Source organism: Danio rerio, chromosome 2 (assembly GCF_052040795.2).
Source record: "Danio rerio strain M-AB ecotype USA chromosome 2, GRCz13ab, whole genome shotgun sequence".
In the NCBI taxonomy this organism is placed as follows: Eukaryota; Metazoa; Chordata; class Actinopteri; order Cypriniformes; family Danionidae; genus Danio; species Danio rerio.
In genome coordinates, this window is record NC_141022.1 from 50,794,138 (window position 1) to 50,866,226 (window position 72,089).

General features: G+C 36.7%; 2 protein-coding genes and 1 long non-coding RNA gene across 22 annotated transcripts in view; 2 read left to right on the forward strand and 1 right to left on the reverse strand.

Annotated features, from left to right (window-relative positions):
- Positions 1-2,030: 2,030 nt before the first annotated feature.
- wu:fb63a08 lies at positions 2,031-43,044 on the forward strand. 20 transcript variants are annotated; one of them, XM_087241384.1, is made up of 57 exons: positions 2,031-2,185; positions 2,265-2,305; positions 5,985-6,074; positions 10,498-10,733; positions 11,197-11,278; positions 11,380-11,732; positions 13,997-14,537; positions 17,188-17,384; positions 19,502-19,882; positions 24,237-24,520; positions 26,056-26,321; positions 28,558-28,614; positions 28,698-28,835; positions 28,951-29,207; positions 31,317-31,401; positions 31,475-31,573; positions 31,819-31,956; positions 32,032-32,297; positions 32,408-32,492; positions 32,629-32,733; positions 32,855-32,992; positions 33,097-33,356; positions 33,451-33,535; positions 33,679-33,783; positions 33,936-34,073; positions 34,178-34,437; positions 34,532-34,616; positions 34,757-34,861; positions 35,019-35,156; positions 35,261-35,520; positions 35,615-35,699; positions 35,839-35,943; positions 36,095-36,232; positions 36,336-36,595; positions 36,690-36,774; positions 36,915-37,019; positions 37,172-37,309; positions 37,447-37,706; positions 37,801-37,885; positions 38,022-38,126; positions 38,280-38,417; positions 38,522-38,781; positions 38,876-38,960; positions 39,104-39,208; positions 39,360-39,497; positions 39,635-39,894; positions 39,989-40,073; positions 40,213-40,317; positions 40,471-40,608; positions 40,712-40,971; positions 41,066-41,150; positions 41,288-41,392; positions 41,513-41,650; positions 41,760-42,019; positions 42,114-42,198; positions 42,307-42,445; positions 42,609-43,044. In XM_087241384.1, the coding sequence occupies exons 1-56, from the start codon at positions 2,109-2,111 to the stop codon at positions 42,435-42,437; spliced, it is 9,096 nt and encodes a 3,031-aa protein (XP_087097510.1). In that variant the 5' UTR covers positions 2,031-2,108; the 3' UTR covers positions 42,438-42,445; positions 42,609-43,044. The 20 variants fall into 20 exon arrangements, with proteins under 20 accessions (XP_087097510.1, XP_087097511.1, XP_087097517.1 ...); XM_087241385.1 differs by having other exon boundaries at positions 31,496-31,573; XM_087241391.1 differs by lacking the exons at positions 39,989-40,073; positions 40,213-40,317; positions 40,471-40,608; positions 40,712-40,971.
- An 8,010-nt stretch (positions 43,045-51,054) lies between these two features.
- Positions 51,055-54,494, reverse strand: LOC147837232 (uncharacterized; the record flags this gene model as incomplete). Its single annotated transcript, XM_087240203.1, has 1 exon — positions 51,055-54,494. A coding segment is annotated over one exon (3,423 nt), but the record flags the coding sequence as incomplete, so codon positions are not given.
- A 13,402-nt stretch (positions 54,495-67,896) lies between these two features.
- LOC141378886 (uncharacterized) overlaps positions 67,897-72,089 on the forward strand; it is an 11,482-nt gene continuing 7,289 nt past the window's right edge. The window contains exon 1 of the long non-coding RNA XR_015478969.1: positions 67,897-68,028. This is a non-coding gene — a long non-coding RNA (uncharacterized LOC141378886). The remainder of the gene's footprint in view (positions 68,029-72,089) is intronic.

A 72,089-nucleotide genomic window follows, 5' to 3' on the forward strand; every position in this document is an offset into this window, starting at 1 on the left:
TTTTAGTTGATAGCAGATGAATGACAACATCCTGGAAGAGCGATCAGTATCAGACCACCTACATATATCTGCAATCACGTCATTGAAGAAAACCAATATTGTGCGTCTGACTGTTTCAGTACAAGGTTGCTGATGTTATCTTATCTGTCGGAAAGTTTAAGAGATGTATATAGATGGAATAAAAATAAAAGAAGCATTTGGAAACCTGGATAAGCTCTTAAATTGCAAATAAAACCAAGGACTATCACATACTGCAATCATGGCCAAAATAAAATAGGTCATTAGATGAAGATTGAATATTGTGTAAAGTGTATTTAAGCTATTAAACGGATCATTTTTCAATCTTATTTTTTCCGCTTTGATATAAAATTATCGTTATACCTTTATAATTATTTGATATGAAATTATGACTACAAATGATCTTATATTGATTTGTTGAGCAAAACGATGTCTTCACTCAAAAAATGATTCTCCTAGTTGTTTATCGTACTTATTTTTAAAATGAGCTGATTCAACACAACTCTTGAGTTTTTTGGGGGGCAACTTTATTGTTTTACGTTCAATTCAATTAAATTTACAAAAACAATTAAGTTAACTTAATAATAATAATATTATTATTATTATTATTATTATTATTATTATTATTATTATTATTATTATAAGTTAACTTAATAGATTTGAGTTTGGACAACAAAGGAATTGTGTGGAACCCTGCATTTTTATAGTGTTGTTTGGAAAAAGAAATCCAAAACAATAACCAAACTCTACATTGCACATTTCTAACCCCTTCAGACCCAAATTAAGTTTCTAAAAAAATGTAAAAGTATGTTTTCAAAGTTCTTGTGGCTCCTATAAATGAGGTCAAATTATAATGATAAAAATTCAACACCCTTTAAGTATATATATTTTTGTCCATTTCAATGGACATCAGGTCAGAACAGTTGTACTTCCAATTATTCATTCATTCATTCATTCATTCATTCATTTTCTTGTCGGCTTAGTCCCTTTATTAATCCGGGGTTGCCAAAGCGGATTGAACTGCCAACTTATCCAGCACATTTTTACGCAGCGTATGAACTTCCAGCCACAACCCATCTCTGGGAAACATCCACACACACTCATTCACACTCATACACTACGGACAATTTAGCATGTCTTTGGACTGCGGGGGAAACCGGAGCACCCGGAGGAAACCCACGCAAACGCAGGGAGAACATGCAAACTCCACACAGAAACACCAACTGACCCAGCCAAGGCTCGAACCAGTGACTTTCTTGCTGTGAGGCGACAGCACAACCTACTGCGCCATGACTTTATATTCTATGCTGTACATTATTTCTGTTAAGTGACAAGACTTTTGTCTAAGCAAAGTCAGACATTAGTGTCCTAATAAAATAATTAAGAATCAAAGCATGATCATATTTTATTTTAGTAAAACAAGCGTAATCTAGAGGCCTTTGCCTTTCATATAAGCCACTTCTGATACCAAATGATCAACTAGAAGTCAAGTTATTATTTGTTGTTCCTAAAACTTGAATAAGCGACGAGACTTCTGTCAGGTAGTGTAGGATTAAGGGACTAACAGTAAAATATAGAAAAAAAAATATTACTATTATTACTATATTACTATTTTGTTTTTATTTTTATTAAAACATCAAATATGCTAGTGATAAACATGTTAAATTAGTTGAATATGTTTTCACAACAGCATTACCAACCAGCTTACACCAGATCTGGCTAGTTTAAGATGTTTTATTTCTTCTTCCAAAGACCTTTCTTTGATATGTTGTTATCTAATATTGCATTATTGCATTAGACATAATTAAAGCAACTGATGCAACTCAATAGCTGGACTTTGGTAAAATCACGACTTGACATAAAGAATGAAATAAGGCACGGTTTACCTCATCAAGCGGAGTGCAATTCATCTTTGTTACTGTAACTCAATAGCAGAAAAACCCTGCCCTATGAGTGGGGCATCATTAACAAATCCACACCTACTAGGGGTCAATAGTGCATTTTCATCACCTTCATAACAGCCATCGCATTCAAACTCTTCTCATTGTCCCGTGAAAGAGGTACAATCCAGACCAACACCAGAGGACAGTATGCCAGCAGACACGTATCTAAAGCTGCTCGCAGTAGTGGCTTACTTATGTGTTATCAACACTGATGCGCATTTAGGGTAGGTTGCATTCCTACAGTATATGAACAGCTATTTTCTTCCTAATTCACATGTTATTAACATCATGTTTTCTCTGCAGAAGTTTTCCATTTACGCTTCCTGACTGGAGGCAAAATGCAGGTAAGAGTTTTGTCAAATGCTTTACTCTTAAACATAAACAATGTAAGGTATTCAAAGTTTGGAATACATTACAAGTAATTGTATTTAACTGCATTAAATAGATCTCAGAATGTGCCATAAATAACTGTGACCACATTTTGTAATGTAATAAGTAATGTACAATTATTATAATGCATTTTACTGTTAGTTTATTGCGTTATTTAAATACAATCATGCACTACAAACTGAAAAAAATAAAGTCAGATTATTTTACTACAATTCAGAGAGTGAAGATTTGATACTAAAACAATACTTGACGCACAGTTAGGCATGGGCCGGTATAAGATTCTGACGGTATAATTTTGGATAACAATATCATGGTTTCGCGGTATTGTGATTACTGCTCTAAAATATATTCTTTTTAAATGTCTGGGTAAAAAACAACTACTTTGTCCCATTTTGAACGCAATATATTTTGTTTTGAGTAACATTTAAAATATTTTGGAACAGTAAACGTGTCAGGCTAAATGACTTCTACTGTCTTTATTTGTTTCAAAAACTGATTTTTTTTTTTACAATTTAGAACAGCATCTTTTCTGCTGGTCATACTGTTGTCCTAAAAAACAAACAAACAAAAAAAAGTAAATAAAAAAATCCAACACAAGGGTATTGCAAAAGTTTTGACGGTTTTAAAACCTTCACTTTTCCAAACCATGGTATACCTTGAAAACGGTTATCATCCCATGGCTTAGCACAGTTATTTGTCCCATAGCTCATTTTATAAATAACAATTATTGCTAGGCAAAGATTAATTACAATTATGATTAATAATAATAATAATAATAATAATAATATCTAAAACAAAGGTTTTTTTATATAATTGTGTATTTTATACGTTAATTATGTGTAAGAGATAAAAACAAAACTGTACACAACTCTCTCTCTCTCTCTCTCTCTCTCTCTCTCTCTCTCTCTCTCTCTCTCTATATATATATATATATATATATATATATATACACAGAGAGAGAGAGAGAGAGTTGTGTGTAGTTTTGTGTATATATATATATATCGCATGTGTGTGTATGTATGTATTTATAATTTATATCAAATTCAGTACATATATGTTTTATATCTCAATATAAATAAACATTTTCTCGAATTGCTTGTATTTATACAGTGCTCAACATAATTGAGTATACCCCATTTTGAAAATTAATATTTTTATCCATTTCTTAAGTATAGCTAATATTTTTTGGTGCACTTAAACAAAACAGATTTATTAAACATATATATTTATTTAAATCATTTTTTAGTCACTCACCAAAAAATATAAATTTAAACAAAAATATAATTTTATTTAAAGAAAAATGTTGAAAAAAATATTGCAAACTACAAAATTTTAAAAAAATTTTTGTTTATTTTAAATTTTGTTCTTTTTTTAAATAAAAAATATTCCCTAACATAAAAATTTGTATGAACTAATTTTGGACCATTATTAAATAAATAAATAAATAAATAAATATATAAATAAATAAATAAATAAATAAAAACTTTTGGTTTAGATGTGATTAATGGTGTTTAATATTTTTCCAGCACTAATAATAATATCTATATTTATAATCATAATAAAGTTCTGCATAATAGAACTCTATACATGGTTTTTACTGGCTCAAAATGAGGTAGACATGCTATCCCGATCATAAAAACATTTTGCATTATTCTAATGATCGAATCAAGAAACATTATTTTATGTGAAAGGGCTTAAAGTTACTATAATTAAGTAAAACATGACTAAAGCTAATCTGTTCGTTTACAGTAATCTCACATTCTTTACCTACAAAAAAGAAACACAACAATAATTGATGGAAAGTTCCAATAATCTTAAACTAAAGAGAAAAAAAAACTGTATATAACTGTTATTCTTTGGCTGTTGCTAAACAAAAAGTGCAAACTAAAGCAAAATATGCACATACCAAATATTAGCATACTGTATATGAATAAATTAAAAGTAAAAAAAATACTACTTAAGAGAAGAATTCAAGTTATAATGATCATACAGGGTGATTCAAAAAGTATACCACAACTTTGAAAATCTGTGTTTAATCAAAGAAACATGATGGAACCTTGGGTAATTAATCAATGTGAAGAGTACTTAAAGTTTTTTCAGAACAAAAACAAGTTCATAGATGTTCAATATGTCCCCCTCTAGACACTCGAGTGAAAAGTTGTGGTATTTTTCATTTTTTAATCACCCTGTAATATTTAATATCCTAATGAAAGCAAATGAGTGATTATTTTATTGTTTGATAACCACAGACAGCAGCGTTTGACTGCAACAAAAAAAAGATTTTTACCACATTGTTTACGACAGCTCTACCAACAAACACCTTTAAAACCACCGATCCATAAAATATTACATTTCCCCATTGTTTTTTGTCTTTAATTATGAATATGGTAAAGCTTTATCTATAAACTAGTGTGTTCCAAATAATGAATATTCTGCCAATATGGACAAATGATTTTAATGACAACACTCTCCAATTTAGCCTTCAGTCTAAATAGTGTAAATAAGTGGTGCCCAACAGGGGGGTCCTGTCCCACAAGGGGGCCTAAGCTAACCTATTTTTAAAAAAAAATAGCAGTGGACAATTACAAGAACAATCATGTTGCCTTAGTTCATTTTATCCCCGGCTGACCATAAAAACGGACAAATTTGTAGTCTCACTGATTCGCCTTCTGCAGCTATTGTTAATAACCCAAGCATACTTGACCCAGGTGAGGAATCTCCAAACATTTGGGTCACAGCGCTAGTAATACTAGAAACACCAAGATTGTTACCTGAACTATGGTTAAATTTTATTTTCTCAAAGCAGGGTCCCTGACCCAGCCACTGTGCATTATCTGTGCCAAAGTTCTTGCTAACAAATGCATGAGACCATCCAAATTAATAGCATTTGCAGACAACTAATCCTTAATACCGCAAGGTGTACCCAATACAAATAGCCTACTGATGTTTTGCTTTCATATTTTACATTAGGCGATTATTTGTGCATAAAAATATCTACATATAGTAACAAACAAACTGTCTTTATTATGACACACCCACTACAAACTTATGAGCAATAATATCATTAAATGTGGAGAGGGGGCCTTACAATATTTTTCAGGGGAAAAAGCAGGTCTCAGGCAAAAAAAAAAAGGTCGGGAACCACTTGTGTAAATTATAACAAGTACAATAAAGCTGTCAGTTGTTCACACAATTACCGTTTTCTATATGGTAAAAGTGCACTATATAGGGGAAAAATAGTTCAGATATTTTTTAAAGGGGAAAAGCTTAACAATATGCCCCGCCCTGTCTTGTTGTTCCAGTGGAAATCACGTCAACACATCGAATAACACTCTATGTTTCAAGCCATTTCAAGGGATCTTTAAAGTAAAGTGTTAACACAAACACTTCAGCGGTAGAGGACCTGTTTGAAACCCATCAAGCTCTGATGAGTTTGAACTTTTTCAGGCCACTACAACCCCAGTGTGACCAATTTCTCGCAAGAGTAATCTCTGACACCAACATCTGTTATAACAAGACAAACTGAACCATGTTTTCAGTTTGTTTCTAGTTTCCGATTAGGCTCTTTTTCTTTCCTTACTCTGCTTTTGATTTTGTATTGTCCTTTAATCACCTCTCCCTCCTACGCTGTAGATTATTTGGCAAAGTGTGACTTTGGCAGTGACTTGCCATCATCTTGTGATTGGACCTCAGAAGGCCCCATCAGCGCTCAGACGGCAACAGGTAATTATACTGCTGAGATCAAATTGCTGCAGAGACTGTCACGCTTTTGTGTTATTCACTGTTGTTTACCGCCAATCCATTCACCTACGACAACAACAACAGCTATTTAATAGCTTGGTAACAGCACGTAGCAGAGCTTCTTTAATACTTGTTATTCTGTTCTTCAACTTGACTTTCAAGTACACTAAGCACCACATTCATCCACTTGTATGATATACAGCATTGATTATCATGCACACAAGCTCAGAGAGTGCAACCAGAGTCTACAATGTTGCATGATTGCAAGCAGAATTAGCATGTTGTGACCATGTTTCTAGCATGAATCAGCATGATTTTAGCATTAATTAACATGTTGTTAGCATGATTCTAGCGAATTAGCATGTTTCCAACATTGATTAACATGTTGTTAGCATGATTCCAACATGAATATGTATGTTGTTAGCATGTTTCTAGCATGAATTAGAATGTTGCTAGCATGTTTCTAGCATGAATTAGCATGTTGTTCACATGAATTTGCATGTGGTAGCATGACTCTATGAGAATGGTCCTGCCCAATTGAGCCAGGTTTCTCTAGTGTTTTTTTTTTCCCCCTTCACTTTCACCCATTGGTGAAGTTTTTTTTTTCCTCGCCACTGACTTGCATAGTTGGCGACTTCGAGCTGCGCCTCGAAGAATTACTCTTCAGTGTTTGGACTCTCAGCAGTGATTATTAAAACACATTAAACTGATCTGAACTTAAACTCTGAAAACTGAACTACACTTTCAATTAGTTTCAATTACACTTTCACTATAGTTTCAATTCACTATTATCTTATATGTAAGGCTGTTTTGACACAATTTATGTTGTAAAAGCGCTATAAATAAAGATGTATTGACTAGCATGTTGCTAGCATATTTCTAGCAAGATTAACATTTTAGTAGGGTCTTAAAACTATTAGCATGTGTTAGAACAGCTAGTCACAAGCCATGAGACAGTTGCTAGGGTGCTGAAATTGGTTGCTAGGGAGTGGCTAGTAAGCTTAAAGGTCATCAGTGATTAACTGCTGGCTAGACGGAGTTGAATGAGGCCAGACTAAAGTCTGTATGACAGTCTGATGTAAAGTTTTAAGTTCACAAAGGTTGATCCAATGTTAAGTCAATGACAGTCTTTACAATGGAAGTCTATGGGACAGTTGCTAGGGTGCTAGGGTTATTATAGCTGAAATCTGCAGGAAGGTAGCTCTCCAGGAACAGGGTTGGCGACCCCTGCTCTAGAGTAAATAATAGATAACTGTGACCAAATATTGCCTTTAGATATAGCCTGAGCTCATTACATTTCACTTTAAACCACTATACAGACATTCATCAAACTCCTGAATAAGTGGCGATCAGGGGAGTGCTGGAAATCTCACCTCGGAAATCCAAACACATTTTCAAATAGGCATATCCTTATAAATAAATGACAAAGTTAAAATCTACTATACTCGCCTAAACAAAAAGTCTCACAAATACAATATGAGGTCCAACGGCCACAGCATTCAAACTATATTGATTTTAGCCTTCTGCTTTGCACTCGCTGTGGGCTGAGTGATACACATAGGTAAAAAGGCTGAACAGTGCCAATACTACTAGAATATTGCACAGCTGTAGCCATTCTGATATGAGAAACAGAAAGAACTGTTGTATAAAGTAGCATAAATACATAAATTAGGATAAATGGCAAAACACACAAGGAAATATACCAAAAAAAATTAAGCCGCAAGCAGCATTATGGAAGTTCAAACATTTAAAGACCTTTAATGCTGATCAAGCCAGAATTTATGGCTGACATTAAAACACATCCTCAATGGACATAATGTTGACACACAGGGAAAAATGGTAAAATAAAAAAATATTTAATAAACTGTTTGATTGACAACTGGTGTCTTTGAGAAAAGCTGCCCAGAAAGAGCAAATCTACAATATATGTAGATCAAGTGTATTTGTGAAAATCTTTGTAAAATCAGCATTTTTTTATGTTATTTTGCTGTGAAAAGCACAGACAGCAGCAATAAGTGGTCTTGTGCTGCCATCTAGTGGCTAAAATGGTGACTGAACCACTAAAACAAGCATTATGACACACTGAAACTATTTTTACTATAGCGCCACCTATTGTGTGATCTCCATTAAATTTTGTATGCTTGTTTACAGTCATATGTCGCATGTGCACACCATATTTTGTAAAGTTTTGAGATTTTGTTTTGTTTTAACAGGCATGTAAGTGCGTGTAGACACACCCATTTTGTTATAGAACCGGTTATAACTATATTTGATGTCAAAACCATGTATTGATGAATCTTTAATGAATGGTTTAAGCGGCAGGAGTTTATTGCTTTTGGTTTTAGTGTCAAACTGTTGAGTATGAGTTGACTAGAGGCCAATTTATTTCAAAATTTGTACAGAGAGGCATGAGTCGAACATGCCCACCAAGTTTCATTCAAATTGGTCATCGTTAACCTTGTTTATTGGGTGCTCAAATTTTGATTGGCTGATGGCAGCCATGTTACGATTCCATCTTGAACAAGGACACGGTGATCTAAATGTCATTTTTTAGCACCACCAATGTCAGCAGGTTTTTAATGTGATCTCAAAATTACCTTATATATACATGTACCAAGGGAAATCTTGTTCTGTTCAAAGGCTATAGCTACAATTAGCATTTTGCATACAATTAGCATGGAACTTTGTGTACAGTTTCACGTGACAATCAAAATCAAAATATTCAGTGTCCAGAACTGAACAGGTTTGGTTCCGATCAGGCAAAAAACCTAGGACTAGTTTGCAAAAGTAGGTTTCAGACAAATCTTGATGTAGCAGAAAAATGGTGTCAACATACCGCCACCTATGGACCGATTTGGACGAGTCATGGCATCTGAGTAGCGTTTAAACATACTGACCATCAGACCAAGTTTCAAGTCTTTGGGAATTACATTTTGGTCTGGCCGTTCTGCATTACAGCTGAAGAAAACCCCTAATAAATGAAAATAAAGTAAATAACAACTACTTTAAACTTAAAATAAGAATAACCTTACTAAACAGCATTCATCCAGGTGTGAATACAGTATTGATCATGACTCATACTGTAAAATACACACAAAACCCAAAGTTCAGATCAGAGTCTAACCTGAGGCACATGTTAGCTTTGAGTCTGTAAGCAGGTGATTTGATAACTGAAGTGTTTATGACAGCATGCTTTTGGAGGTCAGTCTATGGACTAGAAAGAGTGCATGTTATTATTTGAGCTTCTGCGTACACACATGATAAGCTCAGAGTGTTCAGTGGGAAAATAAAAACATTGGGTTTGTACCATTTACAGCACAGGTAACAAGACTAATATGCAAGTTAAACTATTAATAACTATAACTTCATGTAGTAAAACTAAATAAGACATCTGAAAAAAAAAACTACCAAAACCTTACAAAAATGACAAACACGTTGAAAATTACAGAAGCATTTACAATAATAATTATGTACAAAGCAAATTAACAACAGTATCAATATGATACTACAGTAGGTACACTGAATTTTATTTAATTAATTATTAATATTTATTTAAGTTAAATTTGATAAAAATTTTAATTAATTAAATATATTTTACACTTTTTTAACATTCAATGAGCAAGAATGACAGGTTTAGTCATTAGTTAATGTTAGTAATAGAGCCAATTCAGTACGTGGGGGTGATTGGGAGGTCATGATGGGTAAGGGTCGATGGAGGGAATTTAGCCAAGACACCGGGGTTACACCCTTACTCTTTACTAGAAGTGCAAGAAGTTTTAATGACCACATAGAGTCGAGACCTTGGTTAAACGTCTCATCCAAAAAATGGCGCTCATTGAGTGTCTACTTCACTTTATTGGGGCATTAGGACTCACAAAGATTGAGCGCCCCTTGCTACCTTCACTAACACCACCTCCAACAGCAACCTAGTTTTCCCATGTGGTCCCCCATCCAGGTACTGACCAGGCTCAGCCCTGCTTAGCTTCAGTAAGTAACCGGTCTTGGGCTACAGGGTAACATGGATGTGGCTTATCACCTAAAATCTAAATTCATGGTTGTTAACATTAGTTGAAACACTGTGAATTAACAAGGACTAACAATGGAAAACTTTAATTTCAATAACTAACATTAGCAAATATATTTAAATAAAAGTAATAAATGTATTGTCCATTGTTGGTTCATGTTAGTAAATACAAAGTAACATTAAATGATGAGACGTTAGAGTAAAATGTTACCAAAATCATAAACACATAAAAAAATAAAACTAAACTAATAAATATTACTTAAACATTAACTACATAATATCTAATTTATCTATCACCAAAAAAACGCATAAGGGTTGGATGAGTTCTCTTGCAAACCACTAAAAATATTCTATTTTTTTCCATTTCTGTCTGCATTATAGAGGAAAAGAGTCCATCTGGTGTGTTTCATCTTAAGAGTGGACCTCTTAAAATCACAGAAGACTGGTGTCTGGAGTTTTGGTACCACAAACCCAATGAAAAAAGCTCTGATCTCAATGTTCTGCTAGTGGGTGGCATTCTGAAAACACTGATTTGGACCTCAGAGGGTTCCGGCGTTGGAGACTGGAGACAAGAGTTCATCACGATCACAAAACAATCTGATGACAGCAATATCCAGGTACTGTGCAGTCATTCAAATATTCAGATTTAGGTGTTAAATTTAGGTGTTAGGTGTGTATATATATATATATATATATATATATTTTTTTTTTTTTTTCAAGAGAAGTAGTTCTTCTGACTTTATATGCTGTAGACCTCAAAAAACGTTAAGGTTTCTTCGAAAATGTCAAAGTCAGCATGTACAGGACATAAAGATAATCGAAATTACGTTACTTTCAGACTCCAGGTGCGATAGAGTTTATGGGTGTTTCTCAGTGCTGGGTTGTGGCTGGAAGAACATCCGCTGCATAAAACAAATTACCACAGTAATTGGAGGTTTATTCCGCTCTTGCGACCCCTGTTAAATCAGGGAACAAGCCTAAGGATGGAATTGTCAATATCTATATGGCATTAATTTCTCTGTTCACAGAAGAATTAGTATAACCATTGTCTTCAACCAACTGCTATTGTGTTTCTGGCAGGTTCTTTTTGAAATCTCACAAGGCCTGCATGACGATGGAAAAACTGCTTTTGACAGAATGGGAATACACAAGGGACGATGCGGTGAGTGGCTTATGATTATTATTATTTTCTTGATGACTTCACCAAGACTTCAATTCACCACATTCAAATAAGTTTGTAACATGTAGAGATCTCATCCATAGGTTTACAATGTCAGCGGGGCACATTTTGGACTGATGAAAGCACTCGTTGCACTTGTAAAGACGATCAACTTGTCTGTTCTCACATGCCCTGGTCCAACGACACATTTGGCACCTGCCACGTGGCCTCTAACCCACACTACACGACTTTCGATGGGGTCAGCTTTCAGTTTGACAGTCCCTGTACGTACATCTTGTCAAAGGTGTGCGATGATTCAGGACTGCTTCCGGAGTTTGCAGTGGAGGTGCAGAATGAGAAGAAAGAAGAATCGCACGTGTCCTCCATTCAACAGGTCAATGTCAACATATACGGTCTGAGAGTGTCCATGATGAGAGCAGAGAGGAGCAAAGTCATGGTGAGGCATCAACTATGAAACCTCATGATTAAATATGAGCAGAGTGCATACTAATGATAGGGGGGTCAAGTTTTTATTAATATTAGTTTGTGTTATACATGCTTCAGTGAATCAAAATTAGATATATAATCCAAAGACATCACTTTATTAATCAAACTTATTTAGGATTTCAGTGAGGTATATTGACCTACATTGATCTTTGATTAGCTATTTCATTAGATGTGTGATTCTCAAATACAAGATATGTTGATATAAAATATGGTGACAAGTTTGCATCCTTAAGGCCGATTCATGCTGCAGAGATGAATGCCAACACACACCAACAAAAGAAGTTGGTCATTGTATTAAGAATATTTCCCTATCTTGTTTTGTTTTTTACAATGCTCAGATGTTCAACGATCCAACAAGCACTGATTAAAACTGTTCAGTCAGGTCAAAACAAACTCCAACCAATGGCAACACACACTGACTAGGGTGTCATACTGATCCAACAAACTTCAACAAATAAAAATAAATAAATTCAACCTCAGGTTGTGTCAATCATATTGACACACTGCCTCAGAAATGTTTGTTCAATGTTACACTGTAAAACTCAAAAGGTTAAGGTAACTCAAACCATTTGAGGAAACCGATTGCAACAAGCCATTTAAGTTTAAAAATTAATCCAAATGAGTACTGTGAACTTAATCAATTTGAGTAAACGAAGCAATTTGAGCACAATAAAACCCAATAAATGAAGAGAACTCAAATCAACTGAGTACTGTAAAACCCAATAAGGTAAAGCAACTTAAACCGTTTGAGGAAACCGATTGCTACAAACCATTTAAGTTAAAAAAAAAAAATTATCTATACAAGTACTGTGAACTTACTCCATTTAAGCTGAAGTAATGAGGTATTTCATTAACACCGAGTTCAAAACTATTAACTTTCAGTAAATTTTGAGTTAACTACTCTAATTTCATTTGATAAAGTTGACTGTTGAGTTATACAGTGTACAAAAATAAGTTCGACCTCAGGTTGTCTCAATCGTATTGACACACTGCTTCAGAAACTGTCATTAAAAACAAATTCCACCTCAAGTATGCTGAATTTGTGTAAGGTTTGTGTACGTGAAGAATTTTCAGATATGAATATTTAAAAAAAAACACACATATAAAATTTCGCCTTCAGGATTTTTACACTCTAAATAAAGATACAAAATCTGTCACTGGCGCGGTTCCTTTTAACAGGGTGTGAATTATACAATGACGATTGGGGGGGGGGGGTCAAGTTTTTCGTTTATGTTTGGTAATATGCCTCAGTGAACCAAACTTATATATTCAATTCAGTAACATCTAATTTGAGGGATATTGAGTGGTTCTCAATAATATTTGTGATAATAAATAAACGGTGACAGGTTGGCTTTCCTTTATGGATGACCATGAAAGACTGCACATATTTTTATTTTACTGTTAAACTTCCATGTGCGAGCCAGTGTATAATAAAATACAAACTATGCATCTAGACACTTATAAACACCTTTTTTTAAAGAAACATGTTTTGTAAACACTTACACCGTCTGTTGGTGCTCCACATTTGCCAGTTTCAAACCGATTATTTTTGGCGCAAACAGGTATTTACAATGGTATGAACCATTATAGTATATAGGGGTGGTCAAATGTATATTAAAGTTACCTATTATTTTAATTATTAATATTATTTAAGATACAGATCAGAGCAAACTATTTCTTAACTATTGAAGGACAGACCCCCTCACATATCTTTCAGGGGGAATCAAGCGTTAATCAGCGGGGTCAGACCACCCCAAACACACCTGTAATTTGCAACAAGCTACATTTTTGTTCCTAACAGGTCCTTAAAGCTACATAACATCACCTAAAAAGTTTAAATGTGTACCTTAAAAGCACAAAAGTAAACCTTAAAGATACAAAAGTGTACCCTAAATGTACTAATGTTCACCTGTACAGTACAAAAGTATACCTTTTAAAAAGTTACAGGTACAACCCCTGTGACAGATTTTTTACCTTTATTTCTGTGTAGTGTGTAGGCTATATGTAGAAAGAAATTATACATTCACAATGGTATGAACCATAAGAGGGGTGGTCTAACATATATTTATTTTATGTATGATCATAATGATTAATATACAAATCAGAGCAAAATAATTCTCATTATTGTAAGGGTGACCCCTCATGCATCTTGTTTTGACGTCCTAAACCCTGTTTTTTGTTGACATCCTTAACATCTTTTGTTGTCTCACTCAGGTCAATGGGATCTGGAAGCATCTTCCTTTCCTCCTGAAATCAAACAGAGTAACAGTGAACAAGCAGGGAGATGCTCTAGTTCTTCAGACAGACTTTAAACTGTCCGTCCTCTACATGCAGTCAGGAGCCATTCAGGTGATCGTCCCCATGCAGTACTCCAACAGAATCTGTGGCATGTGTGGTAACTTCAACCAGGACCCCGAAGACGACATCAAGATCCCAAACAGGTCACAGGTTCAGATGGCTCGGGTTTTAAGGCAGAGTGTCTGTGAGGAGCCCAGTTTGCCCAAAGTCTGTTCAGAAGCAGAGGAGCAGCAGTTCTCCAGCGAGCTTTACTGTGGCATGATCACATCCAGACATGGGCCCTTCACAACCTGCTCTTCTGTGCTGAATGCAGACAGTTTCTTTCGCAGCTGCATGTTTGACATGTGCACGACTCATGGAGATCCTGCTGCCCTCTGCAATGCCATCGAGGCCTTCGGTGCCACCTGCAATAAAGTTGGCTTCTCTGTTCCAGTCTGGAGGAACTCAACGTTCTGTCGTATGTACTGATATATTTTAACTGTCGATAAAAATGGTTTCAAGTGAAATATTTGAACTTAACCAAAGAATAGGTTTACAGTAATGCAGTCACGTGGAAGTCTGTAGTCGGGTTTCCAAGCTAACGTAAATTCATAAGTGCAAATAAATGTAGGTGCACTTTCATCGACTTGTTAGAGTGGCTGACTGTAGTATTGGTAACCTAGTAACCAACAGTAAACAAGGCAAGCATAATGGAAACCGCTGATTGGTCAGACTGGTTTAATGCTCACTACATCAGAGTTTATAAAGCAAATGCATTTTTTTTCTCTCAATATTTTATATAATAAGTTTAAAATGTCCTCAAGTGAATGTAAAAATTATATAGCCGCAACCCTTCTCTGGGAAACAACCACACACACATTTACACACACATTCATCCACTATGGACAATTTAGCATACCCAATTCACCTGTACTGCATGTGTTTGGACTGTGGGGGAAACCGAAGCACCTGGATGAAACCTACGCGAATGCAGGGAGAACATGCAAACTCCACACAGAAACGCCAACTGACTCGAACTGGCTTGAACCAGCGACCCAGCGACGTTCTTGCTGTGAGGCGACAGCACTACCTACTGCGCCACTGCTTCGTCCATATTATAAAATCAAACTTCTCAAATTAAGTTTAGGCATAATGATAATAGAGATATTAACATTGAAATTATAGACCTTTTTCTTGGAACGCAAAATTACCCATTATGCTTTGCGTGTATGTGCAAGGAGAATGCGAAGAACATCCGGTCGGCAGCTGATGCGTGTAAACAGCCACATTTGGACAGCTTTGAAACGATAGTTTTAATCTATTTTACCTGCTTTTATCCTCTTTGAGCTAATACTGTTGTCCATCAGCACCATCTCCTGGACTGATCATTTAAAGAAATGCGATCTAATAGGATGGAGAAAAACTGCTGTGAGGCGTTTTCCCCTCGTTGTCAGACGGCATCTTCTGCAGTTTAAATGAAGCCTTGTCATCGCTAAAGTCAACATTTTCTCTTTATTTCAAATATATAACCAGCCCAAACAAATGTAATTCACCTAAATGTTTGACACACACATGTAGCCTGTACTGTGCCACTGACACACTGATTTACTAACGGTGACAAAGTGAAAATATAGGCTAGTGTCATTTCGAAATGACAGAAAAACGCAAACCGTGGTGAATACAACACACGAAATAAAACACAAACGGCTCGCGATAAGAATGAACAGCAAATCAGCCAGCAGAGGATCAATAACAGACTTTTATTGGTCATTTTTGTAAATTGCACGACTTTCATACCTGTTAGGTTTCATGCCAGTACTCGGTTTGCTCTCTCTCTCTCTCTCTCTCTCTCTCTCTGTGTGTGTGTGTGTGCCTGTGTGTGTTAAAGAGCCGCTGAGCTAACAGCTGACAGGCCGGGATCGCACAAACAAACTGTACGTTATTTCTGACGGCAGACACGGGAACTAGGAGAACGTTTTTCTCCTATTTCTGACGCGCTTGAACTACATGTGACAGATTATAACGGCTTTAACAGACACATTTTTAAGTTGTGTGTCACAAAAACACTCTGTTATCCATTAAAAACGTTATTGAAACCCATTTTCGGAGCGCAAATTACCAGTTGTACACGCTGTAAACTGAAGTTTTTAGCATTCTACCGAAAGACGCTGGTCGCTATGGCGCCCTCCATGCAGCAGCCATGAAAAAGGTCTATAAGGCTACTTAAAAACAGTAAATAAAATGTGGATTAAGACAATATCACAACTAAAATTAGATGGAAGTCTACTTCAAAGTCTATGCAAAGGCTTGCTACACTGTTCATCTATATCGCTGAACACAGTTTGGAGCTCTAAATTTAACTTTCAGGTTGCACCACTCATTTCTGATATGATATTTACATTCTTTAAACATGCAGCAAGCAGAAAATAGCCTTGGGTGTTGCTTTAAACCTTATTATCTCAATCTCCACCCAAAGCCATTAAACAATGAACACTTTAAGTGTGAACACAGACAAGCGATTGAAGTATTGCCAGGCAAATCATAAATCTAAATGAAAGCATGACGTGTCAGATCATTTGCGCCACTGTTAAGCAAACTCTCAGACTAATCAGAAGTCTGTTCTCCACCTAAAAACCCACACAGAAGAGCCACACTGAGTCATCGGTTATAAATCTTACAGCAGATCATATACAGTAAAGTTGAAGTCAGAATTATTAGCCCTTCTGAATTATTAGCCTGAATTAATTAAGCAAATCACTGTATATTGATGGTTTGTTCAATAGACAATCAAAATAAAATGTTGCTTAGGAGGGCTAATAATATTGACCTTAAAATGGTTTTAAAAAAAATAAAAACTGCTTTTATTCTAGCCGAAATAAAACAAATAAGACTTTCTCCAGAAGAAAAAATATTATAGGAAATACTGTGTAAAAATCCTTGCTCTGTTGAACTTCATTTGGGAAATATGGGAAACATTTGAGAGGGTTAATAATTTTGCCTTCAACTGCGCATAGTCATATAGTCATATACATTCTTCCACACCTTTGACTAGAACATCCTGCTTCAAAGATACTTGGAAACATACTGTAAATCTATCAGAGAGATTGATGACAATGTTTGTGTTGTAGCGGTGGAGTGCGGTCTTCACAGTCACTATAACGCCTGCGCCAGCGGCTGCCCTCAGACCTGCTCCAGCCTAGATGCCGCAGGGCCTTGTGGGAATTGTGAAGAGCGCTGCGAGTGTGACGATGGCTTTATACTCAGCGGAGGAGAGTGTGTGCTGGAAAAAGACTGTGGATGCTGGGATAATGGACAGCATTATTCGGTAATAAAGCAGCTTAGCCATATAAAATATAAAATGATAATAAATTATTTAATACAATGAACACTATTATTCCTATTATTATTATTATTATTATTATTATTATTATTATTATTATTATTATTATTATTGTTATTATTATTATTATTATAAAGCAATTTACAGATATTTTATAATTGTAGGTATTTCTAATAATAGTTATATTTTCATTAAATCAAGTGTATAAAATAATGTAGTACATTTAATTAACATTTAGTTATTATAATTCTAATAATTCATAATACTTTATATAGTTATTGAATTATTATTAATAATATATATTTAATATGATGTGAATTTAATAAATAGGGATAAATATAAACATATAAATTATTATTGCTACTATTATAATAATTTCTTAAAAATATATATACAGATATTTATATGTATATTTAATAATAGTTGGTTACATTAAATCAAGAATATTACAATAATCTATGCACATAAAATTAAAAACATATTAAAATAAATTATTATATTGTTATATTATTAGCCTCAAACATATATTAGATATGTAGATTGTTGTTACTATTATTATTATTATATTTATTTATTTATTAAAACAATTTATATATATTTAATGTATATCTGATAATAGTTGTTTACATTAAACCAAATATATTAAAATAATCTACACACATACATTTACATATACAGGTGTATAACAAATATATAACTACAATTAATAATTATATAGTTATATTATTATCATTAAATGTATATTACATATCATGTACAATTTATAAATAATAATAAATTAATAAATACAATGGACAAGTTTTATTGTTACTATTATAATTACTTCTTAAAACAATTTAAATATATTTACATGTACATCTAATACATTAAATAAAGCATATTAAGAATAATATACACATACATTTTCATATGAAGAGTTTAGATGCAAAACCCCCTAAATGCTGTTTGATATTTTCTTCTAAAATTAGCATTATTTACTCAGACTCGCGTTTGTAGGCTCAGTAATTTTACTTTGATAGTGACAAAAAAGTTATTTTTGTTGTCTTTTAAGACTGAGGAAAAAGCTCATTTTAGGAGAAATTTCCAGACGGAATTTAGAGGTTTTTGCATCTGAACTCTTCATATATACAGTTATATAAGTTATAAGTTATATTAAGTATAACTATACTTATAATAATTAATTACAATGAATAAGTATATAGTTATATTATTAGCATTAAATGTATATTATATATTATTTACAATTCATAAAGCAAAATAACAACATTCAGATCTTTTTTTTAACTAACTGCATCTCTGATTAATGTTTATTGTCATATTAATTTTGTGTTGTCACGTGTCACTTTATGTACACTGGAAGCTTCTGTAGCCAAAACAAATTCCTTGTGTGTGAATCACACTTGGCAATAAAACTGATTCTGAATAATAAATTAATAAATACAAAAGACAAATATTCTTGTTACTATTATTATTCTAATTATTTCTTAAAACAATTTATATATATTTCCATGTATATCTGAAAATAGTTGTTCACATTTAATCAAGTATATTAAAAATAATCTACACATATACGTTTACGTAAACAGTTATATAACATTTAATTATTATAATTCTAACAATTAATTACAAGTAATAAATGTATATTATGTGAACATTTTATATTCAAATTTATTATTAGTTAATATAATATACAAATGTTAATGTTACTATTATTATCATTATTATTATTTCTTGCAATTAACAGATGTTATGTTTATAATAATAATTACGTCTACATTTAATCAAGTATATTAAACTTGACATGTACATTTACAGTTATATAATATTTAGTTATTCTGATTAATTAATTTATATCATTTTATTAAACAAAATATATATTAAATATTAAGTAGATTATATGAAATAAAAATGTTTATATTTATACATTTAATTTGCAATACATCGACATTTATGCTAATAATAATAATAATAATAATAATAATAACATATTATCAAAACCATTATATTAAAACATTTAAAAAGAATATTATATTGATTGTAAAGTTTACTATATTTTATGGTGTAAAGATGTTTATAAATCTTTTGTTTACTGTCAAATCCAGATCAGTGAAACATTTATGGAGGGTGAATGTGAGCAGCAGTGCCAGTGTTTGGGCCATGATAATATTCAATGTTCACCAACGTCCTGCACGGCTGACGAACTGTGCCTGGTGAAGGACGGGGTGAAGGGTTGTTTCCCGTCCAGCCCAGTGACCTGCAGAGTCTATGGAGACCCTCATTACATCACCTTCGACGGCAAGGCTTACTCTTTCTGGGGCACCTGTAACTACACCTTAGTGAAGACCTGTGGGCCTACAGACACCCAGTTCACCATTACCGCACGAAATGAGGGAAAGCAAAACTCTGCAACCTCCTCTCTAAACTCTGTAGCTCTTCATATGGAAGGCCTGCACATTGTTATCGGAAAGAACAAGCTGGTAAACGTGAGTTTTTTTTCTTGTTTTTGTCATTCATTAAGTTTTCATTTTACTATTTGACTTGTGTTTTTAAAACAATTTACACATTCTTACACAAAAATATAATAATTCGTTAAAGACATCATTATAGAGGCATTATATACGTTGCATTTTAGAATGCACAGATGAACACTGTAGTCTCAATAGACTGCTACGGAGACCCGGAAAGGACGTGATGGTGGAGAAAAAAAATGGTGGGAGAAAAAAAACTGGGTGGGAGAAAAAAAAAATAGTGATAGGAAAACATATTTTTAAGTTGTTTTGCGTTCCCTCGCAAAGATGTTTTGTGTTATCTCGCAACACTTCCTGTTCATTTCATGTAAACCCTCACATTTTTGCCGAAATTCTCCTGTATTTTATCATTCTATTCCGCTATCATCCTATTATTAAGTATTTTCTCATATTTCTGATATATTTTTAATCTTGAAAGCACACTGAAATTAATATTAAAATAATAATAATAATAATAATAATAATAATTTTTATTTATATAGCCCCTTTCCAGAGCTCAAGGACACTTTACAAGGAATGCAACAAAAAGATAAACAAACATACATGAGGTCAAATATAACAAATGTGTGCATTCACTTTCTTTACATTAAAGCTGTGCGTCGATCGTCGCCTTTCATATGCAACCTCTGAACCAGTGAATGCATGTATAAGCGCGGACTGACAGACGCGCTCCATACAAAAAACTGATCCCAGATCAGCTTCTGTACACGCCATTTAAAGAGGAGCAAAAGTACAGGACACTTTTGGATTCGGGTGTATGTTTAAACAGACAGAGAAATACACTGAATAATATTTAAACATCTCCATCCTGCATGTTTTATTTTAAACAGCTAATTGGTAAAATACGGTAAAATACGGGAGAATTTCGGCAGAAACGTGAGGGTTTACATGAAGTGAACAGGAAGTAATTGTGGAAAAACATTTTTGCGAGACAACGCAAAACATCTTTGCGAGGGAACGCAAAAAAAACTTTAAAATATGTTTTCCTATCACTCTTTTTTTTTTCTTCCACCAATTTTTTTGTCCACCATCACGTCCCTTCCGGTTCTCCATAGACTGCCTTCTACTAAACCATTAAATCAACGTGATCAAAAACTAGAGAAAGAAAGACTGAACCAAAGACCCTGATAAGCAAACTAACAACTGTACCAGAGTTCAATGAGGGGAAGTTCATTGGCAAAGCACTTCCCTAATTGTGATATATACATGGACAGTTCGTGGAAACAACTGTGCTCATGAACTGCCATCTAAAATGTATGGCCCGTAATTAATGTTCACAAGAAGTGAAAATGTTCGTATTTTACTGGTAAGTGGTAAGAAATATGTTTGCATATGATCTCATCTGCTATCATTGAGTGATAACATTACTGGACTGTTCTGATAGCAACTTCTGCTTGATATAATCAGGCCTGTGGCAACGATACTGCAGGATTTAACATCAGGTGACTTTAAAAAAAAAAAAAAAAAAAGAATTTATCACCAACACGTTTGTGACCCAGACACTCTATAAGATCTTATCTGTAACATAATGCTCTCTGACACTTACCTGCACAATAAAACAATGTGCCAACTAACGCATGACCCAATTTTCCCTTTACAAATCCTACACATTTTTGATTGATAGAAGTATTCTGTCAATCAAGGATTTTAGTAAATGATTTTTTTTAAATCAAACAATTACAAGCACAATACTGCTGAAATTACTCCTTTTTTGTGTCTTTTTATTTTCAAGAATGTTTGTTTTATATTTGCAGCCTAAACTGCCTGTTTTTGTGATGGCTTTTCTCAAAAAGTATGCCTTTATTTGCTTTAGCTCCTGTGCTTTACAGTAAAATAAACAAAAACTACTGAACTGGAGGGACTGCAAAAAAAAATAGGCAAGCAAACTTATTTCCAGACCATTATGGATTTTGTTTTGTTTTTCCTCCAAAAAAAAAATGTATATCTAATCTCTAAAAGAATCAAAACTAAAAATTGAAAAAAAATTAATCAAATTGAAAAAAAATATATGTATATCGGCACTGGTGGGAGGCGTGCATTAACCGCGCCTAAAGCGAACGAGCCAGGGCGAGCCAAGGCCAGTCGCTTTCCACCTATCACTTTCACTTGATAAAATAGCCTAAGCTATATTGAAATAACTTAAAGAATTACAAATATTGCATATAATAAAATCTCATTAAATAAATAAACCAATATAAAAGCTAGCTAAAATAATGTAGGTATATACAATTCACAAATCAAACCTTTTTAAAGCCTTATTAAACTTTTATTTTACAAAGGAATATCTGAAAAAAAAGAGAGAAATATTTGAGATATTTTCTAAAAACAACAAACACCGGAGAAGGTTTGAAATATTATTTATAAAGTATTTGGATACGATGTTATAAAATACATTTTCTACTGAGTTATTAACAGAATTTCTGTGGTGTTATATTATGGATAGTGCACTCCCTGCGCTGGTGAGACCACTCAATGTTTGATGCCAACAGTGGGTCGGTGAGTAAATGAATATGAACGAGAACTAACAGGCCCGTGCGTATAGACATATCATGTACTGCTGTACAGCAACGTGTCATCTGTTTGTTTTGGTTGTCTTCATTTTAATGGTTTAGTGAGGATGCGATGGTGTGCTTTACCTGCCTGTTTCCCCCTGAAGTGTGTGAGTTGTGTGAAGTTTGATTTGGGGGAAGTTTTGGGGGCAGGGTTTGCCTGACGCACTGCAAGCTTCTAGTCCGACAGTGGAAACGCAACATGACTTACTGCTCACCTCCCGGGCGATTGGCCCGGCCAGATAAAAGCCCTGGCTCGCACTGGCCCGACAGTGGAAATGCGGCTATTGACTCGAGGCCACAGTTTGAGTGCCTTAGACCAGTGGTCACCAAACTTGTTCCTGGAGGGCCAGTGTACTGCAGATTTTAGCTCCAACCATAATCAAACACACCTGAACAAGGTAATCAAGATCTTACTAGGTATACTTGATACATCCAGGCAGGTGTGTTGAGGCAAGATGGAGCTAAACCCTGCAGGGACACCGGCCCTCCAGGACCAGGATTGGTGACCCCTGCCTTAGACACTCATCAGCTATATCGCACTGCTACAAGTGTGATACTGCATCTATACAGCAGTTTGATGGCACAATTGTGTCGACAAAAAGGAAAATCAAACATGGAGAGTCTCAAAAATCCTTGTGTACGATGAACTACTTTCTTCCACTACTCATTTACATAAAAATAACAGCAGAGACTATTTGTACTTCACAAACGTCACTTTAGATGTAGAATTTAAATGATTCTCTAGCTTAATGTCTAAAGTTATGACAAAACAGGTCATTTTTGCTCACATTTTAAGATTATAAGGCTGAACGACATGAAACGCCTTCGGTCTACATTTCCCAGTATTTCTCTGCTGCAATCAGGATATCACAATAATTAACCCAGAAAAAGCCAAAGCAAAGCAAACACTAACAGATCACTATGGTATAAATACAGCACTGCAACAAACAAAAGAGAGAAATCAACTTAGAGTGTCGCTTAGATGTTTTATGATGATTAAAACAGCTGTAATTTGAAATTTACGCTGAGTATTTCCTCCTTTATTTTCTCCTTATTATGCAGTCTCTGTCACCATCTTGTGACAGAATGTCAACCGCCTTAGCTCTGCTCAGTATGCTTAGTTGCTTTCTAAACAACTACATTCCTACCTAAAAAGCCTCAAAAGTAAATTATGTTGTCCAACAGCTGCAATATTTGTCAAACTGCAGTGAGTTAGAGAGTATTTAGTCCCTCTTTAGTCCTAGTGTGTGCAAAGTAATTATATATATATATATATATATATATATATATATATATATATATATATATATATATATATATATATATATATTTATATTTATATATATACATATACACACACACACACACACACACACACACACAAATATAGCCTATTGTAGGACCACTGATTTTTCCCAGAAGTTTACAAATTACCCATTCATAACATTCACCATTCATATTTCAATCAAAAATCAACATTAAAAAGTCAATAAAGAAGTCAAATTTACTTCAATAAATTTGTAAAAAAAATTATAATAATACATTTTTTTGTAAAATTTCCCTTATAAAGCAGAAATAATGAAAGAGTAAACTGCAGCATAAATCGCTCCCAATAAATATTAAAACTGTCATAAATCTAACTCCTAATTCCTTTCAACAGATTGGAGTAAATGTCAAACTAAGAAAAATAGGTAGAGGAAAAGAGGTAAAGTGAGGTATCGCTTCTTACCTTACCTTGACATTTTTCTTCCTTCCAGGTAAACGGCGGTCAGGTTCGCCTTCCTGCGCAGTTTGGTTCATCCATGTCTGCGTTTGAGTCTGGTCCTTACATTCAGCTCGATACAAACTTCGGCCTTAGGTTGCTGTTTGGAAACGCCAGGCTGTTCATCCAGGTGGATGAGAGATATGAAGGCGAGCTCTGCGGCCTGTGCGGCACCTACTCTGGCAGTCAGTTTGATGATTTCCTGACACCCGACGGAAACCTGGTGGCAATTGCGCACGAGTTCGCCAGCAGCTGGAATAACAATGACAGCGAGTGGCCGTAAGAGATCAATGATCACACAATTTGTATTTATTCATTCAAATAATAGCTATGAATTTGTAAAGACAAAGTTAATGGGTCATAAATCAAAAATATTTTAATTTCAACTATTATATAGGCTAATAATAGAATAATTGCTTTCTAAAAACAAATTGGCAAAATAAGTCATGTATTTATACACTTAAAGCTGATATGTGTGTCTAAAATCGATAGTTTCAATAAATATATTTTTAGAAATATATTTTCTTCCAGTGTTACATAGAAAATGCATTCATGTCAATATATTTCAGCAAATATATTTTCACAATTTTTATATTTATATCATATTTTATATATAATATAATATAATATAATATAATATAATATAATATAATATAATATAATATAATATAATATAATATAATACATATTTTAACATGATTACTCAAAAAAATGTAGTACTTTATAAAAAATATTCAAAAGTATTGTTAAAGACAGACAGTGAATTGGTTATTGGGCAGATACAAAGACATTTATTATGACAGGTGTGATGTTTCTCCTGATGATTTAAAGGGATACTTCACACACAAGGATTTCATAGGGTATTATTTTCAGCGTAATGACAATTTTTTTCTGGCATGTTTATAACAATGTGGTTTGTAAACGAGTCAAATCTTTCTATAAAATCGTTTGATCCTGTTCACAAAGATGATTTGATTGATACAGAGATTAATCATCCACAATTTTTAAAGTGATTATGTGTATTTTCTAAATATTTTAATGATATTTTTTAAATAAAAGCATATAATTTAATTTCAACATTCATATAAGCTACCCAAATAATTTCAAAATATATTTTAGGGATGATACAATTCCAATACCTTGTATCCATTAATTAAAATATAAACGATTAAAAAAATGTTTTAAAATAAAGTGTCAAAGATATATTATATATTTATACACATATAGTTCAGATTTGTGTCAAAGTCTAGATTTTTAGGTAAAGGAAATATATAATTTAGGCATAAATTTTCTCCCAGTGTAACATTAATATTTTTCTTAGAAAATAATGCAACAAAAATAATTAAATAAACAAATTAATTAATTAATTAATTAATTAATTAATTAATTACAGTTCTGTCAATATATTTTAGCAAATATATTTTTGGTCATAAATATAATATAATATAATATAATATAATATAATATAATATAATATAATATAATATAATATAATATAATATAGAAAATAAAATAATTCAATATAATATTTTAACATATGGGACAATTGTTAAATGAAAAAAAAAATGATTTAAAAAAGTCTAGAAATTTAGCATTTTCATTTTTTTACACTCTATCATGTTAGAGGATATTATATGATAATCCTCATATCTTACATCTATCTGATTTCTTACTGTCTAAAGAAAATCAATAAAACTGCTGAAGAAACCAGCTTAAACATTTGAAACATTTAAAACTCTCCAAACATAACAACAAACAAGATCAGCATCAATATAAAATGTTTAAAACTAACACAGTTCACTATTTTTTTCCAGTTGTAGTGATGGTTCTCCAGACCCCCCTGCATGCCATCCAGGTCTGGAGGATGATGCATATACGAAGTGCAGTGAACTATTTGAAGATCCTTTTAAAGAGTGCCACTGGTTCGTTCCACCCCAGATTTATGTCAGCAGCTGCGTTTCTGATTACTGCATGTCCCAGGGGGACAAAGCTCAGCTCTGCACCTCTTTGGAGGACTATGTGTCTGCTTGTGAGATGGCTGAGGTGTTTCTGCCCCAATGGAGGAATCATACCTTATGCTGTAAGTGTGTTGCAAAATAAACATTTACTCTTTTACATTAATATGCAACACAATCTCACGGCAATTCGTAACTTTTTCATTTAGTGGCTAATTCGTATGAATTCGTACGATCTAATTCGTACAATTTAGTACGATTTGCTTATCCCCCAATGACGGTTGGGGTTAGAGGTGGGGTCAGGTGCCACGCCTCCTTTTTAAAATCATACCATTTCGTACGACTGAACTCGTACGAATTCGTACGAATTAGCCACTAAACTGGCAAAACGTAAAATACTTACGTTTTCTCGTGAGATCAGGCTGTAATATGTATAGTTAAAGTCAAAATTATTAGCCCTCCTGTGAAATGTTTCTTATTTTTTTAAATATTTCTCAAATGATGTTTAACAGAGCGAGGAAATTTTCACAGTATGTCTGGTAATATTTTTTCTTCTGGAGAAAGTCTTTTTTTTTATTTCAGCTAGATTAAAAAGCAGGGTTTTTTTTTACCAATACCAAGGTCAATATTATTAGCCCCTATAAGCAATATATTTTTTAGATTGTGTACAGTACAAACCATCATTATACAATAACTTGCCTAATTACCCTCGCCTGTCTAATTAACGTAATTAACCAAGTTATGTCTTTAAATGTCGCTTTAAGCTGAATAGAAGTGTCTTGAAAAATATCTAGTAAAATAGTAGAATTCCGGGAGTATTCCGAGAGACAGTCCAATACAGTAGATGGACAGGGAATGGGTCTGAAATATGGGAGACTCCCGGGAAAAACGGGAATTGTTGGCAGGTATGACTTACATACTGCAAAATATTTTTGTGTTGCACCATTGAACTTAGTTTAAACATAACATTACATTCCAACTAAATACTTATGGAAACCTACCCCCCATATATAGTGCTGAAAAAATGACAGCAAGATTAGTTTGCGTTAAGGAGCTTACGGTAATGATCTCCCTCTACTCACAGCGTTAATTTCCTCCTAAATCTCACTTTTTTTTCGGTTCATAAAAGAGGAGTTTAATTCGTTTTCAAGGAGTGTTTTGTATTAATTGTATCCATCAATTAAAATGAAAATTTCCCTTTCTATTTCCCTTCTATTCTCTTTCATGTGTAGGATAATTTTTTTTTAATAATCAAATATAATGTGTTGACAATTTCATGTCAATTTTGCTTGCACTCACGGCTCGCGATGTAGGTATGTGCGTCATCTGTTATTAATTACTGACTATAATATAATGTATGCTAGGCTACTATAAAATGGTATTTGTCATTTAAGTTTCATAGGACAATTAAAGTTGAAGTCAGAATTATTAAACCGTCTTTTAATAAATATATATATATATATATATATATATATATATATATATATATATATATATATATATATATATATATATATATATTTCCCAAATGATGTTTAACAGAGCAAGGAATTTTTCACAGTATGTCAGATAATATTTTTTTCTTCTGGAGAAAGTCTTATTTGTTTTATTTTGGCTAGAATAAAAGCAGTTTTTAATCATTTAAAACCATTTTAAAGTCAAAATTATTGGCCCCTTTAAGTTTTTTTTCAGATAGTCTACAGTACAAACCATCATTACACAATAACTTTCCTAATTACCCTAACCTTAGTAGTTAACCTAATTAACCTACTTAAGCCTTTAAATGTCACTTTAAGCTGTTTAGACAAAAATAAATATTATTTTAAATATTATTTGCTGTCATCATGGCAAAGATAAAATAAATCCGTTTTTAGTAATGAGTTATTAAAACTATCATGATTAGATAGTTTTATATAGATTATTAAACAGAAATTGGGAGGCAAAAATAAACAGGGGGCTAATAATTCCAATAAGGATAATAATAATAAGGTTGAATAATTCAGATTTTAAAGCAGTTTAACTATTTAAATGCCTCTTATTGGATATAACAACATTCAATGCGACTACACTGCACACAGAGCTTGTGACCTATTAACTATGGCTTCCTTAAGAACATGAGGTGCAACCGAAGTAAGAACAGATTTAGTTACAAACTAGCTAGTAGTTAATAAGCCCCTAGTGTGGACTTTACTTTCCAGTTTAAGAACAAACTTAAGGAACAAACTTAAAGTAATAGGTTCATTCCGCTGTGGCAACCCCAGACCCCAAATAAATAAAGGAACTGAGCCAAAAAGAAAATCAATGAATGTATGAATGAATGATATACCTTAACCCTATGGATGTTTTTATTTCTCAATACAGTTGCCAATCCTACAGCACCACCAACAAACAAGCCCACACCAACTCCATCCTCTGCAAGTAAGCACTCTCTCGTTTTTCTCTTTCGTTTCTTTCCTCTTGCTTTATTCTCAATATTAATTAATTCCCTCGTCATCAACCAGGTTGTCCATGGAGCTGTAACTTTGACCAGGATGAATGTGGGTGGGAACAACTCATCCAAGACAGTTTTGATTGGACGAGGTGGTCAGGATCAACTCCATCAAACTTCACCGGGCCAAATGGTGATCACACCACAGGAAGTAAGTCTAAAATAGATTATGGCATTCTGACTATATCCTGCATTTCATGTAAACATTGGGTCAATGTCAATAGCATGTAAGCATCCCTTTTCCTCTCACTGATTGTTTTAAATAGGTGGCTTTTACATGTATATCGAAGGAGACAGTGTAGTCCATGGTGACTCAGCCCGAATAATGAGTCCCGACTGTCACACTTCTGGCCAGCAGTGTTTGAGTTTTTGGTTTCACATGTACGGGCCGGCACATTTCATGTCACTCAACCTCTACAAGTTTGAAAACAACCGTGCCACCAAAATATGGTCCAGAGAAAACAACCATGGTAACCGCTGGATCCAAGGACAAGTAGAAATCAAGCCACAAAATCCATTCCAGGTACGTTTCTGTATGTCCACATGAAAAGTAGAAGGCATTAGCCTGGTTTCCACCTAATGTGAAGGGAATGTTTGCAAAATAACCACAAAAAAAGAAGTGAATTAAGTGCATTTCCACAAAGTCCCTTTAAGGCAAGTCATTTCACTCGAAGGCCATCTTTGAAACACCTCTTGGGCAGTATGCTCTGGCATTCTGCTTGAAAGAGGAAACATCAAATTCTCCAAAACTGCTTGCCAAGCTTACCATTGAATTTCATATTAGGAATCATCAATGAAATCAAACAACTGTCTATTTAGTTTCATTTCTAAACATCCATATCAATCTGCAGAAACTCACGTCTGGTCCAAGCCCCTACCCTGGAGTATCGTCAGTCTATAGCGATCGATGATTGGCTCCTGTACTAAAAGGCGGGCTTTATTCACAATATATTAATCGATGATTAACTGATGTACTAGTAGACGGGGCTTTATTCACCATATTGACCATTACACTTTCCCCCATTTAAAAAGAAACGAGTGACATGTCTTGTGTATTCTAGTCTCTGATTTCCATCAAGTTGTTAGAGTGGCTGACTGTAGTATTGGTAACCTAGCAACCAAGTAAACAAGGCATGCAAAATATAAATTACAAAGTTTATTCAGCAAATGTGTTTTCATCTCCCATAGGTTGTTTTCAATCACATGGTGACACAAGAAATTCAGATGAAGGGCAGGAAGTAAAAAACAGAATGTGAAAGATAGAAGAAAGTCTTTATTTTTGCATTATACCATATTTCAAAGGAGAAATAAGTAGAACATATTCACATATGTTGGGTATGATCATTATATCATGTGGACGGCAGAGCTTTCTACTAAACTAGTGTACATTATTCATTTATTTATGTAAGGGGGGAAAAGTGCTCCCCAATAATAACCGTCTAGTTTTGTCACAAGGGTTGCATTTTTTTTTTCGATCGATGAACTTACCATCAACAAACATTCACCACTGCTGCACATCTCGATGCTTATGTTACGGTTGTTTATTCCGACAAAACGCCAGTAAAGGTATGGATTTTTGCAAAACATTTTTTTTGCAAGGCATTATTTATATTCTTAAGGATATTCTCAAGTATGTTGGTGTTTGTAGTTTTATATAACAAGTTAACATCTTTAAACACTTAGCTAGGACTGTATAAAATCTGTATTGGTGCTGTCAAAAGAATTATCGCAGTTAAAAGAAAGTTTTAACACATAGATATATTGAATAAATGTTAATTAAATGCTGCCTTTTCTTCCGTTTTTCAGCCAGTTTCTTGAATTTTGCCAAAAATGGAAGTGAAATGGTCAAGTGGTTGGAAGTCTATAAAAGCTGTTTGGCATTTGTTATTTTGGCAGATTTAAACAATTATAAACAACATAAAACATAAATATTGTGATGTTCTGATAGCGATTCCTATGTAGAAGAACCACCTGCCTCCTACCTCCTGCCCTCTGTCAGAATTTCGCACATCAATGACAACATGTGAAAACAACCTATTATTTGCGTTAACCCTTTTTCACACATGTCTAAAACCACCTGAAATGAGTGGAAAAACGTTTTTGTGACTCAACAAATTCGCATAAAAAATTTGGCGATTCCATCACTCGTTTCTCATGTAATACTTTAAAATGTATATAAACACAGGGAATGGAAACCGATAGAAGTCTGACAAAATAGAAGAAAGTCCAGATCAGATATGTGGCCGGCCGGAAGTGCGATATGCATATTAACATTTGTTATGACACTGTATAACAATAATTAATATTTTTACAGTACTTTGATAGTTGGGTTTATGGTTGGGGTGGGGGTAGGCATTAAAAAATACAATTTATTAGGTAATTTAACAGATAGTATAAATAATACTCGATATAAACACTGTTTTTAAGTTACTGTGACGGTTTGGTTTAAGATTAGGGGTGGGGGTAGACATTAATAAAATACAATAAATGGGAAATTTAATAACAAATAATATAAATAATTCTCTGTAACTTCTGGCCACAACTGTATCTTATCTAGCAACAACCACAAAATAGCTTGAGTGTATATATAATGGTGTATATATAATGTGTATAATATATTGGATTTTTTCAGATCATCATTGAAGGCATCAGGGGGTCAGATTCTCGCTCAGATGTCGCCATAGATGACGTTACCATAACACATGGGGCATGTGATTGTAAGTATTTCAGAAATAAACTTCAGTAATGCTGTTAACCATATATGTATGAAACATTTTTAACATAATATAGTTATTGATATTGCATTGGCAGATTCGTCTGTAGAAGATTCAGAATCAACCACTCTGGAACCCCATCTCACTTCTCCAAATGTTGTCGATCCCTATCCAAGTAAGGTTTCTAACAATTATGTCAATGTGAAAGTGATTTAAAACACTCTTTTGACAATTAACATTACTCACAGGTAATTGTTCCTGCAGTTCGTATTAGGGAATTGCACAAAGAGCTCAAATTTAAAGTATACTCTCAATAAACAAAGATTTGTCTTGTGAATTTAAAGGTGAAATGAATAGGGTGAAGGTCATTCTTGGTCTATGTCATCGCATTACAACTTTGCGGTTGCTTTGATTTGTCAGATTGCAGAATGAGCTGTGATTTTGAAAGTGACATCTGCAGCTGGACTCAGATGGTAACTGATGTTTTTGATTGGACAAGACACAGAGGCTCCACCCCCACATCAATGACCGGCCCCTCCTTTGACCACACAACAGGAAGTAGGTCAACATCAATAATTTAACTTAGTGTTCAATCCTTTGATCATTTCTCTAGTAAGTTGTCTCATTTTCTAGGTCCAGGTGGCTTTTATATGTATATTGAGGGTGACAGTGCTCTCCATGGTGACACAGCCCGCCTCATCAGTCCACAATGTGCTGATCCTCAACCTCAGTGTCTCCAGTTCTGGTACCACATGTATGGCTCCAGCTGGACCATGGGACTGAGTGTCTACCTGTTGCAATACGGCAATGTTTTTAAACAGGTGTGGAGGAAGGGAGAAGACCAGGGAAACATGTGGCATCTTGCAAGGGTGGACATTAAATCAGATGTTAAGTTCCAGGTTTGTAAAATTTTGACAACAATTTAAACTTCCTCAAATTCTCTACATATTAAAGTAAATATATCAAAATATGAGATCTAATCTGTAGATATTTATTATTGGTGTATCAGGTGATCTTTGAGGGGCGTAGAGGAAGCTCAAGCTGGTCAGATGTTGCCATTGATGATGTCTCACTGCACAGGGGACCCTGTAGCGGTATGTTTCTACTGTGTGTTGATTCTTAGTAAAACATTAAGGGTTACCAACAGATCAATATTTTTAGCAAAATTAGTTTTCCACTTAAAAAAAAAAAACATGAATTAATGTGTTAATAGTGGTAAATATCTTTTAGATTTACCAAACCATGCGGATCCACCAACACTCCCCCCACCTCTACCTGCAACAACACAACAACCTGCACCCAATCAAACTGCAAATGTACCAAACACCTCACCATGTAAGACTACTGTCCACCATGAACTAACATTCTACCATAAAACTAACTAACTACCATAATTATTTCTCTGCATCTTCCAATGTTATCAAGAAGTTACTAATGAAATGTGCTTTTTTTCCAGCTTGCAACATCAACTGTGACTTTGAAAAAGACATTTGCACTTGGACTCAGTTGGCAACTGATGTTTTTGATTGGACAAGACAAAGAGGCTCCACCCCCACACCACTGACTGGTCCCTCCTCTGACCACACAACAGGAAGTGGGTTTTGTTTTCTAGATCTAGAATTCTACATTTTGAGCATCCAAATTATAACAATTTCCAATCTCCAAATGTATGTTTGTGTTGCTCAACTTCTTTACCAGGTGGCTTTTATATGTACATTGAGGGTGACAGTGCTCTTCATGGTGACACAGCCCGTCTCCTAAGTCCACAATGTGCTGATCCTCAACCTCAGTGTCTTCAGTTCTGGTACCACATGTATGGCTCCAGCTGGACTATGGGCCTGAGTGTCTACTTGCTGCAATATGGTAATGTGGCCAAAGAGGTGTGGAGGAAGAGAGAAGACCAAGGAAACATGTGGCATCTTGCACAGGTGGACCTGAGTCCAGATGTTAAGTTCCAGGTCAGTAAAAGTTTGACAATAACCTAATCTTCTTCAGATGCTCTTTAATTAAAGGTAAATATACTAATCTGCAGACATGTTGTTGGTCTATTAGGTGATCTTTGAGGGGCGTAGAGGAAGCTCAGCACGGTCAGATGTTGCCATTGATGACATCTCACTACACAGAGGACCCTGTAGTGGTAGGTTTCTACAGTGTGGAGACCCTTAGTAAAAACTTTCAGCTTCAGGACCACCAAGACAGCTCATTTAGCACAACAACTAGGTTTTGCAAACCGATGCCTTACTTAAAATATAAATATTTACAATTGTAAATATCTTTCAGATTTACCAAACCACGTGGTTCCACCAACACTGCCCCCACCCCCACCTCCAACAACACCACAACCTGCCCCCATCCAAACTACAGAAGTACTAAACGCCTCACCATGTAAGACCACTGTCCATCACTGCAAAGTGATCACATTCTGTTATAAGTGATGGTACCAAAAATAACATTACTGTAATTACTTCACTGGGTCTTGCAATGTCTTCAGGAAGAGACGAATGAAACTGGTACTTAAATGTGCTTCTTTTTTCCAGCTTGCAACATCAACTGTGACTTTGAAAAAGACATTTGCACTTGGAAACAGTTGGCAACTGATGTGTTTGATTGGACAAGACAAAGAGGCTCCACCCCCACACAACTGACTGGTCCCTCCTCTGACCACACAACAGGAAGTGGGTTTTGTTTTCTTGTTTTAGAATTCTACATTTTAAGCATCCAAATTAAAATTATTTCCAATCTCCAAATTTATGTTTGTGTTGCTCAACTTCTTTTCCAGGTGGCTTTTATATGTACATTGAGGGTGACAGTGCTCTTCATGGTGACACAGCCCGTCTCCTCAGTGCACAATGTGCTGACCCTCAACCTCAGTGTCTTCAGTTCTGGTACCACATGTATGGCTCCAGCTGGACTATGGGCCTGAGTGTCTACTTGCTGCAATATGGTAATGTGGCCAAAGAGGTGTGGAGAAAGAGAGAAGACCAAGGAAACATGTGGCATCTTGCACAGGTGGACCTGAGTCCAGATGTTAAGTTCCAGGTCAGTGAAAGTTTGACAATAACCTAATCTTCTTCAAATGCTCCACAATTAAAGGTAAATATACTAATCTGTAGACATGTGGTTGGTCTATTAGGTGATCTTTGAGGGGCGTAGAGGAAGCTCATCCCGGTCAGATGTTGCCATTGATGACATCTCACTGCACAGAGGACCCTGTAGTGGTAGGTTTCTACAGTGTGGAGACCCTTAGTAAAAACATTGAGCTTCAGGACCAAGTCAGCTTATTTAGCACAACAACTAGGTTTTGCAAACCGATGCCTTACTTAATATATAAATATTTGCATTTGTAAATATCTTTCAGATTTACCAAACCATGTGGTTCCACCAACACTCCCCCCACCTCCACCTCCAACAACACCACAACCTGCCCCCATCCAAACTACAGAAGTGCCAAACGCCTCACCATGTAAGATCACTGTCCACCATTGCAGATTGATCACATTTTGTTACAAGTGATGGTGCCAAAAATAACACTACTGTGATTACTTCACTGGGTCTTACAATGTTTTTTTTTTAGGAAGAGACGAATGAAACTGGTAATTAAATGTGCTTCTTTTTTCCAGCTTGTCACATCAACTGTGACTTTGAAAAAGACTTTTGCACTTGGACTCAGTTGGCAACTGATGTTTTTGATTGGACAAGACAAAGAGGCTCCACCCCCACACCACTGACTGGTCCCTCCTCTGACCACTCAACAGGAAGTGGGTTTTGTTTTCTTGATCTAGAATTCTACATTTTAAGCATCCAAATTATAACAATTTCCAATCTCCAAATTTATGTTTGTGTTGCTCAACTTCTTTTCCAGGTGGCTTTTATATGTACATTGAGGGTGACAGTGCCCTTCATGGTGACACAGCCCGTCTCCTTAGTGCACAATGTGCTGACCCTCAACCTCAGTGTCTCCAGTTCTGGTACCACATGTATGGCTCCAGCTGGACTATGGGACTGAGTGTCTACTTGCTGCAATATGGTAATGTGGCCAAAGAGGTGTGGAGGAAGAGAGAAGACCAAGGAAACATGTGGCATCTTGCACAGGTGGACCTAAGACCAGATGTTAAGTTCCAGGTCAGTGAAAGTTTGACAATAACCTAATCTTCTTCAAATGCTCCACAATTAAAGGAAAATATACTAATCTCTAGACATATTATTGGTCTATTAGGTGATCTTTGAGGGGCGAAGAGGAAGCTCAGCATGGTCAGATGTTGCTATTGATGACATCTCACTGCACAGAGGACCCTGTAGTGGTAGGTTTCTACAGTGTGGAGACCCTTAGTAAATACATTGAGCTTCAGTACCAAGTCAGCTTATTTAGCACAACAACTAGGTTTTGCAAAACTATGCCTTACCTAATACATAAATATTTACAATTGTAAATATCTTCAGATTTACCAAACCACATGGTTCCACCAACACTCCCCCCACCTCCACCTCAAACAACAACACAACCTGTCTCCATCCAGACTACAGAAGTGCCAAACGCCTCAGCATGTAAGACCACTTTCCACCACTGCAGATCGATCACATTCTGTTATAAGTGATGGTGCCAAAAATAACACTACTGTGATTACTTCACTGGATTTTACAATGATTTCATGAAGAGGCTAATAAAATCCTTAATGACGTTTGGCTTTTTTTCCAGCTTGTCAAATCAACTGTGACTTTGAAAAGGACGTTTGCACTTGGACTCAGTTGGCAACTGATGTTTTTGATTGGACAAGACAAAGAGGCTCCACCCCCACACCATTGACTGGTCCCTCCTCTGACCACACAACAGGAAGTGGGTTTTTTCTCTTAATCTAGAATTCTACATTTTAAGAATCCAAATGATAACATTTTCCAATCCCCAAATTTATGTTTGTGTTGCTCAACGTCTTTCCCAGGTGGCTTTTATATGTTCATTGAGGGTGACAGTGCTCTTCATGGTGACACAGCCCGTCTCCTCAGTGCACAATGTGCTGACCCTCAACCTCAGTGTCTTCAGTTCTGGTACCACATGTATGGCTCCAGCTGGACTATGGGACTGAGTGTCTACTTGCTGCAATATGGTAATGTGGCCAAAGAGGTGTGGAGGAAGAGAGAAGACCAAGGAAACATGTGGCATCTTGCACAGGTGGACCTAAGACCAGATGTTAAATTTCAGGTTAGTGAAAGTTTGACAATAATCTAATCTTCTTCAAATGCTCCACAATTAAAGGTAAATATACTAATCTGTAGACATGTTGTTGGTCTATTAGGTGATTTTTGAGGGGCGTAGAGGAAGCTCAGCACGCTCAGATGTTGCCATTGATGACATCTCACTGCACAGAGGACCCTGTAGTGGTAGGTTTCTACAGTGTGGAGACCCTTAGTAAATACATTGAGCTTCAGTACCAAGTCAGCTTATTTAGCACAACAACTAGGTTTTGCAAACCGATGCCTTACTTAATATATAAATATTTGCAATTGTAAATATCTTTCAGATTTACCAAACCATGTGGTTCCACCAACACTCCCCCCACCTCCACCTTCAACAACACCACAACCTGCCCCCATCCAAACTACAGAAGTGCCACATGCATCAGCATGTAAGACCACTGTGCACCACTGCAAAGTGATCACATTCTTTTATAAGTGATGGTATCAAAAATAACATTACTGTGATTACTTCACTGGGTCTTACAATGTTTTCAGGAAGAGACGAATAATACTGGTGATTAAATGTGCTTCTTTTTTCCAGCTTGTCAAATCAACTGTGACTTTGAAAAGGACGTTTGCACTTGGACTCAGTTGGCAACTGATGTTTTTGATTGGACAAGACAAAGAGGCACCACCCCCACACCATTGACTGGTCCCTCCTCTGACCACACAACAGGAAGTGGGTCTTGCTTTTCTAGGAGTTATTCTATATGAAAAATACAGCATTTTCTTTTAGATGGAAAAAATGTTTTGTTGCAAAAAATTATATGACCATTTGCCTATTTAAGAGTATGTTTTCCTCACTCAAATTTCCAGGTGGCTTTTATATGTACATTGAAGGTGACAGTGCCCTTCATGGTGACACGGCACGTCTCCTTAGTGCACAATGTGCTGATCCTCAACCTCAGTGTCTTCAGTTCTGGTACCACATGTATGGCTCCAGCTGGACTATGGGCCTGAGTGTCTACTTGCTGCAATATGGTAATGTGGCCAAAGAGGTGTGGAGGAAGAGAGAAGACCAAGGAAACATGTGGCATCTTGCACAGGTGGACCTGAGTCCAGATGTTAAATTTCAGGTTAGTGAAAGTTTGACAATAACCTAATCTTCTTCAAATGCTCCACAATTAAAGGTAAATATACTAATCTGTAGACATGTTGTTGGTCTATTAGGTGATCTTTGAGGGGCGTAGAGGAAGCTCATCCCAGTCAGATGTTGCCATTGATGACATCTCACTACACAGAGGACCCTGTAGTGGTAGGTTTCTACAGTGTGGAGACCCTTAGTAAAAACATTGAGCTTCAGGACCAAGTCAGCTTATTTAGCACAACAACTAGGTTTTGCAAATGCCTTACTTAATATATAAATATTTGCATTTGTAAATATCTTTCAGATTTACCAAATCATGTGGTTCCACCAACACTCCCCCCACCTCCACCTCCAACAACACCACAACCTGCCTCCATCCAAACTACAGAAGTACCAAACGCCTCAGCATGTAAGATCACTTTCCACCACTGCAGAGTGATCACATTCTGTTATAAGTGATGGTACCAAAAATAATATTACTATGATTACTTCACTGGGTCTAACAAATTTTTCAGGAAGAGACGAATGAAACTGGTAATTAAATGTGCTTCTTTTTTTCCAGCTTGTCACATCAACTGTGACTTTGAAAAAGACTTTTGCACTTGGACTCAGTTGGCAACTGATGTTTTTGATTGGACAAGACAAAGAGGCTCCACCCCCACACCACTGACTGGTCCCTCCTCTGACCACACAACAGGAAGTGGGTTTTGTTTTCTTGATCTAGAATTCTACATTTTAAGCATCCAAATTATAACAATTTCCAATCTCCAAATTTATGTTTGTGTTGCTCAACTTCTTTTCCAGGTGGCTTTTATATGTACATTGAGGGTGACAGTGCTCTTCATGGTGACACAGCTCGTCTCCTCAGTGCACAATGTGCTGACCCTCAACCTCAGTGTCTTCAGTTCTGGTACCACATGTATGGCTCCAGCTGGACTATGGGCCTGAGTGTCTACTTGCTGCAATATGGTAATGTGGCCAAAGAGGTGTGGAGGAAGAGAGAAGACCAAGGAAACATGTGGCATCTTGCACAGGTGGACCTAAGACCAGATGTTAAGTTCCAGGTCAGTGAAAGTTAGACAATAACCTAATCTTCTTCAAATGCAGCACACATTAAAGTAAAAATATTAATCCGTAGACATATTATTGCTCTATTAGGTGATCTTTGAGGGGCGTAGAGGAAGCTCAGCCCGCTCAGATGTTGCCATTGATGACATCTCACTACACAGGGGACCCTGTAGTGGTAGGTTTCTACAGTGTGGAGACCCTTAGTAAAAACATTGAGCTTCAGGACCACCAAGTCAGCTTATTTAGCACAACAACTAGGTTTTGCAAAAAGACTTTTTAGTTATTATATAAATATTTGCAATTGTAAATATCTTTCAGATTTACCAAACCATGTGGTTCCACCAACACTCCCCCCACCTCCACCTCCAACAACACCACAACCTGCCCCCATCCAAACTACAGAAGTGCCAAACGCATCAGCATGTAAGACCACTGTGCACTACGGCAAAGTGATCACATTCTGTTATAAGTGATGGTACCAAAAATAACATTACTGTGATTACTTCACTGGATTTTGCAATGTTTTCAGGAAGAAACAAATGAAACTGGTAATAAAATTAATTTATTTTTTCAGCTTGTCACATCAACTGTGATTTTGAAAAGGACGTTTGCACTTGGACTCAGTTGGCAACTGATGTTTTTGATTGGACAAGACAAAGAGGCTCCACCCCCACACCACTGACTGGTCCCTCCTCTGACCACACAACAGGAAGTGGGTCTTGCTTTTCTAGGAGTTATTCTATATGAAAAATACAGCATTTTCTTTTAGATGAAAAATTGTTTTGTTGCAAAAAAATTTATGACCCATTTGCCTATTTAAGAGTATGCTTTCCTTACTCACATTTCCAGGTGGCTTTTATATGTACATTGAGGGTGACAGTGCCCTTCATGGTGACACAGCCCGTCTCCTTAGTGCACAATGTGCTGATCCTCAACCTCAGTGTCTCCAGTTCTGGTACCACATGTATGGCTCCAGCTGGACTATGGGACTGAGTGTCTACTTGCTGCAATATGGTAATGTGGCCAAAGAGGTGTGGAGGAAGAGAGAAGACCAAGGAAACATGTGGCATCTTGCCCAGGTGGACCTAAGACCAGATGTTAAGTTCCAGGTCAGTGAAAGTTTGATAATAATCTAATCTTCTTCAAATACTCCACAATTAAAGGTTAATATACTAATCTGTAGACATGTTGTTGGTCTATTAGGTGATCTTTGAGGGGCGTAGAGGAAGCTCATCCAGGTCAGATGTTGCCATTGACGACATCTCACTGCACAGAGGACCCTGTAGTGGTAGGTTTCTACAGTGTGGAGACCCTTAGTAAAAACATTGAGCTTCAGAACCAATAAGTCAGCTTAGCAAAACAACTAGGTTTTGCAAAATAATGCCTTACTTGATAAATAAATATTTACAATTGTAAATATCTTTCAGATTTACCTAACCATGTGGTTCCACCAACACTCCCCCCACCTCCACCTCAAACAACACCACAACCTGCCCACATCCAAACTACAGAAGTGCCAAATGCATCAGCATGTAAGACCACTGTGCACCACTTCAGATTGATCACATTCTGTTATAAGTGATGGTGACAAAATTTAACACTACTGTGATTACTTCACTGGATTTTACAATGATTTCATGAAGAGGCTAATAAAAACCCTAATGTAGTTTGGCTTTTTTTCCCAGCTTGTCAAATCAACTGTGATTTTGAAAAAGACATTTGCACTTGGACTCAGTTGGCAACTGATGTTTTTGATTGGACAAGACAAAGAGGCTCCACCCCTACACCATTGACTGGTCCCTCCTCTGACCACACAACAGGAAGTGGGTTTTTTCTCTTAATCTAGAATTCTACATTTTGAGCATCCAAATTATAACAATTTCCAATCTCCAAATTTATGTTTGTGTTGCTCAACTTCTTTCCCAGGTGGCTTTTATATGTACATTGAGGGTGACAGTGCCCTTCATGGTGACACAGCCCGTCTTCTCAGTGCACAATGTGCTGACCCTCAACCTCAGTGTCTCCAGTTCTGGTACCACATGTATGGCTCCAGCTGGACTATGGGACTGAGCGTCTACCTACTGCAATATGGTAATGTGGCCAAAGAGGTGTGGAGGAAGAGAGAAGACCAAGGAAACATGTGGCATCTTGCACAGGTGGACCTGAGACCAGATGTTAAATTTCAGGTCTGTGAGACATTGAAAATAACCTAATCTTTTTCAAATGCAGCATACATTAAAGTAAAAATACTTATCTATAGACTTGTTATTGGTCTTTAAGGTAATCTTTGAGGGGCGTAGAGGAAGCTCAGACCGGTCAGATGTTGCCATTGATGACATTTCACTGCACAGAGGACCCTGTAGCGGTATGTGTCTACACAGCAGAGGCCATTACTAAAAATATTCAGCTTTAACAAAAGATCAATCTTTAAGGCATAACGAATATTTCAGTTTGCAAAAGAGTTCATGAGTTAATGTGTTAATACTTACAATTATCCTTTAGCTTTACCAAACCATGTGGGTGCACCAAAACTCCTCCCGCCTCTACCTCCAACAACACCACAACCTGCCCTTATCCAAACTGCAGATGTACCAAACGCCTCATCATGTAAGATCACTAGTGATCCCTGCAGTGTCATGGTTCAAAAAAATAACACCACCATGATTAAATTCCTGGATCTTTTGATGTTTTCTGGAATTACTAATCTAACATGTGCTTTTGTTCCAGCTTGTCACATCAACTGTGATTTTGAAAATGATATTTGTGCTTGGACTCAATTGCCAACTGATGTATTTGATTGGACAAGACAAAGAGGCTCCACCCCCACACCACTGACTGGTCCCTCCTCTGACCACACAACAGGAAGTAGGTTTTTTCTAGATCTGGAAATCTTTCTACAGTTTAGGAATCAAAGTTATAACATTATCTTAAATGGCTAAAAATTTATGTTTGTGTTGCTCAACGTCTTTTCCAGGTGGATTTTATATGTACATTGAGGGTGACAGTGCTGTCCATGGTGACACAGCCCGTCTCCTCAGTGCACAATGTGCTGACCTTCAACCTCAGTGTCTCCAGTTCTGGTACCACATGTATGGCTCCAGCTGGACCATGGGACTGACAGTCTACCTGCTGCAGTACGGCAATGTGGCCAAAGAGGTGTGGAGGAAGAGAGAAGATCAAGGAAACATGTGGCATCTTGCACAGGTGGACCTGAGACCAGATGATAACTTCCAGGTCTGACAATGTTTTAAAATAACCTGATCTTCTACAAATTCTCCACAATCCAATGTAAATATACTAATCTCTAGACATGTTATTGGTCTATTAGGTGATCTTTGAGGGGCGTATAGGAAGCTCAGCCCGGTCAGATGTTGCCATTGATGATGTTTCACTGCACAGAGGACCCTGTAGTGGTATGTTTCTACAATGTGAATGTTCTTAGTATAAACTACACACTTTACGTTGATTTACTAGTATTAACTAACATAAATATTCCAAAAAAATTCTCTCTGTCTCTTCAGATATCACTGCCTCAGACATGTATGGAAATTCTGACAGTGAAAATAGCACAATAAAGCTAAAAGAAGAGAAGGCAAAGAATGAGAAAGACTGGAAAGCAACGGATGAAAATGTTGCAGCAAGACGGAGATAAACATCCTGGTAATAAAATCATTTTAGGTTAAAATCAAATCAGATTTTAGGTAAAAAAAAAAAAAAATTCTAATTCACTATTTTACCAGTTTAAGATATACTGTAATGTTAAGAGTCTTTTAACAAACATATTCAAAATATGATAGTTTCTATTTCTATCTCTGTTACACAGGCAGTCCATGCTGTTAAACGAATGCTCTTATGCCGAAACATACTTCCATCTTTGTAAGGCAAATGACCACCTGATAATACCCGTCATCGGTCAATCTGGACTTCCTCCTTTTTTAACTAGGACCTATAAGTTATTTTCTCTAACAGACTTTTCATAATATTACATAAACTAAACACGGCTTTTCATCACTAAGATGTTTTCCCCTCCTACAACAGTTTGTTTTTAGTGAAGTTCACACAGGCATCGTATCAGCTTGGCATCCCAAACATCTTAACATCTACAAAATGCCTTATTCTATTGTTCTACATAAATATATTGTTATATTATTTAAAAACTAGTAAAAGTCTTTTTTTGCAAATGTTTCTTGTATGTGCACATTATCTGTGATTCTCTTTTGAACTTTATTTAATAAACGTTTTCATTTGGTGCAATAAAATCCTGTTATGTGGTGATTGGTCAAATGACCCAGTCTGTTGTGATTGGTCGACTGCATGCAGCTCATGTTGGAAATGGAACGACCAATACTGTTATTACAGGTTATGAAGTGTTGAAGATTTCCAACAGTATGGCTGTTACTCAAAATACGTTCTTCAGGGATTTTGTGTCCTCGTGTAACGCCATCATCAACTTACAAAGTTCAGTTCCAATACTCAAGACCACAAGAACAGAGGACGTGTGAAACTTCCCGGATGTGTTCTTGATAAAGGCGTGAGCACCGAACTCGCTCGAGAAGTCCCAGAAGTCATTGCGACTGGAGGTGGGAAACCTCCAATAATTTTATATAGGTTTATTATTAAAGTTCAGAGATAAAACGTATTGACCTCAGGAGTTTCCCTAAATGAAACGGTGAATATAAACATTACCATGAAAATCTTAATAAAGTAATGAACACATTAAAGGTGTTTATTTTCTGAAATTCATATTAAAATCTGTTTTATTATTATTGTGCAACGCATATTTGTAAAGTCTTTATGCATAGTATATATTGTGAAATGGGCAAAACAATATAAATCATTGCATGAATGCTGTAATGTTTAAATCATTTTCCATTAAAACACAGTAAGGTCATGTGACCAACAGGAAAAAAATTCTCACAGGACGTGTTCTCACAGTCTCCCAAAGAAAGATTCGCAAGAACGCAAGTCCGATCTTTGTGTTCTTGGAATTGAGAAACTGCCTATATGAACAAACAAGATGGCTGTAATTTTATCTTCAATTAAAGCCCAAATTTGAAAAGGAACCGTTGTTCAATAAAACATGCAAAATTATTAATAAAAAAATGATCTTCATTCAAAAACAACCACCCTCTGAATCTTGCACTCTACTCATTTAGGTAGCTGTACTGTAGCAGTAATCAGTAAAACGATTGGGACACAACACAAGGTTGATGCTTCGCTGTTATGGTCTTGGTTTAAAAATGAACTTTTAACCTTTTAATTCTTCAGAGCCATAACCTTTGGCAGTAAAGTAAAAAAATTATGAATAAAGTTGATTCTGTTTTATTCTGGGTCTGTGTGCACAACAAGTAGACAGGCTCTATAATGTTTTGTGACGACACCAACACGAAATAGTTTGGAAGTATTTTCAAAACGTCTTGTTTTAAAGATTCTGAGTCAACTCCTCCTATTGAGAGACAATGGCTGCGTCCCAATCCGCATACTACGCATCCTTAATAGTAAGGGTGTCACGATCCTCCAAATCCTCGATTTGATTACATTTTCGATTCTAAAGGCACGATTCGATTCGATTTTCAATTATGAATAATTAATTAATTAATGACCAATTAATTATTTGTAGCCTACCGTTTAAACTACCTGACCTGCATGGTCTTTGTTTTACCCATAAACAAATCATACAGTAAATGAATAAAGGCAAGATACACACATAATTACCACCTGTCCATAACTGTAACATAACACGGGACTCGTGAATAGGCAGTTGTGGCAATTAGGATGTAAATCCATACCACCTGGAGGAAAATGATTACAGGTTAAAAAGAAAAGAGCGGAAGAGGAAGTGATAAGAACGGTACGAGGAGAGCACTAAAAAATCTGTGTCGTTATAATGGCGTCGGTAAAAAAGACGCACAACCAACAGGAACCAGCCAACAGTATCTAAGGTGTTCGCTAAAATGACTGAGTGAAAGATTGAAGCAGTCCTCTGACTGCCTGGACCTGCTGTCTCGAGCGCAATACAGTGTGTGTGCGTCTGTGTCTGTGTGGTCACGTGATGTGCATTTTCAGAGGTAGAGAGGAAGGAGGGCTGCTCAGAAATGCTACACGTCACTGTGGATGTCAAATCGTTGTCGTTCTAAAATGCCATTTAAAAACAAAGACAGTGTAAACAGGGCCTGAGTGTGTACTTTTCGCGAGCGAATTTGCAACGGGGGCGGGCGGAGGATCGCGATGCCAGTGTTGTCTATCGGACGAACTGTACGTAATACGTACATAGCAGAGCTTGCAAAACTGTGTTTTTTTTGTCGACAACACAAACGTTGTCAACATAACTCACTGGAAATCCAAAATGCTTACACACCGGCGACTTCATTAAAAGAGGAGAGGGTTTAAGTTCTGTCGACGGGTCTCCTGCTTCTGCAGTTTAACAAGCACTTCAACAAGCCTGTTTTTTTCCCGCTTGGCAAGCCGATTCTATTTTTTGATTCGATAATCGAAATTGAGCATAAATTTCGATCGATTTCAATTAAAAATACCCCTACTAAATAGTATTTGAAAATAAAATAAGTATGTCCCAAACCATAGTATCTTAAAATAAGTATGCCAGAGGTTCCCGGATGGTTTGCTATTTCCGGTAAAAAATTTAAAGTGTAGAAGCGTCCATACTCTAACTGCTGACTTTACCCACAATACATTGCGCGTAGGACGTGAATCCAATTAGAACTACAAACGCGTGTGAAAAGTATAAATAAACTACAAACATGATGGACGTGCAAGACCAACAGTCAAGTAGAGATGCTTCAGTAAGGATGCTTGAATGACTGTTAGTCAATATCTAGCCCACCGGAAAATATTTAAATCGCATTACCCGTGTTATATTTTATCTGCAACAACAATACTGAACTTACATAAAGTCGCGTTTGAACGTCAAAATGTCTGAATGCATAATTATCCAAAGACCTGAGGAGATTTCTCGGCATGAAAGACTCATAAATGGGAGATTAACCTGCTGCTGCTGCTTCTCCAATAAGCTAGGAAATTAAATGCAACAGAAATGTGAATGTTGTGTGGATGATTGACAGGGGGCAAAAATAAGCAACACAATGATCTTTTAAAGAGGAAGTAGTATGTCCCAAAGCTTGCATAATCTTCTTTTGCACACTCGAAAGTGTAAACTTTTCCTTCACAAAAAAGTACATAATTTTTAGGGTGTAGTACAAGTATGCGAATAGGGACACAGCAAATAACTTCACTCACTGTGATTTTTCAAATTTGAAACTTTACATGCTGTTTTCATTCAATCCAAGTTGTGTTACGACACTGCATAAAATGTAATTTCATTATAGGGATCTTTTATTGATTCTGCATTATATTCAGGGATGTCTTACACTTTCACAACATGACTGTTTTCCAGAATTCCACTCATACTTTTAGTCTGTTAAGTTAATGACCTATGCCATTAAATACAGCAAAACCTGCTTAGCAAGATGCAAAATTCCTACATAGCCTCAAGAAAACACATGGTCAAGTGAAAACACCAGAAATGCACTAAGCTGGACACACATAATTTGAACAATATGAAGGTTTCAGTCATCCACTTCTGGCTTCTTTTATTACTTCTGTACCAAACAAACTGGAAGCTGGCATCAGGTAAGTCAGATGAAACTCTCCAAACAACCCGTGTGTATAAATGCTTTGTTAGAAACTACAGGTTTAAAAAAAATGATAGAAAATAATGCAGCACTCCCAGAACAAATTGACTTGTTTTTTTCCTGCTTGTACTGTACAATTTCAAGAAATTTGACTCTTTTTGTACTCTACAAACATGCATTATTTTGAACTAGAAGATAATCTAGATAATCAAAAATAATACCACACTTCCACACTAATTTCTAGATTTCTATTTTTTAGTTCCACACTGTAAAAAAAAAAAAAATCTGTAAAAAAATATATATATATATATCAAAAAGACTAGCAGCAGGGCTTCCAGAGATCTTCAGTTAAATTACAGAAAATAACCATTTCACAAAATTACAAGCAAAAACTGAAAATACAGAACACGCTTTACGATCAAAATTCATTACATTACTGTTTATAATTTGTATTTAAATTGTGGGGGAAAAAACAGAAAACAAACAGAATAAAATAATTTGTAAAAAAGTATCAGTAATTTCTTGCTTTTCTTTTCTATAGTTATTAATGCCATTTTACAGATTAAAACTGTAATGATACAGGTAATTACAGCTATTTACTAATCATTACTGCAATTATACTAATTATTACTGTGATTTTACAAATTACTACTGTAAATATATCATTTATTATTGTAATTATGCAGAATAATAATGTGATTTTAAAGATTATTACAGTAATTATACAGGTTATTAATGTAATTATACAAATTAATCAACGTGATTAAACAGATTAATTCATGTACAAAACATCTACATATTCAATAAAATTTTAAAACAGATTTAAAACTGTTGTCATAAAACACTGTAAATATAACTATAATATAGTTTAACAAATATTTTTAGGATATGTAGGTTAAATTCCAAAACAATTTGCTTGAAAAAAAAAACTAAGTTGTTATATATTAAAAACATTTTTATAAAAATAATATATATTATATATATGAACTCAGAATTCTTAGCCTCCCTTTGATTTTATATATATATATATATATATATATATATATATATATATATATATATATATATATATATATATATTTTTTTTTTTTTTTTTTTTTTTTTTTTTTTCTAAATGATGTTTAACAGAGCAAGAACATTTTCACAGTGTGTCTAATCATATTTTTTATTTTGGAGAAAGTCTTATTTGTTTTATTTTGGCTACAATAAAAGTAGTTTTAATTTTTTTAAAAAAACATTTTAGGAACAAAATTATTAGCCCCTTTAAGCTATTTTTCTACAGAACAAACCATCATTATACTACAACTTGCCTAATTACCCTAACCTGCCTAGTTACCCTAATTAACCTAGTTAAGCCTTTAAATGTCACTTTAAGCTATATAGAACTGTCTTAAAAATATCTAGTCAAATATTATTTACTGTCATCATGGCAAAGATAAAATAAATCAGGGCTTTGCCATAAAAAGTGTTACAACATAAAACTATAAGGAACAACTTTTGTCAAAGGTGTTGAGGTTATCTGAAATCAGTGCAAAAACCTTTCATTTTTATAAATCAAATATATTAGGATCACTAAGCTGTTGATGATGTCATTTGTCTTTTTATGAGCTTTAACATGTCTTGTATCTTTTAGGGCTGTGTTCAGAACCCAAAGTGCTCTGCTGTCCCGGCAGAAATGACAGCTGTATACAGGAATGTTACTGTGATCAGTATTGCCTCACAAGTGGAGACTGCTGTTTTGACTACATACAGACATGCAATAATTGTAAGACTAAGTACTCTCAACACTAAATACTGATCCAGCAAATCATATTTTAAAAATGGAATTTGCATGCAACACTGTTACTCAAGGTTAGCTCTGAGAAAAATGTGTAAGGTCACTGCTTATTTAAAAAGAACAGCACTTTTCTTACAAAAACTATAACTATTTAACTACCAGCAGTATTTACAATAAAAATAAAAAAAATAAAAAGCTGTAGCATCAAAGCAGCAAAATAACTGTGGAGAGCAGTGGCACTAGCTCTACAGGCGGAGGCACAATCACCTGAACTCGTAGTGCTGCGCATTTAATATTATTAATACCACAAGACTTGGGATCCATATATAATTTATTTTTAGCAACAAAAACAATAACATCTGTATGCTTACAAATTGCTAATTGTAACAGACTATTTTGTCAATTTGTACATTACAAAAAAATCATAAGTATAAATACCTCACAGCCATAGTGAAAAAAGCCACCTGACGTTATGCTTTCTATGACATTTGTTACAATAAACAAAAACCTATATGTAACAACACATATGACTTAACAAAACAGAGTAATTATATTACATTATTCCTTTTTATGTTATATTAATGACGAGTAATAAGACTCTCTCTTCATTTCCAGCAGCAGCAACATCAGCTCCTTCATTCCAACATTCCATATTGACTTCAACAACACCACCATCAACAACAGCACCATTATTTCAGTCAAGCTCACGATCATCAACTTCAGGAACCTCATCCTCACCTTCATCAAACTCTCCATCATCCTCATCATCCTCAGCTACAGCACCAAACTCTCCATCATCTTCATCATCCTCACCTGCAGCACCATCATCTTCACCATCACCAAATTCTCCATCTTCATCACTATCCTCATCTTCAGCACCATCATCTTTACCATCACCAAACTCTCCATCATCCTCATCATCCTCACCTGCAGCACCACCATATTCATCATTCTCACCTGCAGCACCATCATCTTCATCATCAGCAAACTCTCCATCATCCTCATCATCCTCACCTACAGCACCAAACTCTCCATCATCTTCATCATCCTCACCTTCAGCACCATCATCTTCACCATTACCAAACTCTCCATCTTCATCATCATCCTCACCTTCAGCACCATCATCTTCACCATTACCAAACTCTTCGTCATCCTCATCATCCTCACCTGCAGCACAATCATCTTCATCATCTTCACCTGCAGCACCATCATCTTCACCATCCCCAAACTCTACATCATCCTCATCATCCTCACCTGCAGCACCATCATCTTCACCATCACCAAACTCTCCCCCATCTTCATCATCCTCACCTGCAGCACCAAACTTTCCATCATCTTCATCATCCTCACCTTTAGCACCATCACCATCACCAAACTCTCCATCATCCTCATCATCCAAACCTGTAGCACCAAACGCTCCATCTTCGTCACCATCCTCACCTTCAGCACAATCATCTTCACCATCACCAAACTCTCCATTATCCTCATCATCCTCACCTGCAGCACCAAACTCTCCATCATTTTCATCATCCTCACCTTTAGCACCATCACCAAACTCTGCATCATCCTCATCATCCTCACCTGCAGCACCAAACTCTCCATCATCCAAACCTGCAGCATCAAACTCTCCATCATCTTCATCATCCTCACCTGCAGCACCATCATCTTCACCATCACCAAACTCTCCATCATCCTCATTATCCTCACCTGCAGCACCAAACTCTCCATCATCTTCATCATCCTCACCTGCAGCACCATCATCTTCATCATCACCAGACTTTCCATCATCCTCATCATTCTCATCTTCAGCACCATCATCTTCACCATCACCAGACTCTCCATCATCTTTATCATCCTCATCTTCAGCACCATCATCTTCACCATCACCAAACTCTTCATCATCCTCATCATCCTCACCTGCAGCACCACCATCTTCATCATTCTCACCTGCAGCACCATCATCTTTATCATCACCAAACTCTCCATCATCCTCATCATCCTCACCTGCAGCAACATCATCTTCACCATCACCAAACTCTCCATCATCCTCATCATCCTCACCTACAGCACCAAACTCTCCATCATCTTCATCATACTCACCTGCAGCACCATCATCTTCACCATTACCAAACTCTCCATCTTCATCATCTTCACCATTACCAAACTCTTCATCATCCTCATCATCCTCACCTGCAGCACAATCATCTTCATCATCCTCACCTGCAGCACCATCATCTTCACCATTCCCAAACTCTCCATCATCCTTATCATCCTCACCTTCAGCACCATCATCTTCACCATTACCAAACTCTCCATCTTCATCATCATCCTCACCTTCAGCACCATCATCTTCACCATTACCAAACTCTTCGTCATCCTCATCATCCTCACCTGCAGCACAATCATCTTCATCATCTTCACCTGCAGCACCATCATCTTCACCATCCCCAAACTCTACATCATCCTCATCATCCTCACCTGCAGCACCATCATCTTCACCATCACCAAACTCTCCCCCATCTTCATCATCCTCACCTGCAGCACCAAACTTTCCATCATCTTCATCATCCTCACCTTTAGCACCATCACCATCACCAAACTCTCCATCATCCTCATCATCCAAACCTGTAGCACCAAACGCTCCATCTTCGTCACCATCCTCACCTTCAGCACAATCATCTTCACCATCACCAAACTCTCCATTATCCTCATCATCCTCACCTGCAGCACCAAACTCTCCATCATTTTCATCATCCTCACCTTTAGCACCATCACCAAACTCTGCATCATCCTCATCATCCTCACCTGCAGCACCAAACTCTCCATCATCCTCATCATCCAAACCTGCAGCATCAAACTCTCAATCATCTTCATCATCCTCACCTGCAGCACCATCATCTTCACCATCACCAAACTCTCCATCATCCTCATTATCCTCACCTGCAGCACCAAACTCTCCATCATCTTCATCATCCTCACCTGCAGCACCATCATCTTCATCATCACCAGACTTTCCATCATCCTCATCATTCTCATCTTCAGCACCATCATCTTCACCATCACCAGACTCTCCATCATCTTTATCATCCTCATCTTCAGCACCATCATCTTCACCATCACCAAACTCTTCATCATCCTCATCATCCTCACCTGCAGCACCACCATCTTCATCATTCTCACCTGCAGCACCATCATCTTTATCATCACCAAACTCTCCATCATCCTCATCATCCTCACCTGCAGCAACATCATCTTCACCATCACCAAACTCTCCATCATCCTCATCATCCTCACCTACAGCACCAAACTCTCCATCATCTTCATCATACTCACCTGCAGCACCATCATCTTCACCATTACCAAACTCTTCATCATCCTCATCATCCTCACCTGCAGCACAATCATCTTCATCATCCTCACCGGCAGCACCATCATCTTCACCATCACCAAACTCTCCCCCATCTTCATCATCCTCACCTGCAGCACCAAACTTTCCATCATCTTCATCATCCTCACCTTTAGCACCATCACCATCACCAAACTCTCCATCATCCTCATCATCCAAACCTGTAGCACCAAACGCTCCATCTTCGTCACCATCCTCACCTTCAGCACAATCATCTTCACCATCACCAAACTCTCCATTATCCTCATCATCCTCACCTGCAGCACCAAACTCTCCATCATTTTCATCATCCTCACCTTTAGCACCATCACCAAACTCTCCATCATCCTCATCATCCTCACCTGCAGCACCAAACTCTCCATCATTTTCATCATCCTCACCTTTAGCACCATCACCAAACTCTCCATCATCCTCATCATCCTCACCTGCAGCATCAAACTCTCCATCATCTTCATCATCCTCACCTGCAGCACCATCATCTTCACCATCACCAAACTCTCCATCATCCTCATCATCCAAACCTGCAGCATCAAACTCTCCATCATCTTCATCATCCTCACCTGCAGCACCTTCATCTTCATCATCACCAGACTTTCCATCATCCTCATCATTCTCATCTTCAGCACCATCATCTTCACCATCACCAGACTCTCCATCATCTTTATCATCCTCATCTTCAGCACCATCATCTTCACCATCACCAAACTCTCCATCATCCTCATCATCCTCACCTGCAGCACCAAACTCTCCATCTTCATCATCATCCTCAACTGCAGCACCATCATCTTCACCATCACCAAACTCTTCATCATCCTCATCATCCTCACCTGCAGCACCATCATCTTTACCATCACCAAACTCTCCGACATCCTCATCATCCTCACCTGCAGCACCATCATCTTTACCATCACCAAACTCTCCGACATCCTCATCATCCTCACCTGCAGCACCATCATCTTTACCATCACCAAACTCTCCATCATCCTCATCATCCTCACCTGCAGCACCAAACTCTCCATCATCTTCATCATCCTCACCTGAAGCACCATTAACTTCACCATCACCAGACCCTCCATCATCCTCATCATCCTCACCTTTAGCGCCATCATCTTCACCATCACCAGACTCTCCAACATCCTTATCATCCTCACCATCACTATACTCTCCATCATCCTCATCATCCTCACCTTCAGCACCATCATCTTCACCATCACCAAACTCTCCATCATCCTCATCATCCTCACCTGCAGCATCAAATTCTCCATCTTCATCATCATCCTCAACTGCAGCACCATCATCTTCACCATCACCAAACTCTTCATCATCCTCATCATCCTCACCTGCAGAACCATCATCTTCACCATCACTAAACTCAACATTATCTTCATCATCCTCACCTGCAGCACCATCATCTTCACCATCACCAAACTCTCCATCATCCTCATCATCCTTACCTGCAGCACCATCATCTACACCATCACCAAACTCTCCATCATCCTCATCATCCAAACCTGCAGCACCAAACTCTCCATCTTCGTCACCATCCTCACCTTCAGCACCATCATCTTCACCATCACCAAACTCTCCATCATCCTCATCATCCTCACCTGCAGCACCAAACTCTCCATCGTTTTCATCATCCTCACCTTTAGCACCATCACCAAACTCTGCATCATCTTCATCATCCACACCTGCAGCACCAAACTCTCCATCATCTTCATCATTAAAACCTGCAGCATCAAACTCTCCATCATCTTCATCATCCTCACCTGCAGCACCATCATCTTCACCATCACCAAACTCTCCATCATTCTCATCATCCAAACCTACAGCATCAAACTCTCCATCATCTTCATCATCCTCACCTGCAGCACCATCATCTTCACCATCACCAAACTCTTCTTCATCCTCATTATCCTCACCTGCAGCACCAAACTCTCCATCATCTTCATCATCCTCATCTGCAGCACCATCATCTTCATCATCATCAGACTTTCCATCATTCTCATCATTCTCATCTTCAGCACCATCATCTTCACCATCACCAGACTCTCCATCATCTTTATCATCCTCATCTTCAGCACCATCATCTTCACCATCAACAAACTCTTCATCATCCTCATCATCCTCACCTGCAGCACCATCATCTTCACCATCACCAACCTCTCCATTATCTTTATCATCCTCACCTGCAGCACCATCATCTTTACCATCACCAAATTCTCCATCATCCTCATCATCCTTCCTTGCAGCACCATCATCTACACCATCACCAAACTCTTTATCATCCTCACCTACAGCACCAAACTCTCCATCATCTTCATCATCCTCACCTGCAGCACCATCAACTTCACTATCACCAGACCCTCCATCATCCTCATCATTCTCACCTTTAGCGCCATCATCTTCACCATCACCAGACTCTCCATCATCCTCATCATTCTCACCTTCAGCACCATCATCTTCCCCATCACCTAACTCTCCATCATCCTCATCATCGTCTCCTGCAGCACCAAACTCTCCATCTTCATCATCATCCTCACCATCATCTTCACCATCACTATACTCTCCATCATCCTCATCATCCTCACCTTCAGCACCATCACCAAACTCTCCATCATCCTCATCATCACCTGCAGCACCAAACTCTCCATCTTCATCATCATCCTCAACTGCAGCACCATCATCTTCACCATCACCAAACTCTTTGTCATCCTCATCATCCTCATCTGCAGCACCATCATCTTCACCATCACCAAACTTTCCATTATCTTCATCATCCTCACCTGCAGCACTATCATCTTCACCATCACCAAACTCTCCATCATCCTCATCATCCTTACCTGCAGCACCATCATCTACACCATCACCAAACTCTCAATCATGTTCATCATCCTCACCTGCAGCACCAAACTCTCCATCATCTTTATCATCCTCCCCTGTATCACCATCAACAAACTCTCCATCATCTTCATCATCCTCACCTGCAGCACCAAACTCTCCATCATCTTCATCATCCTCACCTACAGCACAATCATCTTCACCATCACCAAACTCTCCATCATCCTCACCTGCAGCACCAAACTCTCTATCATCTTCATCCTCCTACCCTTTAGCACCATCGCCAAACTCTCCATCATCCTCATCATCCTTACCTGCAGCACCAAACTCTCCATCTTCGTCATCATCCTCACCTTCAGCAACATTATTTTTACCATCACCAAACTCTCCATCATCCTCATCATCCTCACCTGCAGCCCCAAACTCTTCATCATCTTCATCATCCTCACCTGCAGTACCATCATCTTCACCATCACCAAACTCTCCATCATTCTCATCATCCTCACCTGCAGCACCAAACTCTCTATCATCTTCATCCTCCTACCCTTTAGCACCATCGCCAAACTCTCCATCATCCTCATCATCCTTACCTGCAGCACCAAACTCTCCATCTTCGTCATCATCCTCACCTTCAGCACCATTATTTTTACCATCACCAAACTCTCCATCATCCTCATCATCCTCACCTGCAGCCCCAAACTCTTCATCATCTTCATCTTCCTCACCTGCAGCACCATCATCTTCACCATCACCAAACTCTCCATCATTCTCATCATCCTCACCTGCAGCACCAAACTCTCCATCATCTTCATCATCCTCACCTGCAGCACTAAACTCTCCATCATCCTCATCATCCTCACCTGCAGCACTAAACTCTCCATCATCTTCATCATTCTCACCTTTAGCACCATCACCAAACTCTCCATCATCCTCATCAGCAGCATCAAACTCTCCATCATCTTCATCACCCTCACCTGCAGCACCATCATCTTCACCATCACCCGACTCTTCATCGTCCTCATCATTCTCATCTTCAGCACCATCATCTTCACCATCACCATACTCTCCTTCATCCTCATTATCCTCACCTTCAGCACCATCATCCTTACCTTCACCAAACTCTACATTATCATCACCTACAGCATCATCATCTTCACCATCACCAGACTCTCTATCATCATCATCATCATCCTCAACTTTAGCACCATCATCTTCACCATCACCAAGCTCTTCGTCATCCTCACCTGCAGCACCATCATCTTCACCATCAACAGACTCTCCATCACCCTCATCATTCTCACCTTCAGCAACATCAACTTCACCATCACCAGACTCTCCATCATCCTCACCTTCAGCACCATCAACTTCACTATCACCAGACCCTCCATCATCCTCATCATCCTCACCTTCAGCGCCATCATCTTCACCATCACCAGACTCTCCAACATCCTCATCATCCTCACCATCACTATACTCTCCATCATCCTCATCATCCTCACCTTCAGCACCATCATCTTCACCATCACCAAACTTTCCACCTTCCTCACCTTCAGCACCATCATCCTTAGCATCAGCAAACTCTCCATCATCCTCACCTTCAGCACCATTTTCACCCAACCCTCCAACATCCTCATCAACACCATCATCAAACTCTCCATCATCCTCACCTTCATCACCATCATTCACACCATCACCAAACTCTCAATCATCCTCTTCATCCTCACCTTCAGCACCATCATCCTCACCATCCCCAAACTTTCCATCATACTTACCATCACCAAATTGTCCATCATCCTCTTCATCCTCACCTTCAGCACCATCATCCTCTTCATCCTCACATTCAACACCAACACCACATTCTTTATCATTGTCATCATCCTCACCATCACTAGACTTTCTATCATATTCATCATCCTCACCTTCAGCACCATCATCTTCACCTTCAGCACATTTATCTTCACCATCACCAAACTCTCCATCATCCTCTTCATCCTCACCTTCACCAGACTCTGCATCATTCTTACCATTATCCTTATCATCCTCACCTTCATCCCCATCAACCTTACCATCACCAAACTCTCCATCATCCTCATCTTTAGCACTATCATCCACACCATCACCAGAATCTCCATCACCCTCATCATCCTCACCTTTAGCACCATTATCTTCACCATCACCAAACTCTCCATCATCCTCACCTGCAGCAACAAACTCCCCATCATCGTCATTATCCTCACCTTCAACACCATCATCTTCACCATCACCAGACTCTCCATCATCTTCATCATCTTCACCATCACCAGCCTCTAAATCATCCTCATCATCCTCACCTGCAGCATCACCATCTTCACCATCACCAAACTATCCATCATCTTCATCATCCCCACCTTCAGCACCATCATCTTTACCATCACCAAACTCTCCATCATCCTCACTATCAGCACCATCATCTTCACCATCACCAAACTCTCCACCATTCTCACCTTCAGCACCATCATCCTCAGCATCAGCAAACTCTTCATCATCCTCATCATCATCTTCACCATCACCAAACTCTACCCCATCCTCACCTTCAGCACCATCATCCTCATCATCATCCTCACCCTTAACACCATCATCTTCACCATCACCAGACTCTCCATCATCCTCACCTTCAGCACCTTCATCTTCACCATCACCAGACTCTCCATCATCCTCACCTTCAGCACCATCATCTTCACCATCACCAAATTTTCCACCCTCCTCACCTTCAGCACCATCATCCTCAGCAAACTCTCCATCATCCTCATCTTTAGCACCACCATCCACATTATCACCAGAATCTCCATCATTAACACCTTCAGCTCCATTATCTTCTCCATCACCAGACTCTTTATTATCACCTTCAGTGTCATCGTCCTCATCGACTTTACCTTCTGATACTCCATTATTTTCATCTTCAGCATCATCGTCCTCACCCTCAACATCATCATCTCCAGACTCACCATCATCCTTACCTTCATCATCAGACTCTCCAACATCCTCAATCCCAACATCATCATCAGTAGACTCACCATCATTATCTATATTACCAGACTCGCAAAGATTCTTACCTTCATCATCCTCACCATCATCACCAAACTCTTCATCACCAGACTCATCATCATCATCATCATCCTTCCCATTCTTATCATTAGACTCACCATCATCCTCAGCTTCATCAACCTCACCCTCAATATCCTCCACATCACCAGACTCTCCATCCTCATCACCATCTTCACCATCATCCTTACCTTCATCAACATCATCCTCCCTACTTTCAGAATCAACATCCTCAACATCATCATCACCAGATTCTTTATCATCCTCACCTTCAGTATCTTCATCATCACCTGACTTTCCATTCTCCTCACCATCTTTACATTCATCATCAGCCTCCCAATCATATGAACCATCATCATCAACATCATCATTAGTAGACAAGAAGAAAATGAGCACAGGTCTGCGTGTGTATGTGCGCTCTAGGACTGATGTGGAAGCAACACTACAGGTTTTGCAAAGTGTAAGTCAATTAAATAACTTTCCATTAGGCGTATTGTGTGATGACATCACATAAAGTCTTTTATAGTGGTATAGTGCATCTGGAAAGTATTCATAGTGCTTCACTTTTTCCACTTTTTTTTTTTTGTTACAGCCTTATTCCAAAATGGATTAAACTCATTTATTTTCTCATAATTTTACACAAAATTCTTTGAAAATTGTTGCAAATTTAATAAAAAAACTGAAAAAAGCCATGTACAGAAGTATTTACAGCCATTGTCGTGAAGCTCTATATTGAGCTCAGGTACACTCTGCTTCCACTGAACTTTCTTGAGATGTTTCAGCAGCTTAATTGGAGTTCACCTGTGGTAAATTCAGTTGATTGGACATGATTTGAAAAGGCATACACCTGTCTATATAAGGTCCCAGGGTTGACGGTGCATGTCAAAGCACAAACCAAGCAGTAGACCTCCGATACAGGATTGTCTCAAGGCACAAGGCTGGGGGTTGTTACAGAAAAATTTCTGCTGCACTGAAAGTTCCAATGAGCACAGTGGCCTCTATCAACTATAAGTGGAAGATGTTTGAAACCACCAGGACTCTTCCTAGAGCAGGCCGGCCATCTAAGCTGAGTGAGCTGGGGGAGAAGGGCCTTAGTCAGGGAGGTGATCAATAACTACATAGTCACTCTGTCTGAACTCCAGCTTTATTCTGTGGAGAGAGGAGAACCTTACAGAAGGAAAACCATCTGTGCAGCAATCCACCAATCAGGCCTATATGGTAGAGTGGCCAGATGGAAGCCACTCCCAAACCTTAAATTTGCCAAAAGACATCTGAAGGACTCTCAGACCATAAGAAACTAAATTCTCTGGTCAGATGAGACTAAAATTTAATTGAGAAAACCAGGCACCGCTCAACACAAGGCTAATACAATCCATGCTGTGGGGATGTTTTTCAGCAGCAGGAACTAGAAGACTAGTCGGGATAGAGGGAAAGATGAATGCAGCAATGTACAGAGACAACCTGAATGAAAACCTGCTAGAGTGCTCTTGACCTCAGACTGGGGCAACGGTTCATCATCCAGCAGGACAATGACCCACAACTTGGCGTCACCACAACTTGGTGAATGTCCTTGAGTGGCCCAGCCAGAGCCAGACCTAAATCCTATTGAACATCTCTAGAAAGATCCAAAAATGGCGGGACAACGTCACTTCTCATCAACCCTGATAGAGTTTGAGAGGTACTGCAAAGTGGAATGGGCAAAAATTCACAAAGACAGGTGTGCCAAGCTTGTGGCATCATATTCAAAAAGACTTGAGACTGTAATTGCTGCCAAAGGTGCATCAACAAAGTATTGAGCAAATGTGAATACTTCTGTACATGTGGTTTTTCAGGTTTTTTTTTTTTTTAAATTGCAACAATTTCAAAAAATCTTTTTATCACATTGTCATTATGGGGTATTGTGTGTAGAATTTTAAGGAAATAAATTAATTTAATCCATTTTGGAATAAGGCTGTAACATAAAAAATGTAGGGGGAAAATTAAGCGCTATAAATCCTTTCCGGATGCACTGTATAGCTTTATGACTGCATTTTAATCAAATACAAAAAGAGGTTGAAGAAAATAAGAAAATCTGAAAAATTTCAGGAAAAAATTATTAGTTGTATTAACACAATATTGTCTCACAAATGATTTATGTCAACTAAAATTTTTTTACAATTTTAAGTTGATTAAACATAAAACAACTAAGTTGTCGCTTAAAAAATCTCAAGTTGTGTTGTTTTAGCTCCTTTTAAATATGTAGTTTGAACAAGCAAAAAAAATTAAGAGTGAATTTCACGTTTGAGTAAAAGGTTAATATTTTTTTCTTATATAAAGGTGTAAAAACCAGTGATTTTTTTTATTTCCAGAAATTACAGTGAGTCAGAATAACAAAAGTTTTTAATTTGTTATGATAGAAAATCACAGTCATTATAACAAATATCTATTTATTAAATATACTAAATTCAATGATTGGTCAAACAAATTGAACATTATCATGTCTAAAAAAAAATAAATAAATAAATTTTACTCAAAATACAAAATCATAAAACCAAAGAAAATGATAATTTTTCAAGCGATCTCTTAACTTTCCACATGGAACTATATATATTTGGTTCTATACACTCCAAAAATAAGTACTGCTGCTTGTTCAGACTACCTGTTTAAAATGAGCTGAAACACAAATCTTGTAATTTCTTTGGCTAATTGATTTGTTTTATGTTCAGTCCACTTAAATTTGTAAACCATTAAGTTAACTTTCCTAGAGAATCCCTTATTATGGTGGGTAAATCCCTTATTTTCACATCCCAATGTTGACAGGTATGTTCAGAATGCATAAGTAAATGATTACTAAACTGTTCAAATGACCATATCTTATTATTCAGGCATATTAGTAGTTAATTTGTATGTTAATAAATGCTTTATAAAAGTCAACTTCATCCATTTTTGTGACCTAATCTAAAGTAGTCTAAAATCTAAAGACTATTTATGCTGTATAAATCACTTCTAAATGACAATTAAAGGCCCAGTTATATTCTAAACAGGAAAAAAGAAAATAAATCACTTTATTCATTTCTATTTAAAGATACACAAATGAAACTGTATCAAATGAAAAATAAATATTTGCAATCTTAACTTTTAAACATCTAAACATTGTTTAAACTACATTTAAACACCACTAAATAACACTGAAATGTTGCATCATATATATTTCTTAATTAATATAATGTTAAATTAATTATATTGTTGTTTTTTTAGCCAACTTTGTTGTTTTTGGCGATGTATAAATGTTACAGTAATTTTATTTTTTAAATAGGATTGCAAAGATGCTTTGTTCATTTCATACTAATTTAATTGTCATTTATAAGGGATTTATAAAGCACAAATAGTCCTCACTTCAGATTAGGTCACAAGTAGGAAGTTGTGTTAATAAAGCATTTATTAACATGCAAAATTAACTATTAATATATGCCTGAACAATAAGATGTATAAAAGTTTATTTCAATTTCAAATTAATCATTCTGAACATTCTGAACTCATTCTGAACAATCTTAAAAACCACCAACAACTCTTAAATACAAATGGTTTGTAAATAATGTGTTAATTTAGTCATGAAAAATCCATCAGTCACAAATTATGAAAGCACAATGATTAAGCACATTATACATGTGCTGAAGTCAAGAATACAGCATTGTAAGCGGCAGTTATGAACTGCTTGCTAACATTTATTAATGTAGAGTAAATGATTAACAAATAATGAACTCACTATTTGCTAATGCTTAATAAATGGTTCATAGTGTGTAGTTATTATAAAGTGTTACCGAAATATGCTTAAAATGGCTCTTTTAGTTCATTTAGGATAACTTCAAAAGAGTTCAAAGAGACTTTGAAATGTACGACACATAACAGAAATTTATTATCAGACCTTTAAGTTGAAGTTAAATAAAGATACAAATGTATTTAAAGTTTTATTTAATAAAAAAAAATTATATTAAACCAACACAATTGCATTTATATATATTTTTAGTTGGTGCTAAACAGTTTTCTTGGATGGAAATTAAATTCATTTTATTAGTACAAAACAGAACCAAAAAACATTTTTACAATCTATAATACTTTACACAAATTATAACAAAAAAAATACAGGAAAAGATTAAATAAGTAAATTAATAAAAAAAAATTTAAAAAATAAAAAAAACAGGGCGACACCGCGGCGCAGTTGGTAGTGCTGTTGCTTCACAGCAAGAAGGTCGCTGGTTCGAGCCTTGGCTGGGTCAGGTGGCATTTCTGTGTGGAGTTAACATGTTCTCCCCATGTTCACATGAGTTTTCTCCGGGTGCTCCGGTTTCCCCCACAAGTCCAAAGACATGTGGTACAGGGTATCTATCCATCTAGTTCTTATTCTGAGACAGGGTAATAAAACAAGAAACATACGGACCGTTGACTAGCCTTAATAAATTAACAACACTACAGTAACTACAGCAGAAAGTATAGTAACAGTAATATTGTTTTTTTTTTGTATTTAGTTTCTCCTTGACATGGAGGTCGTCATGAGGGGAAATAAGACTAAAGACTGCAAGATACGAGTGCAAAAAACACCCCAGCCATGAAAACATCAACATCTCTGACTCTCATCTCCACATCACATAAGACCTTTCAGAATATTCAACCGCAACTGAAATCACTGACTGTCACTAGATGGCACTACAGCACAAACCATGAGTACTGTATATAGAACAGAATTGGGCTGTGTTCGAAACCGCATACTCAATGAGTAGGTATATATATATATATATATATATATATATATATATATATATATATATATATATATATATATATATATATATATATATACATATATATATACATATATATATATATACATATATATATATATATATATATATATATATATATATATATATATATATATATATATATATATATATATATATATACATATATATATATATATACATATATATATATATATATATATATATATATATATATATATATATATATATATATATATATAATATATACAGTTAAAGTCAGAATTATTAGCCCCCTTTTGATTTTTTTTTTTTTTTTAATATTTCCCAAATTATTTTTTAACAGATCAAGGAAATTTTCACATTATGTTTAATAATATTTTTTCTTCTGGAGAAAGTCTTATTTGTTTTATTTCGGCTAGAATAAAAGCAGTTATTACCCCCTTTAAGCTAATATTTTTTTCCAATAATCTACAGAACAAACCATTGTTATGCAATAACTTGCCTAATTACCCTTACCTGCCTAGTTAACTTAATTAACCTAGTTAAGCCTTTAAATGTCACTTTAAGCTGTATAGAAGTGTCTTGAAAAATATCGAGTAAAATATTATTTACTGTCATCATGTCAAAGATAAAATAAATCAGTTATTAGAAATAAGTTTTTAAAACTATTATGCTTAGAAATGTGCTGAAACAATCTTCCCTCCATTAAACAGAAATTGGTGAAAAAAATAAACAGGGGCACTAATAATTCTGACTTCAACTGTATATATATATATGTGTGTGTGTGTGTGTGTGTGTGTGTGTGTGTATGTGTGTGTGTGTGTTTGTGTGTGTGTGTGTGTGTGTGTTTGTGTGTGTGTGTGTGTGTGTGTGTGTGTGTGTGTGTGTGTGTGTGTGTGTGTGTATATTATACAAAATAATGATAAATTTAATGAAACATTTGAGAATCCAATTCTCAAACCAGTTGCATTAATTAATTCTCAAATCTTCATTGCATTCTGGGATTGTACAGTATGTTGTTTTGAGAAAAATAAACTTTGCACTGACATTAATCATACAGTTTATTTCTATAAGAAATAATGAACACAACAAATCATCGTTTTATCTTTTAATCTGCTATTCACATAAAACAAAATATGCATTCCACACTAATGATTGCCTTGATAAAAGTTTTCACTTTAACTACAGGTGACATAAGAATGTATGAGGTTGAAGGGAAGACCATTTTTAAAAAGAATGCGGCGCATGAGGAAAGATCATAAAATGCAAAGATGAGTTATGCACTTACTTGTTTTAACCCAAGTTGAGAAAATATGTATTTGCATAAAACATAACACAAGGAAATTATGTTTCAGCTGGCATGTGGGCGTGAACCTAATGATGTACTTAAACATCACCCAAAACACAGTTGTACAAATTCAGCTAGACTAAGATGAAGGACACAATTGTATACATCTGGATACTTTTATTTTTGCACGCCCAAAATGGAAGGAACCATGCGTCAGGTAAGACAGTTTATGAGCTTGAGATAAAGCTAATTATTTTGTAATGTCTAAGTATCTAAGTGTGTATGTATGGTTAAATTGTTATGAATTAAGGAAAGTTATTCACGGAAGAAAAAATAATAATAATAGTGAAAAAATACACACTTTTGTGTGTGTGGGTATTTAACACAATCACACGGCAATTCGTAACTTTTTGATTTAGTGGCTAATTCGTATGAATTTGTACGATCTAATTCGTACAATTTCTTATGATTTGCTCATCCCCTAATGACGGTTGGGTTTAAGGGTGGGGTTAGGTGCAATACCTCATTTTTAAAATCGTACAATTTTGTACGATGGAACTCGTATGATTTTGTACGAATTAGCCACTAAACTGGCAAAACGTAAAATACTTAAGTTTTCTTGTGAGATCAGGCTGGTTTACTTCATGTAAATTAAGTTTGCTATTGTTGTGCACCATATATTAAGAACAGAAACTACTAACATTGTTTCATTCATTCATTCATTTTCTTTTCGGCTTAGTCCCTTTATTAATCTAGGGTCGCCAAAGCGGAATGAACCATCACTGGGAAACACCCATACACTATGCTTATTTAGCTTACCCAATTTACCTTGTGGTGGAAATTAATTTATATACATTACAAAGGTTTGTTCTTTTTTTCTTCCGTGGGTGTACTGTTTACGTTAGACTGTGTGATCAATTTAACATCTGTTTATCACCAGACAAGATCTGGGGTCTGTTCTTCGTATGTGGATTACTCAGTTAGCTGGATTTGGTTTTTGATGATTTGACACGATCCAGGATCATTTCGTTCTTCAAAACTGATCAGAGAGTTGTTGCCATACCAACAGTTCTGCTAGCTCAAACCTGCAAGGGAGCAGGCTCATTTCATATAAACAGGATTAGATTGGGTCTTTTCAAGCAAAGATAATACTGAAAGTATGTACTGAATTCTGAAATTTACACACATATATATATATATATATATATATATATATATATATATATATATATATATATATATATATATATATATATATATATATATATAAAGTTATTAATAAAACTTGTGCAATCTGCACTCCAAAATAAAAGTACAAAGACTGCCACCTGCTGCTTCAATTACAACATTTATTGATATGAACTTTTTAGATTGCTTTAGTACAATTTGTATATAATAGACATGCAAAATATGCAACTTTAAAAAAAAAAGCAATAATACATTTATGCAGTCATGAACATGTTTTGACAGCTAATCTGACGGTGATTTGATGCTTCACAAAAGTTGCAGACACCTTTACGAATATCAAAATGCTTTGGCAAACATCCAGTTATTCTTTACACCGATTAAAAAACCAGCTCCTATAACACTACTATGGTTACTATAGTAAAGAAAATCTGCTCTAACTGTAAAACTAAATAAATTGTTAAATACTCTTGGCACATGACAGGATAAAGCCTGCAGCCCACAACAAGGTGGAAAGTTATTGCGTATCATATCTAACAAACTATTTCCTACGAATTTTATGTCATTTTGCTCACATGGATAATTGAATATAAATTAGATGATGTCATTAAGCTGCTGTGCTGTCAGAAAATTGTTGCATTGCTGATTAGGATTTCGAGGAAAGATAGATCTGTCCTTCACAGCGCGTGCAGCGATATCAGATCAGTTCATCCAGACATTTTAATCTGATTCACGAACTTGTTTGAAGAACCAAATTAGCCAGAGATCAGTTATCAAGATTAAAAGATCCAGGATCTGCCAAATCATCTTATATCATTTAAGCGAAGTACGAAGAATGGACACCGGGATAAGTACATGGTGATTTAACAAGCTACATGTTCGGATGGGATATAAGGCTGAAATGTAGATGGTCAAAGATTTTTGAGATCTCAAAGTTTTACCGCTGATGTAACTGTGATTCATCCTTTGTCACTGATGACCTTGTGGGTATTACAAACTAGATAAAAACAGAACACACTCTGTTTCTGCGACTGACACTTCATTGACGTATGATCGTGTGACCTTCTTTGCAGAAAATAAAACTTTAAAAGACACTTTGGGTAAGACTTCGGGCCCTATTATACACCCAGCGCAATGCAGGAAAAAGCTTGACGCAAGTGTTGTTTGCTAGTTTCAGCTTGGCTCAAGAGTCGTTTTGACATTTGGCAGCACGCTGTTAAAATAGCAAATGCATTTGCGCTCATACGTGCGCCCATAGGCGTTCTGGTCAAGGAGGCGTGTTAAGGCGTGTTAAGGTGCATTGCTGGCGCATTGCTATTTTGAGGAACTATACTAAACTGTTCAATAGACCAGATTGTTTGCCTCGTTTACACATTGCTTAATACACACAGGGTGTCCAGCAATACGCAAATATCTTTACAAATGAAAAAAGAATTAAAGGAATAAAATATTACAAAAAAATTTCTAGCCCACATAAATATAAAAAAATCATACTTTCATGCCTTTATCACTGCGGGGGGCTTTTTCAGTTTATTCATAACAATTTGCTTTTGCATAATGTCATTTTTAAAAGTAGTATTATTTATTATATGCATATTTATATTTGTTTTATTAAAAACATTTCTCATCTCTCTGGCAATGCAGTGGTGCAGTAGATAGTGCTGTCGCCTCACAGCAAGAAGGTCGCTGGGTCGTTGGTTCCAGCCTCAGCTCAGTTGGCGTTTCTGTGTGGAGTTTGCATGTTCTCCCTGCATTCACGTGGGTTTCCTCCAAGTGCTCCGGTTTCCTCCACAGTCCAAAGACATGTGGTACAGGTGAATTGGGTAGGCTAAATTGTCCATAGTGTATGAGTGTGTGTGGATGTTTCCCAGAGATGGGTTGTAGCTGGAAGCACATCCGTTGCATAAAAAACGTGCTGGATAAGTTGCCGGTTCATTCTGCTGTGGCGATCCCGGATTGGTAAAACGGACTAAACCAACAAGAAAATGAATGAATGAATGAATCTCTCATCTCTCATTCTTGTGCTGCAGATGCTCTGTTTAACTGTCTTCTCGCTAGTGAAGCGTTCAGTTTTTACACTTACAAAGTCCGTCATTTAAATAGCAAATGCGCGAAGGTGCGATACAACTGACTCTTAAAGGGAATGGGAGATGAAACTTTGATTGATTGATTCTCAAACACACCTATAACTCATTAAGAGAATAAGCTCAACCCTGTTAGACCATGCGCCATGGCGCAAAGCAGATTTTTCCATCCTTAAAATAGCAAAAGTGGATTCTGACACGCCCTTAATGCTTTTGCGCATAGATCGTCAAAATAGAGCTCTTTGTCTTCCTTACTGCTGAAAGGGCCTCCTTAAAAGAAATTTGCAATGAATAGTGAGATGTCTTGGAGGAACTTTTTCAGACCCCGCGGACAGTAACTGATCATCCTGGTACTTTATGTCACAGCCCTGCCCCACACGTTAAGTGTTGAGGGGCTAACTGCTGGGCCCGGAGAGAAACCCCAACTGGGAGAAAAGGCACTCAAGTGGCATTGGAACTCTGTGGTAGGAGACAAATTCTTTGTTTATTATTAAAAGAAAATTGCCACTACAACCTACAGCACGTCTTTGAACTTGTGGGGAAAACAGGAGCACCAGAGAAAACCCAAGCGAACACAGGAAGAACATGCAAACTCCACACAAAAATGCCAACCGACCAAGCCGAAGCTCAAACCAGCAACCTTCTTGCTGTGAGGCGATTGTGCTACCCACTGCGCCAACGTGTTGCCCCAACAATATTTAATGTAGGTTAATACTAAAATGTTTTATCACATAACCTCAATCATTTTCATTAGAAGTATTGTATTCATAAAAGATTGTTTTTAATTAATGACTAAGAGTACTAATTAACAGACAAAAAATGTGTATGTTGCTTATATAAAAATAATTTTAAAAGTTTCCATGTTATCAAAAAAGGTTATATGCGCTACAGATTTTTGCTACAAATTTTCTCCACACAATCAAAATGTCAGCTCAGTCTCTCCATGTGTGTTTAAAGTCTTCCAATCTCTAACAGAGTAAATGGGATGGCCCAGGTTTTACAAGGAACACACATCTTTGTGAATGTCTCTTATCTTTCAGCCCAGTGTTCAGGACCTCCAGTGCTCTGCTGTGCTGGATTGAATAGTACATGCTACCGAGGGTGTTTTTGTGATGAGTACTGCATCATATCCAAGGACTGCTGTCACGACTACAATCAGACATGCAACCAGAGTAAGACAAAATATTCTCTTCATATTATAAACATCCACTGTAATCAATAGTGTTTTTTTTTTTTTTTGGTAGTACAGTTAGCAGTGGAGCCAGAGAGGCAATTGCATATTAGTAAGGAAAGTGGAGACAAAATAGTTGAGTTTTTAGTCGTTTCTTGAAGACAGCGAGTGACTCTGCCGTTCTGATGCAGTTAGGGGGTTCATTCTACCAACTGCGCAGATTGAATGCGAGAGTTCGGGAAAGTGATTTCTTCCCTCTTTGGGATGGAACCACGAGGTGATGTTCATTCACAGAACGCAAGTTTCTGGACGGCACATAAATCTGCAGAAGTGAGAGCAGATAAGAAGGGGCGCAGCCAGAGGTCACTTTGTAAGCAAACATCAGAGCTTTGAATTTAATGTGAAAACAAAGGTTTGGTTTAACATAACTTTATTCTTTCATTAGTTATTTACAAGTTTTTGACCACTTATAAAATGTGTTCAATGTGTTGCCCATTGTGTTGGATTGTCAGTGCAACCCTCTTCCTCCCACTCTTCACACACTGATAGCAACACCGCAAGAGAAATGCCAGCACGGGCTTCCAGTATCTGTATTTTCAGGTGCTGCACATCTTGTATCTTCACACTATAGACAACAAAGATATGGGGCCATTCTTCATCAATGGAAACCTCAAGGCCACTGGATATTTGAAATTGCTACATGATGATGTGTTTCCCTCTTTATGCACTGAAGCTTTATGCACGTTCCCTGAGTTTTTAACAGCAAGATGGTGTACCACCACATTATGGGTGCCAGGTCCGAGCATTCCTAGATAAACAGTTTCCTTAAAAGTGGATTGGTCGTTGCGGGCCAGTTGAAAGGCGCCTAAGGTCTCCCGATCTGACCCCCTTAGACTTTTATCTTTGGGGTCATCAGAAGGCAAATGTCTATGGTGTGAAGATACAAGATGTGCAGCACCTGAAACTACGGATACTGGAAGCCTGTGCTGGCAGTTCTCCTGTGTTGCTATCAGCGTGTGAAGAGTGAGAGAAGAGGGTTGCGTTTACAATCTAAAAAATGGGCAGCACATTGAACACATTTTTTAAGTGGTCAGAAACTTATTAAATAACTCATGAAAGAATAAAGTTATGTTAAAACCAAGCAAACCTTTGTTTTTCTTGTGAAATTCCCAAATAGTTTGATGGATCCAAGATGGCCAACTTCAAAATGACCACCAAGGTCACCACCCATCTCGAAAAGTTTGCCCCCTCACATAAACTAATGTGCCACAGACGGGACGTTAATATCACCGACCATTCCCAATTGATTAAGGTCAATCCATATAAATAAAATGGTCCAATAACTGCTAAAATAATTGCATGCTAAGCTTCCTCAGATGTTTACATTCCAGATAGAAGCTAGAAAAGTAAATTTTGTAGACAAACTTTATGGTGTCTTGAGAAAGCCTCGTCCATAAGTTTGAAGTAGTGTCGAAGTTTAAATAACTAAAGTAGTTTAAGAAGTTTGAAACTGTTATAACTCCATATATGTTAGCATTTTTCTATTATGGATTGGCATGTTTCTTGCTAGGCTGTTGATAGGGTGTTCTGAGTTGTTGCTAAGGTGTTGCTAGGTAGTTGCAAGGGTGTTCTCAGTGGTTGCTAGGCAGTTGCTATGCCATTGCTAGCGTGTTTTGACTAGTTGTTAAGGCGTTGCTAAGGTGCTTTGGGTGGTTGCTAAGGTGTTGCTAGGGTGTTCTAGGTAGTTGTTAAGGTGCTGCTAGGTGGTTGCTAAGGTGATGCTAAGCAGTTGCAAGTTGTTACTATGCGGTAGGGGTCGGCAGTACACCGGTGTCATAGTCATCACCGGTGTGACATTGCGCCATGTCATGGATTTTCTAATACCGTAATAAATCAATTATGTGCCTTGAACAGCTGCATTTACATCAATAATAGCTCATTCTAAATAATAAGGCATTCAATTTTCTTCAAACGTTTAGTTGTGGTCTAAATACCTGTCCTTATACTACAGGGCTCAAAATTGCAACCATTTTGGTTGCATATACACCCGAAATTTAATCTATGCAACCTCATAATATATTTGGGAGCATTTGTGCGACTGCATATAATGGTTGTAGTGCAACCTGTTTTGATTTCTTCTAAAAACGTGCTGAATCTGTGTCCCCTGCTGCTATATTGGCTCATATTAGCTGTCAATCACTTAAGTCTTTCCTCTGTCAGATGACAGTGAGCTTTTGTGTCCGCAGGAAATGCAAACGGCTGAAGAGTGAAAAGTACACTGGTTTGCAAACCTGTTATTATAATAATAATGGCAAAGATGACAGCGATCATGGCATGTGTTGAATGTTGATCTGCCAGCTGAGATCAATCGAGTGTTTTCGGAGAAGGTGCCTGAATCTCAATACATTGCATTCACTGCGTGTTCAGCACAAATGTCTGCTAAATGTAAAATCTAATACAGTTCACATTATCGCCAAAGAAGCTCGCCTTTATCACGTTTACACTGAAACTGGCTCATAACAAAGAGTGGTATTGTGCCGGGGGTCATAGCGAGAATCCTGCTCTGCCTGCTCATAAATTGGGTCTGCTGACTCGCCTGCTTTCCACAAACACAGAAAAATGAAGATCAGCACATAACAAAACTGAACATTTAAAATGACACGAACCCAAACCAAATATTTTAAAGAGTGAGACTTTTCTTACTTTCTTGTCCGTTCTTTCTTGAGATGTATATTATTTTGCTATTTAGTTACTGATGACTGCTTTGCAGCTCTCAGCCTTGAATTGAATTATTTATTATAATATTTTGTTTGTTTTGAAGCAGAAATATTATTTATTAAATTGAGATGCATGTAAAAACAATAGTGCAAAATAAATATTTCTTACTGCAATGCTTCATTTTTGTTTGATGCAAACCATTAATTTATTTTTTCATAAAGTAACAGACATTTTATAGCAGATAACTCATATTCAAGCACATTCAAGGCAGCATGATGATAAGAAATGTAATTTATTGTTACTATTATTGTCATATTCATCATCATTAATATTCTATAATTATTAGAGATACATTTTGGAATTATCGCACACAAATATCAATGTCATCTCAGCTTTAGTTAGATAGTTGTTTCTGGTTTTTGTTAGTCCCAATTGTAGTTCTAAAATACAATAAATCCCTTAAAATACCATTTGCAATGGTGCTCATTCATTTTTGGTGGGTGCTCATGTTCATTTTTTTGTTTGTTTTTTGTTTTTTTTCTGGTGCTCCTAAACTCTTTTTGGTGCTCCTAAATATTTGAAGTTTGGAGCACTGGTGCTACCAAGTAAAAAAGTTAATTTCGAGCCCTGTTACTACATATCTTGTTGTAAATTTTAAAAAAAAGTAAAACATATTCGTTCATCATCAGCTTTTGCTGATGGTAAGGGGAGTGGCCATTAGACGACTAGTGAAACATCATGAAGAAATGTCTGGTCTATAGCCTATACTATCTGAAAAGAGATGAGTGGAGTGTCAGAACCAGACGGAGAGACTGAGGCCACTATAGAGGAAACTCTAGTTCCAAAAAGAGAAGGCACCTCAGTTATTTGGAACTGGTTCGATTTTAAATCATCCGACATGGAGCAAACTTCAGTAATATGCAAGGTTTGCCGCCGTGTTGTGACAGCAAGAGGTGGAAACACAAGCAACCATTTTTATCATTTGAAAAACACTGTGAATACGAAGAGGCAATCTAAAGCAGCAGGGCATTGACATGGAGCTAGATGGCTACCTGCAGATGGTACCTGCTGACAGTGACTCTGATCCACTGGAGTGGTGGTGTCTCTAATGTTCCCACTTCCCACACGTAAGCCATCTGGCTAAAAAAAATCCTTAAGCATTCCAGCCACAAGCTCACCCTCCGAGCGTGCATGCAGCACAGGGGGCAATATTGTAATAAGCTCCAGGGCATCACTGAAGCCAGAAAATGTTGACATGCTGGTGTTCCAGGCAAAGAACTTGAATGTCTAGTTTCATCAGCGTTCAGAAGAAGAGTTAGTTTTTGTGAAAAGTACACATTATTC

Excerpts from the sequence above, each read along its gene's own strand:
- wu:fb63a08 (XM_087241384.1), top strand. The coding sequence starts at position 2,109 with ATGCCAGCAGACACGTATCTAAAGCTGCTCGCAGTAGTGGCTTACTTA. Across the intron at positions 10,734-11,196 it reads CTGATGACAGCAATATCCAG|GTTCTTTTTGAAATCTCACA; the intron begins GTACTGTGCAGT and ends TGTTTCTGGCAG. Across the intron at positions 42,199-42,306 it reads GCACAGAGGACCCTGTAGTG|ATATCACTGCCTCAGACATG; the intron begins GTATGTTTCTAC and ends CTGTCTCTTCAG.